Source organism: Cydia strobilella, chromosome 8 (genome assembly GCF_947568885.1).
Source record: "Cydia strobilella chromosome 8, ilCydStro3.1, whole genome shotgun sequence".
NCBI lineage: Eukaryota > Metazoa > Arthropoda > Insecta > Lepidoptera > Tortricidae > Cydia > Cydia strobilella.
The window spans coordinates 13761872-13833960 of record NC_086048.1 but is presented as its reverse complement, the minus strand read 5'-3'; the positions used below and the strand labels follow the sequence as shown (position 1 = coordinate 13833960).

Sequence of the window (72089 nt, the reverse complement as noted above, 5' to 3'; positions counted from 1 at the left end):
TTTGATTGTATGGGAGCGTCTTTTTGGCGGCAGGTTCGTGAGACTCTTAAATAATGTAACTAACAACAGACGGGATATGAAAAAGCATGTTTTTGCCACTATTCCAAGCAATAGATCGTAAACACCTCATAAAGCAAACCTTTTCGCGCATGACTGAGCAGCCAGAAAATAATCGGGCTTACCAAGATAAAAACTAGGTATTACATTTGGGAAAATATGTTTTGTTTACGGGCTGTGCGTGTAACCAAAATATTTGTCTACTATTTTTGTGTAACTATTTTTGATTACAGGCTAATCTTTTTTAATCGACAATCGACGAAAAAACGGAGGTTCTCAAGTCCACCTTAAATAGCCGAAAGGGATAGTGCTATACATTAGAAAGGGACAACATGATTCGTCCCTGAATCGCTATCAAACTTCGGTTTTGTAGGAAGTGCCATTTCTGTACGGTAGTACTAACATTGATTCTGTGTTATGGGAGATGTCATGAATCCTTCTCACCTACATTTAAAAAAATTGCCGACTTTTTCACTGACAAAGCTGACTTGTCAGAGTATATACATACTTACACAATATGTAAAACTATTCTAACATAAATAAATGCATGCTTCCATTTTTTTCTTTTCTACTAACAATAGAATATAAGTCACAAATGTAAACATTTAATTAAGTAAGAGTTGAGCGCGGCGCGCCAACAAACTGGTTACTTCGTTTGGCGCATTTATAGTATATAATATATGTAACTGTGTAATTGTTTTATATGAAAAATGAATGAATTAATAATAATAATATGTATGCATTTTATTTGTTTAAATTTCTTTATAAATACCTGAATATTATTTTACTTTACAATTCGTCGACGGCATGTATCATAGCAACATATATTATTTTGTAAAGTATGCGACATAAAGTATTATCATTTCACTAGCACCTTTGTCCAGGTAATCCCGTCAGAATGAAAAACCGGCCAAGTGCGAGTCGGACTCGCGCACGTAGGGTTCCGTACCATTACACAAAAAAAGGTAACAAAATCACGTTTGTTGTATGGGAGCCCCACTTAAATATTTATTTTATTCTGTTTTTAGTACTTGTTGTTATAGCGGCAACAGAAATACATCACCTGTGAAAATTTCAACTGTCTTAGTAATAGGGTCCCGTTTTACCCTTTGGGTACAGATCTCCTAAAAACAATAGTACAAAGGCAGCACTAAACACAACTCGTAAAACAACACTCGCCTTTAATTTACCGTGACTGAAAGTTAAAAACACTTTTATCTATGACACAAAATGCTTTTACCCACGCCCGGGCAAATTTTAAATGTTCTGGCCTTAATGTGGCCTGAAACACGATACGTCCATTACACATTTATCTGTGGCCGTTGCATGCTAGTTTACCTTATTGCGCTGTTTGAACTGCCGCGGCATTAGCAGGAAATGTATTTTTACATGTTTTTGTTTGCCTTGAAGCTTTGTGTGTCAGCAACAATTTTGTAACCAAGCCGATTTATGGTTATATAAAAGTTGGCAAAGTTTACTTACAAAAGAGGATGAAAACAAATATTGACGTTTTTTAAAGTTAAGTAGGATCCCATAAAGAAAAATAAGATTAAAATATTGAGTTCCAATCCAAACAGAAATATTGCTAACCTATAGAAGTAATAATAGAGTAGATGCAAATAACGTTAATTGTGCAAGGAAAGCTAGTCATGTCGTGTCCAATTACTGAAACAAAAACTGCGAACCTTTCTATTTTCTGGAATTTACACGTCAAGCTCGTGAGATATCCGACGCTTTTTTAGAGCCTTTTTAGAGAATTTGAACTTAACAGAAGAATGCAACCAATAGATATGTAGGTACACACTTTTTATGTAGGTACTCACTTTTCATTATTTTAATCGGGGATTAAACACACTATAGAACCAATTATTTCTGCACGATTGCGTTTCAAATAAAACAATATGAAATTAGTATCATTCCCGGAAGTGCCCCGTTTTCATGGGAAACTGGCCCATTAAACTTCCCAAGTAAGCGAACTGTTTACTTATTTGGATAACTTGTTCTCAAATTCATGAACAGCTAAATAAGCTAATCAAAAGATTTCATGTTTAAGTTTACTGTGGAAATAAACGGCCCGGATAGCCTGCATTACGCGGCTAGGAATTCAAAAATATGGAATAATTTACCACCTCCAATTAGGCTAAAAAGTTACTTGCTCACCTTTAAAAAACTTTGCAAAATAATATTTTTTAACAAACAGGCTGAAGCGGCGAACCTAAGATAAATATTAGCATAAGTATGTGATGTGATTACACTGTCCGGTTTAAGAAGTAAGGACTATCTTTTCCTCTTTTTCGTTTATTTATTATAAGTTAATGGTGAAACGCGGTGTACATATTTAATTAATTGTGGAGGTGCGTAGGGAATCTGGTTCTGGCTGAAAAACAGCGCTGAAGTGTCACCTATATGGGCGGGCATTTTCAGCATCATGCTGACGCCAAAACCGTTTGCCACATTATTTAGAAAAATATATATATATTAAAAAATGTTAAGGTATATTTAATATTATTAGAATAAGAGTTTTGAATGATTCACGGTTAGTTTCACTAGAATTATTAGAATAGTTTATTTAAATTAGGTTAGTATATATTCTGTACCTACTTTTTTGTGGCAATAAAGCATTTTTCATTTCATTTCATTTTCATTTCTAGATTTTTCATATAATTCTGTAGGTATCTCTGTCTCAATCTTATTCACATGTGTAAATTAAGGGCGTAATAAAAACACCAAGTAGAGTAGAGGGATCTACTATAAAGAAGGATTATAAATATGAATAATAAAAAAAGAATGTCTAATTGCAAAAACTATGTACGTCATATTGCGTTCTAAACTTAAGTAGATATTATTATAAAATAAATGAAAAATTATTTAAAACCTCAATGTACCATTACGTCCTACGTAAGTACTTCTCTGCAGTGTCAGACGTATATCTGTTATCTTGAGATATAGGCCAGTTAAATTAGATTTTTTCCAGGAATTAATTCCCAGCAAGCTGGAAATCGTCTTAATACCTTTATTTGATTCTAAATTAGTGTAATCCGAGTTTGCTCCATTCCAGGAGTTGTGGAAAAATTTGCTCTTTTTCAGTTTTTTTGCTTGCAGTTCAAAAACGGTACGTCCGACGGAAAATTTGCTCTAATCATAAAAAAAAATTACATCTAAGGATCCGAAAGGTACCTTAATGTGAATTCAAAGTCAAAGTTTGTAAAAAATGGCCACCACTTTGAATTCCTTTTTTTGGTATAACCGTGTCAAAATCCGAAAAGCTTAACATAATACTTGAACAAAATTTCAAAAAATGCCTAGTTACTGAGATATTCCATGTTCTAAGATAAACGTTTACGATTTTTTTGAGATTGAGTTATGCGTAGGTATGTCTTTCAACTCAAGATAATTATGCGTAACTCCTCGCAGTTGTTTTACCGTGTCCGGATATCTATTATCTCAAGTTATCATAGTTTCGCGTAACCATACCCAGGCATTAAGCTAGTAAGGCGATAGGCCCAACTTACGGCGAGGCGCGCCGAACGGTCGTTTAATAGCAATAAAATTAAAAGTTAACGAAATCTTAATTCAACCATTACAGTCGACGAGTAGAAAAACTATGTTCATGCGTTTATTTCTAAAACTATGTACTTTTACAAAAAAAGGAACGAAATATTATTCCTCGCGTATATTGAAATATTAAACACCTATTATAGTAGGGCAGTTTCAGGTGATAATGTGGACACGCTGGACAAAAGCACAATTTTTTTTTCAGGTAGGTACTTGGTAGGTACTTTAAGTTTTTGATAGGAACCAACTCCTCTGTCGGCCATCTTTAATTTTATGGCGGCTATTTTAAATTATACGTATATCATTAATATTTCGAGTTCTAAATAACGTAATATCACAAACTTAGTGTCTAAATATACATATTTGGGGTCAAGGAATTCAACTAGATATTTTTTAGAGTCGAGTTCCGAAAGGATATCTAACAGAACCCTGTTCCTTAATTTCCGCTGTCCATCCGGCTGTCTGCGTATCAGCAATAGCTAGACTATTTAAATTTTCACAGAAGTTTTTTTTTCTATTGCGGCTTTAACATACATTCATAAAAATAAAAATAAATTAAAAATTAAACAGTGCTCTAATACATGAAACATAATTTTATGGCGTTTTTTGCCCGCCCATAACAATCAGTATATCTCTAGAACCGTAATATGTAGACACTTGAAATTTCCGCAGATTATGTATTACTATAGCCTCTATAATAACAAGTAATAAAAATATAATAACGTTAATAATTGGTTTTTTAACATAACTTAAACCAAATATATAAATAAACACCAATTTCGTATTTTCAAGTAATGTAGTAACTGAGATATCGAATAAAATACTTATCTAGTTGAATTCTCTGACCCCAAATATAATTTAAAATGGCCGCCATAAAATTAAAGATGGCCGACAGAGGAGTTGGTTGCTATCAAAAACTTAAAACTATGGACCTACTCGTAACAAGTGCCTGATAAAAGTTGGTGCTTTTGTCCAGCGTGTCCACACAACAATTTGGTCGAGCACTATATTTCATAAATAAGGGAAGTAAATTTGGTATATTTTCGTTATTAAAGTACACGAATTACAAAAACGATAGCCACAGGCGTCACAGCCAAAATAGGCAGGATTTTGTAGTCATTAGAAGATCAATTCATAGAATTCAAGTCATAAATGAATAACCGAAAATAACCGTAACCGGTTATTCGAGTTTCCAATATTATAATTTGTGTTTTTTTTTACAAGTAGGTAGTCACATGTTTATTTCCTTTAATATGTATTCGCGCCTTTTTACAGACAACTTTTCCTGGCATAGTCCATAAATAACAGTTAGCAACAGTGCTTAGCCAGATATTCATAAATTCCTTTTGTATCGTGCAAATTACTCGCGATTTTTCGGATTTATTCGCAAACTACGGCATTAAGCTCGTATTTAGCGCTGCTCATTGCATGTCCTGCTCCTATTTCACGCCTCGGCAAAACACTTTTAACGCTAATCCTGCCCCACCATAGAAATGAGTAAATTAGGTACTAAAATGATATAGTTGTTGCGATAATTACCCTTTGGTGCACTCCATGCACTGAAGGTAAAGCAAACCATTGAAATGTAATGATTGTCATATTATCATTAGTAATAATTCTGAAACCGTTAAGTTTTCAGGATTTTCCTCAAGGATAGGTTAGGTTAGGTTTGTTTTATTTATTTTTTGTCTCGGAGGTCTGCAAAGTTGTTCCCGTAACCCCGCCCAAAAGCGAGCGTCGGAACACCCCAGGGGTTTTAGTGTGTGTGAGTCGGACATACTCACTCGGCTTCTTCCGGGCCTGGTGGGACCCTAACGGATTTCCCCTGGGTAAAAAAAAAGAACAGGTTTGTTTTATTTTCCAACGAAAAAAAATAGTTATTTACGATACAAGTGCGGAAAAGAGGAAATTCGAAACGAGTGGCGATAAAATAAAACACGACCGCAGGGAGTGATTTAAATCGGCACGAGTTGCGAATTACCTTTTCGCACGTGTATCGTACAACATTTTACAGTACATATGGCCCTTTAAACTTTCGACATATGCACGAAAAGTGCTCTTTTACGCACTAGTGCGAGAAAGTAGCACCATATGTACTGTAATAGTTATTTGCGATTCAAGTGCGGAAAAGAGGAAATTCGAAACGAGTGGCGATAAATTAAAACACGACCGCAGGGAGTGTTTTAAATCGACACGAGTTGCGAATTACTTATTCGCACGCGTATCGTACAACGTTTAACAGTACATATGGCCCTTTAAACTTTCGACATATGCACGAAAAGTGCTATTTGACGCACTAGTGCGAGAAAGTAGCACCATATGTACTGTAAAGTTTGTTTTATGGCAATCCTGAAAAGTTACGACGAGAATAGAGACCCCATTGAAAAATGTAGGCTGACTACCGGTAATTTACTCCCGTTCTCAACTTACCGTTTTTTGTTATGATAAGCAATTTTGATTATTACTCGTATAATATGTACAGTCGACTGCAGAGATCTGATGGTTGACCCCCTGCAAACAACTTCTATGCGGGGGATAAAGCCTTGAGTATTTGCGTATAGGTCTCTTTCCTGTTTTTTTACGAACTCTCATTGAAGATGTACTCACTACTTCATGTGGAAAGGCAATAATCAATTAAGCATACGTTATCAATACAGTAATTAATGTTTTCCATTTTCATATTAAGCTGTTTCAAAAGCATGTTTAAAATCGAAGAGACAATATGATCCTTGCATGATGTTTATACTTTGACGTTATTATTTTTTACAAAATAACATATTTTTCTCTTCGCCCAGATTATCTTGTATACCATAATAAATGAAAAAAACCTTTTTTTACGTCAACATTATATCAACCTTATGAACAAAATAGCTTTGTGACCTCCAAATAATTAAATCAAAAATCATTCCAACGAAATAAAGAACAAAACAAAACAATAAAACTAGAATTGTCCCAGTTCAGTTCATAAATAAATCTTAATTCCTTTCGTTATTATACAGGATGGAACATTTCTCGAGACTGAACTGAAAGGATAGTGTTATCTAAGTCATCTACAATCGAGTTATTATATTCGTATAGCTGGATTAAAAAGTAAAACAAAATCATTAAAAAGAAATATTTTTATATCAGTGACAACCCTACGAAGTTATTTACATTTGAAATTAACTCGTCATATCATACATCAGATCTACTTGCTAGGGTTGAAACACACATTTTTGCACTAATGTTTAACAAACTGTCAACCAATCTATATCAACCAACGGTCAAAAATATTAACGTGATTAACTAATAAGTGAAAAATAAAGTACGTAGCCTTAACAATTCCCAGTTTGCATAAAAGTCCCTCATTCTGCTCCACCCGATATAACGAATTTATATCCAACTGAAGAACAAGACAACAAGAAACTGACAACTTTTGAAGTATTTCTTTCTTTTGGAAAGCTGCCGAGAAATTAAGGAAAATAATAAGTAGATAAGTAAGTAAAATTGAAAGCGGTTTTAACCTTTTCGACGCCGTGTCAAACACAAAAGCTGTCATCCATACGCCACGTCACCGAAGTGTCAAAACTGAAATTGAACTTTATGCATATGCATGTAGGTCTAAGTGGCTCTGTGGTCTATGACTGATTAATCGGTCTTTGGCGTTGAACCTACGGTGCGTATATAACGGTCATTGGCGTCCAAAAGGTTAAGCAAAAGAAACCGATCAAGTAGTCCTGAGGTCCCAACAGACTCGCACTAAGGGTTAAGGGTTTTATATATTATTTTCTTTTGTAGGTAAGTACATGTATAGAGTGCACGCCCTAAAAATATTTGTATTTTATTTTAACCTCTAAATAAGTAGTGGCTCACAAAATACACCTATGTACCTAATTTTATTCAATTATTTCTTAGTTTTTGAGAAAAATGGCTGTAGTTAGCATTACCAGAACCCTTAAAATGTCATATGATGCTATCACAAATACATCATCTAGATCCTAATGTGTTTATAATCCAAATATAAAACAAACAAATGACTGAAACACAAAGTAGAACATTCGAACGTAGGATTTAAAATTCCATTGACGTTTGTTCGGATACTTCGGATTAGACTTAAATCTTTGAAAAGCATCACGTGCCAGGATAGCGCTATTTTAACCAGTCAGTCTCGTCGCGATGGTTTTAGCTACTATACATATAACGCGATATTACTGTTACGAATACCTACAATCGCAATTTGTAGAAGTGATGCTAATTCGATATTATGCGATTGTATATCTATTGAATGTCATTTGTCACGTGTTTTCCAGGCGGTGCACCATCGTAAACTTTTTTGGAGTGCATAAAGATTTAAATAATACATACCTAGTAACCGTGTGCGTCTGTGGATTTCTTTTGCGGTCAAAGAGTTTAGCTATACTCTTCAAGTTATACTCGAATGTAAAACATGATTGACGTCTAAAAATATATTAAAAGTGCAGTCTCATGGGCGTTTTCCATTTAAGCACTGATATTATTTAAATTTATGTATAAAAAGAACTCGGAACTCGTTAGGTTTGGTTAGACACGTCTTTTGGCAACCTACCAGTAGACGTAGTAGCACTACCAAATAAAATCTAGAATCTCAGCATAATTCTCTAAAACACTTTCTAATCCCGTGTCTCTAAGTAATTTCCGTAATGAAACGATTAAGAGTATCTTTAAATATTTCAAGCAGAGTACATAGTCTATAAATTGAAGCCGTTGGAATAAATTACTCGGATCACACTAAACTCAAGTGTAACTAATTAAGTAGAGTGCTAATTCCCAGATATACAGCGGGATGCTTTTACAGTATTAATTTTGCGAGGTGTCAGTGCACGCTACACTTGATAACCTGCTATTATGCTTTTAAGTTCAATTATACTAAAACCGTGTTTTGTGACTTGGAGCCACGACGCCATTTTCGAGTTATGGGGCATTCGGAGAAAATTGTTTGCGAGGGTTGTCGAGAGGTTGGCGTAACAAAAACAGACATCCTATTTCTTGGACATAAACAAAAGCATTTATTTATAGTTTATTTTTGAGTTTAGTTTTTAATTTTAGTTTGTAGTTTTTATTTTAAGGCCCTTTATTGTTATACTACTTGTTTTTAGTTATAAAAGAATTCATTCGGTTTTATATTAAATTGAATAACTAAAGCATTTGTATCATATCATATATCGAACACATTTTCAACATAATATTGTCTTCGATTACCGCGATAGTTACTCATGAAATAAAACTGAAAACGGATTATATCGCGTATATTGAATTTATAATACATCCCGACGTTTCGAATCCTTTATAGGTACAGCAAGCAGCAGCAGCAGTTCGTGAAAGTGCAAAAGTACCCACATACATAGCTTTATCGCGTAAATAATATCTTTACTTGAAAATAATATTGTATAACTAGCCTTATGCACCGATTTTGCATGTACAACCAGCCTTAAGGTTTATAGTTTATGATGGTTCATTATTTATGTATGTGGGTATTTTTGCACTTTGTAGTTTTTCCTCAGTCACCCGTTGAGGCCGTTGACCACAAACGCTGTAAAGGGTTCGAAACGTCGGGATGTATTATAAATTCAATATACGCGATATAATCCGTTTTCAGTTTTATTTCATATTTTCTACAGTTAAAAAAGCTTAAAGCTTTGTAAAAGCTAACCTTGGTACTTACTTTAGTGTTGGAGTAAGTATTTTAACTACCTTACGGATATATTGTCTAATTGGATGTTGACCTATAAGTATTATTTAATATTATTTTGATAGGGTTTTCATTTCGGAGAATGATTAAATATTACATTATTTCTTCTTATTTCATTTTATTTTTTTAGTGGCACTTATTTTAAAGAAACCAATTTTATTGCCTTCTGACCTTCTAAACTAATTGGACGGGCTTCGCGTGGGTTTTATTCAGATCATTCAAGTTTAATAACCATGATTTTATTCCCTTCTTGTAAATATTGAAATGATATTTATAACATAAGTTTCGAGGAACTTATTATTTCTAAAACCTTACACTCGTTTCCGAAGTTTATTTATGGTTGAATGTTAGGTATATAACTAGTAAATACGTTGTAGCTTGTAGGTAATGCGGATTGGCTAACATTGATCCAAGCCTGGGAGACAGACTCCCACGTCTCTGATCTAGCTAATAAACGAAGTTAAATAGCAAACGTCTTGCATTAGTTAATAACGTTATGCAGCGTTATGGTAGCTTTGTTACAGCGTAATCAATTTCTCGTGCTACTGCGTGCGTGCGTGTGTCGTAAATGCGACTTTGTTGACAACTTTATTTCATGTGTAACTTCTGTTTTTGATAAAAACCATTTCTTTACATAATTGATATGTACAGTGGTACTACTAAACTAAATTAATAACTAGCTTAAATCGAAAATAGGCCCTAGAGGCATTGTACCAAGGATGCTGGCGGCATTTCCTCGTTGTATCGCAATGCTGATAGGAAGCCGCCACAGCTCTTCGATCACCAGTTACGTGTTTCATCAAAGACGTAACTGAGTTTACGCTTATTCATCAATAAGAGTAAACTTTTTAAGACGTGTCAGATTAAGTAATTTCTTTACTTGTGAAATCAGATATGTGGAAATAAAGAAATTGGAAGAATACCAATCCAATTACTTCTGGTCGAATGTTGTAAAATAAAACTTTTAAAATACAAAATAACAAAATACAAATAAGCCTCAGTTATACTGTCACAGCAAATCCTTTAAATTTCAGTAGGTATAATAAACTGGACTTAAGTTTATTAGGATCATAAAACTAAAATAGTATTTTTCCAGTTCACCAGTTCAAACTATAACCGTGCAATATCAACAAATTATTGTTTCATAATTCGGAAAACGGAATTAGGAAACGGCTATTACTTATATTTACCCTTATCTACGAAGATCTACGAGTATGAATTTTCTTCAACAAAATGTGTTCGAACACCATCGTTAACTACAGAAGCCTAAAAACATGAGAAAGTTAACAAGTATCGAATGACTTTATCGTGCTTTAGCTAGTAGCAGGTGCAGGGAGGACGCAGGGAACGGCGAACAGGCCAGCGCTATGATGAAACAGTTAGCGACTATTGTCCGGCCCATCTACTAAATTGAACAGTCCCTACAGTTGGATTGCCATTACTGTCGATGCGTTTGCACTATAATTAAATTTTGTTGTTTAATAATCAGATTTGGGGTAGAATGCGTCCAAGTCGTACCGCCATCTCCTTTTCGGTCTGCCTGAACCCCGGCCTGCACCGTCTATGGTGTTCCGTGGGTCCCACTCAGTAACCATTTTGGCCCATCTTTCCGGGTGCATGCGACAGACATGTCCAGCCCAGTCCCACTTAAGCGGTGGAAAGGTGCCGATGACAGGGTCGAGTGGAAAAAACGAGGGGAGGCCTTTTGCCAGCAGTGTGCGGTGGGACACCAAAGTAGGCTAATAAAAAATTAAATAAATAAGAAATAAGCGGTTTTGACTTATTTACAATATTAGTGGTGGTAATTGCTATAACTGTTTAAAATTTTAGGTATCTATGTCAAACGGTCTCTGAGAAAAACGCATTTAACTGATTTGCAAGACCGAAGTGATCCCATAAGTGTTCCGTTTGTCAAAACAAATTTTGCACGGAACACTAAAAACAGATTATTTAGAACCCTCTACGTCATTTTTCAAATATAACACATAACTCTCGTTTTACATATATAAATAATGTCATTAACGTTCTAACGCGATTAAATTTCATTATTTTACCTTTTTACTGACGTTTCAGCCAGGTTGCAGGTTTTCAAATGTCAGCAGTATGCACAATCTGCCAAGTACTGCAGGGAAGCTGAATCCACATGTACTTAATAGTCACTGCGGATTATCGGGACACACAACTCTGAACCTCCGAAATGCGGTCAGTGTCTGCGTTTCAAAAAATCATCCGACCAAAAAATGAGATTGGACTCTGGAGATGAGCAGTGACTCAATAAATGTTGTTTTTGCTCAATAAATACCTAACTTACCACACTATATTGTTACTGACTTCGTTTTTTTTTAACAATTTTAGTTAGAACGAAGCTACAATAGGGGGTTTTACTGCAATGTTCTGCCACCAGAGTGCAGCATTAGCCTCTTTAGTAAACCATAGATAGAGTGCTGAGTGTGAGTACTGTGCCTTTAACAGTTTTTGACAAGTTTTCAGAGATAATAAAATATGACATTGATTACTACCTACATGCTGCTCACTTATTAAAACCACGCTTTTTCTCTAGAAAACAAACTGTTTTCATGTCCCTGTGTGCTTCCATTGTGTATGTGATTTGTAACAACTACATTACTTACGGGCTAAACCTAAAACCTATAATATCTGATCAAGTTTAGAATCTGTCTGCCGCAACCAGTAGAGGTCGGGCCTAACGGCAATCACCGGACAAGGCAGGTTACAGCGCGTTACAGCGATACCCACAGATGCGCTCTACTAACATAGTAAACCAACTTGCCTTGTGTTCCCATTGCATACTAAAATCGGCGAGTCTAACGCTCAGCTTTTTTATACAACAGCAGTAGCAAACAAGCAATCACTCATCTTATGCAGACAAGGCTTTTAACAAGGTTATTAATTAGAAAGATAGACAATCGGCTCTTAAAAGTCACATACCTTTTATCATACGTGACCCTGGAGTTTTCTTCGATTCTCTGTGATAATATGAAGATTATAGTTCTGTATGAATAAATGAAGATTCTTTGTTGACAGCTTATAGGACAAATGCAGGTCTCTCGGCATCCATCCACACTACATTGTGATAGGAGTATAGTATAAAAGATTAGGGCCCGAGCCCGAAAAAATCATCTGAGAAAATTCATACTATAGTATGAACGAGTAAAAGCAGCGCGCAGCGTCATTACGGTAGGTCTCTTGTAAGGTGCGAGATGAGTTTGGTTGTGCTCTACTTCTCCCCATATTGCGCGTAATCGAGAATAGTACCTAGGTAAGTACTTATTTATATTGACCCCGACTAAATTACGCTCTAAGCGACTCAATAGCGATCACAATAACTCGCCTTACATGATTCGTTTCGCATACCTACACTTATTTAATTGGTCCAGTCATCTTAAGCCTAAAAAGGGAGTCAACCTCGGAATGTATTATGAATTATGAAAGATAATAAGCTGGAAACTCGTATACACCTTCGTTATGATGTATTAAAGGTTATCTTAAAAGTTGACGCATATATATTATAGTGTGCGCGTCAGAAGTTATTCAAGGTCAAGGGTCATACAAATCGATTTTTCGCGGATATCAAATTTTTTATAGCTCCCATGTTATTTACATGTAGGTAAGAGTTATAGAGCATAAAATTTACGACAAGTTAGGTATCAAACATTTTTTCATGAGACGAGTAGTTTTCAAGATAAAGAGCACAGAAAGCGTAGTGGTCAGACATATACGTACTTTGAGTCTTGTCTGCTGACTTGCATGGTGTTAAAAACTGACGCTTATTCTATCACATGTTAAATGCCATTCATCATACACCTTTTCATTTAAGTTTAATTATATGACACCGTGAAGACAGGTGTCATCCCATGTTCAGAAGTAAATAAGTTTTTGGCAAAAATTTCATTTTTGGTACAAGCTTTTATCGCAGACTGTACTTTTTTTCCACAGGCAACTAATACTCATCGCGACAATTCTAAAAACCCCAAACACAATTAGGTTGTGTTGTTTTATCACAGAGTTCCTATATGACCACCTCCTGTCTTCATCATCAGATCAGCTCGATGTTACCATAATATTGCATTGTCACCCGACTTACATGCGTATGCAAATTTTCAGCTTCATCGGAAACCGGAAAGATGGTTAAATTAGTTACCTTACATTCCATTACATAGTTGCATACAGGTCGACCTAATAAAAGCGTGTTAAAAAAAAACATTACAAGTAGGTAAATTATAACGAACAATGCTACGGTTGTCCTCAGATGGTTTGGTGCAACCGGTCCCATAATCCTTTTTATCCGGGGTCTCGCGAAACAAACTTCTACCAGCCTTACGAAAAACGTCACTAAGCTAAGAGAAAAATACGAGGTCGCAAATGAATTAACAAAATATAGAAAGCGCAAAAAAGTTTGCAGTAGGTATGTCTGCAGTTTGAATTTAATATATTTAAAAAAAAGGAAGCGTTTGTATACATAAATACACGATACGCTGTATGTGTAGGTATTGTCATAAATATGGTTTGACCACTTACTAACGTGGTAAAACACACTTTGATAAAACATACTACCAACGTAGTAACTATTTATTAATCTGTGCTACCAACTTTAAGATAAAAAGTGGTGTCGGTCTCTTTTGACATTATGAATCGACATGTACTTATTTCTGCATTAAAATTTTTCCTCCACTGGCTTCTCTTTCCACCTAGGTAGGTATATCCCTATTCATAAATATGTCATATCATAATTTTATTCATTTTCTATAATTTGAAAAACTCGTAAATACATATTCTACTTTGCATTATAGAGGATTCCGTGACAGCTGTCACCCCGGTAGGTACAACGTTTTTGCTGTCATACATTTTTACTGTGATGTCAAGCAGTTACATAGCCCTTAAAATTTAGGTAATTATACATTTTTATGGGTTGTATTGTTTTGTAAAAACTAACTATGGTGAACAGAGTGAAAATTTTATTACGTTTTACCAACTTTTCCTTTTACTAAAGTGGATAATATATTTAATTTTTAATTAAACCAGCGTTAACACTAATGTTAAAATAACATTTCTAGTGTATCGGGCTACTAACACAGTAACTAGTTTTGGAAAATTCAAAGTTTAAATTGTAATCGTATTCGCCAACACTGAAATGCTTGTATGCATAAAGAAAATTTATGTTAAGAGTAATTAGTCTTTATTGTTTAGCACTACCGCCTGATTGTAGTGCACATAAATTATATTTAATATATTTATTTAACAGACATATAATCTACGTACACCACGCCAACGCATCTTTAAGAATATGCCCAATAGGTGAGTAAATGATGATAAAAAGGTCACCATCAAATTTAACTTGTGCGTGAGTGTTTTCCCGATTGGGTGAGTGTTGCAAAATTATATTTTAAGATATTTTAAGATATATTACCCAGGTAGCAAAATGACGTCAAATGACGTCAGCGACGTCATAATGACGTAATAATGCCGTCATTGTGACGTCGCTGACGTCATTTTACGTCATTTTGCTACCTGGGTTATAACAGCCTAACTGTTACATTGTTGCCGCCACATACAGTACAACGCGCCATTGTTACCACGTACAGTAGAGACTAATGGCTACAAAACTAAATCTAAATGATTTTTGTTTGTTTTTAGGGTTCCGTACCTCAAAAGGAAAAAATGGAACCCTTATAGGATCACTCGTGCGTCTGTCTGTCTGTCTGTCCATCTGTCACAACCTATTTTCTCCGAAACTACTGGACCAATTAAGTTGATATTTGGTATACATATGTAAGTTTGTGACCCAAAGACGGACATGTAACGTAAACAAATTAATTTAAAACACGGGGGCCCCTTTTGGGGGGGCAAATGACAAAATTAAAAAATAAAGTTTTTCAAACTATATCGTATTACATAACAAATGAAAGATCTCATTGTGGGAATCTTAAATATTTTTTTTTTATAATTTTACGATAAACAGTTTAGAAGTTATTCAAGAAAATATTCAAAAAATGACCGTTCCCCCCCTTTATCTCCGAAACTACTGGGTCCAAAATTTTGAAAAAAATACACAAAATAGATCTTTTCCTATAGATCACAGGAAAACCTATTAGAAATGTGCAGTCAAGCGTGAGTCGGACTTAATTACTTAGTGTTTAATCCGACCCCTACGGGTTTTTAAAGGCATTTCACTCACGTTTCACATAAAAAATACATTGTTTAAATTGTGTATAGTACGGAACCCTTGGAACGCGTGTCCGACTCACACTTGGCCGGTTTTTTTTCATATCTGATTTAATTTAGCACTGGTGGCCTAGCGGTAAGAGCGTGCGACTTGCACTCTGGGTCGCGGGTTCAAATGAGTTTTTCGGAACTTATGTGCGAAATATCATTTGATATTTACCAGTCGCTTTTCGGTGAAGGAAAACATCGTGAGGAAACCGGACTAATCCCTATAAGGCCTAGTTTACCCTCTGGGTTGGAAGGTCAGATGGCAGTCGCTTTCGTAAAAACTAGTGCCTACGCCAATTCTTGGGATTAGTTGGCAAGCGGACCCCAGGCTCCCATGAGCCTTGGCAAAATGCCAGGATAACGCGAGGAAGATGATGATCTTGTTTAAATTAGATATAGCTCAAATTATAGCTGCAATCATAATTTAAATTAAATCTTTTCGAAAATATGTTTCGCAGAATGAAAATACATTAACTTGGTCATGTGATGCTGATTATAGGTAATTGAAATGATAGACTTTATTTAAGATAAGTATGCTTTAAGATAAATATGTATGTATGCCGAAAATGGAAGGGACTTTACTGGAATTTAAAGTGCACTTAAAGAATGGTACTAAATTATTTGAGCAGTTTGCCCTAGTCCGAGAGCTGCCAAGTTTTAAAGCGCAATGGTACTAACTACTAAATGACCGGCTATCATTCATTATTCTTAGAACTAGGTAGATAACATGCTTTATACCTACTAGCCTACTAACCTAGTAATATGAAGTGTTATTGATGGGGTTATATGTTATGCGTTTAAATACGTTCTTTATGATACTAATGCCTGCGGTTCGAGTATGAATTTATATTTATGAACTCCCATCAAATGCACTCCTATTTTTTCTCGGACCTTATTTTGTATTGCATTGCATCTAAAAATGCGTGTTGGGCCATGCTCAGTGTAGGGTTCCGTAGTTACCCGTCCGTCACAATAGGCTGCCATGAACGGGGGCTCTTAGTGGGTATAATATAGGGTGGGCCAATGATAAATGCATTTTAACGAAAGATGTCAATACGAAAAGAGAATTTATCACTGGCCCACCCTATATAACATACATTATACAACACGCAAAAGGGAGTACCTTCGAAAAACGTGTACGTTATATAAGTGAAAAATTGAAACATTTATGCGAAAATTCAAAGACGGCTTAACCGATCACGTTCGCTACAACTTTCGTAGAACTTATTTAAATACTATGCTTTATTTTTATTATTTTTTAATCCATGATTCAAAAGTTAGAGAGGGGGGGGGGGTGGCACATTTTTTTTCCTTTCGGGGCGATTATTTCCGAAAATATTTACTTGATCAAAAAATTGTTTATGGAGATTTCGTCGTTTTGAAAGACTTACCAACGACATCTTACACCATGGTGTAGGCGAGGTACCTACCCTATTTTTTCTAGTTTTTATAAAAATAAAGTAAATACTTATAAAAGTTTATTCAAATTGCTCTTTCTATACTAAAACACCGCTAAACTGCGTGCCTAAGCGAATTTGATGCCTGATCGTAACAAGAATCCAGTAAATATTCGGCTAAACATAAACCCCTGTTTCAGCGGCGGTTATCACCAGGCAATAATTTTACGGGACACTTTATCGCCGCTGCAACGAGTCACTTTTTACACCGCTTGACCTGGCAATGTTTTCACATTTTAGGTGCATGCTTGGTAATTCGAGTACTTGGAAAATCCATACTAATATTATAAATGCGAAAGTGTGTCTGTCTGTCTGTTATCCTCTTTGCGCTTAAACTTCAGAACCGATTTACTTAGTTAAAATTTCGTATAGAGATAGTTTGAGTCCCGGGGAAGGACATAGGGTAGTTTTTTATCCCAGAAGTCATCCTTTAAGGGGGTGAAAGGGACGGGGGGGGGGGGTGGATGTTTGTATGGGGAATCGATAGAAAGCAGATTGGATAAAAAATAAGCTACCCAAATTACCAGACGAAGTCGAGGGCAAAAGCTAGTGTAATATAATCTCTAATAATACTGTGAAGCGAATATGGAGTAAATGGTTTGCGTGGCTTGAAATTGTTCATAAGAGGTAGAAGAGTTAGGTATATCGTCGTATGCATGATAATGATCAATAATTTATATCAGATTTTAAGCTCTCTGTCTTACTAAAGACGATAGAAGAGAAGACGTACTTTGAGCCAGGATCCTTAGCAATACGGACTTAAAAAGGAATGATCATGATTTGTGAAGGTTGAAAGGGAGCATTCGATTATTGCGTTTTGGAGCGCAATTCGTTATTATTTTCGGTAGCTGACATTCCCAAATTTGTGTCATGGGTCTGCCCTAATCTCTTTATCAAATTTAGAAATTATTTTTGAATTCTTACTCGTAGTGCAGTTCAAATAACAAAATTAGACAGCTCGCTGATAACATCGCCATTTGTAAGACATGCTTATATGGTGATTGGATGTATCACAAAATACTATTAAAGCTATTCGAATTGAGCCCCTGTTATACCTCTCACGTGACGTTAATAGCAGCATAAAGTCAGGTGTCAATTGGGAGTGCGTTTTATGCCTGAAGGTTTCCCCTTATACCGTCGATCTCTATCAAAGGGATTAGGAAAATGAACGTAAAAATTGCTGCGAGCTTCGAGTCGTATTTGCAATAGGTAAGTACTGGAAGCTTATACGAATTTCAAAATAAAATAAAGAACTCAACTTGATAATGCTTTGACATTTGCTTTATTTTGTCGAATGTCATTTATATTTAGTGATTTTTATAGTACAAATTGACTCTCAGAACCCCTAGTGTAAATTTAATTAGATAGCGTGACGAGCGTTCGCGTTTGCGTTATATCTATTTGTGTATGGGATTTAGAACAGCGCGCCAAGCGGAACGTTTTGGCAACTCAAAATCATATACAAAATGTCACAAACGCAAACGCGTACTTCACGTCACGCTATCGAATGAAATTTACACAAGGGGTACGTAACAGTTCCACGAGATCTATACCGTTTCTGTCGACAAGGGACCAGTAAAATGGTATCTACATTGTGTTAGCATTTACGATTATTTTTAGCAAATATAGATATAACTCCGTAATAAATGGATACAGTCTAAGGAAAAAACGTGCCTCGAAAATCACGAAAATTTGATTCTCGATCAGATGGCGCCACTAGCTTTGGTCTACTCTCGTACAGAGGGCGTTGACGGTTTCGTTTGTTATTTATAATTTTGACACATACCAGTGAAAGAACATGGGTCAAAATCATATAAAAATAATTAATCCAAATAAATAAAATCATTTATCCATATTTAAATACATTTTAACGTATTTTTATAAATCTTAATTTTTAGTTTTAAAGCATGTCGATAGATGGCAGTGAATTTACAGTGGTTACAAAATTTACTATGACAGCACCTTCTTTTTTCTGTGCCTCTTTCCATTATTTGGGGTCGGCCCTTCTCGTTCTTAAGCGCCAGGTCGGTCGATCCTGGGTTGTCTCTTTGTTCAACTGGCTCTGTTCCAAATCCATTGATATGGTGGACCACCACGTAGCAGGCGGGCGGCCTCTGACTCTCTTATTATCTGGTAGTGCAAGGGCTTTCCTCACGACATGGACGTCGCGTCTCATGATATGACCGTACGGTCGGTATGGTACCATCTCAATCGGGATTCTTGAATTTTGTCGGTGATGGGAGCGACCTTGTGGCTTCCTCTGATGTACTCGTTACGTACTTTATCGAGTCTCGTCACACCGGCCGCCCACCTCAACATCTTCATCTCATTGACATGGAGTTTTTGTTTATGCGCTTGTTTGATCGTCCAGCATTCTGCGCCATACGCCATAGCAGGTCTCACAGCTGTTGTGTAGACCTTGCCTTTGGTCTTTATCGGCACACGGCGGTCACAGAGCACCCCCGAGAGCGCCCTCCACCTCATCCAAGCTACATTTACCCTATGTGACACGTCCATGTCCACATTTGCGTCCGCGGACAATACCGAGCCTAGGTATTTGAACTGGCTTACTATCGGTACCGCGGGTATCCATCAATGGTGATTTTAGATGCTGTCTGCTCTGTACGGCTATATTTGCATGGCAGGTACTCTGTTTTGCTTCTGCTAATCCTTAAACCATTAGATTCCAGGGCATGCCTCCACATCTCCATGGTCCGTTGCAGCTGTTCCGCGCATTTATCAATAAGTACAACATCGTCTGCGTACAGTAGGCACCATGGTAGGGGGGACTGGATGTCTTTGGTGAGGTAGTCCATAACAATGTTGAACAATTGCGGGCTAAGAGCAGACCCTTGGTGTACCCCAACTTTGACCTCGAAGGGGGTTGCTTGTACCAGCTAGGCTTCTTACTTGTGTGCTTACATTGTCATACGTATCCTGTGCCAGTGATATGTAGCACTCAGGTATTCTTTGTAATCTCAGAGCTTGCCATACTAGTTTACGCGGAACCCGGTCGAATGCTTTCTCTAGATCTATGAAGACTAGATGTAGATCTTCATGGTTGCTACGGCCTTTTTCCATGAGTATTCGCACTGTTTGTATTGCATCCGTTGTTGATCTTGAGGCAGTAAATCCATACTGGTTCTCTGATATGGTCACATGTTTAAGAAAGCGGTTGTGAAGAATTCTTTCCCAGATTTTGAAGGTATGCAATGTGAGTTTGATGCCCCTATAGTTACCGCAGTCGCTGACGTCTCCCTTCTTTTTGTAGAAGGGGAGGAGATAACTGTGGCGCCAAGCTTCGGGGATTTTGTTGCTACTAAGGATAGTGTTAAAAAGTATTGTTAGCCACTCTGCTCCTACGGATCCTAGTCTTTTCCATAGGTCAGCGGGTATACCATCGGGGCCTGTAGCTTTATGGTTCTTCATTTTGTTTACTGCGCGCTCAACTTCGCTCACTTTGATGCGTTCCGCTGGCCCTTGAACTGGTGTGATGGGTGGTAAAGGTTGGCTAGGGAATTCCTCGTTTAACAGTTCCTGGTAATATTGGCACCATCTTGCGTTGATCTTAGCATTCTCTGTTAGGAGTTTTCTATCTTTATCCGGTATATATTTTTCACCTTTATATCTAGTATGGACTGGTGGCGCTGTTTAGCAATTTTAAAGATTTCGCTATCTGTTTGTGCTTGTTTGCTCTTGGTTATTTTCTTTACACATTTGTATTCAGTACGATCTTCTTCGAGCTGAGTTTTCTGCCATAGTTTGAATAGGTCTCTCTTCTCCTTCACAAGTAGTTTTACTTTATCCGTCCACCATGTGGGGTCTTTATTGTTGCTAAGCCCACCCTTTGACATTCCTAGGATGTTTGCTGCTTCCTCAGTGAACTTTTTCTCGAAGTTGGACCACATTTTATTTGCATCGCTTTTATATTCCTTGGTCATATCTCGACCCAGGTATGACTTTATGTGGCTCACAAGTGCTTCGCCGTTTTCACTGTATAATTGGCGCCATTTAATTCTTGGGGTCCTGTCTACTACTGTTTTTATGGGTTTGGGTAGCTTAAAGATTGAGATTCGATGTTGTGCTGTTAGCGCCTCACCTGGGATGACTTTGCAGTCCTTGCAGTGTTTTAGTAGTCTTCTATCTGTAAGTATGTAGTCTATTTTGGTACTTTTCCCACCGCTTTTATAAGTTATCAGGTGCTCTGGCTTCTTCTGGAAATATGTGTTCACTATCGCTAAGTTATGGCGTGTACCGATCTCCAGGATTTCCTCACCCGGTTTATTTAGCGTGCCATAGCCATATCCTCCATGGGTGTTTTGGTAGGGCAAGTTTGTAACGCCGACATGTCCGTTGAGATCACCGCCCGTTTCTTCGGGGGGGGGGGGGGGGGGGTGTTATCATATTTATTAGGTCATCGAAATCTTCCCAGAATCTTGATTTTTCAGATTCATGGCATCCGATTTGTGGTGCGTAAGCCGTGATAATATTAAGGGGCTTTTGCTGATCCATGGCCAGTTTGCCGGCGATAAGTCGGTCGCTTTAACGTTCTATGTTTATTATTCGCTGCTCGTAATGATGATCAAGTGCTATAGCTACTCCATTCTTCCCGTTATTAGTGCCATGGTATATAAGCTGATAGCCTTGCCCTATTTCTTTGGATTTGTAACCCTTCCACTTCGTCTCTTGCAGGCAGCATGCATTTATATTTCTATTCTGCAGTACTTTGGATAGTTCCTGGGTCCTGCCGGTGAGGGTACCGAGGTTCCAAGTTGCAAGTCTTATGTTTTTGCATGTCAGCGAATATGTTTTGCTCTTGTCAATGGATTCGTCGCTTCTGGGGGACGCCCTAGCATTATCTTCATTTGTATTCGCATTCATCGCATTGGGTAGGTTCGCGTCACTTCGGGGTACGTAGGGTACGTTCGTCGGGGTACGCCCTAGCAGTTGAACTTATTTTCTTTTTGGTTGTGCTTTTCATTGTAACGAGGAGGATGTGATTTGACTTTAAGTTTTACGGCCGGTTGCCACCTGACGCCAAGACTACGAGGCGTGAGCGCCGCCGTTGGCCCCAAGGGGCTCTTCCGCCGCAATCTCCTCTGCATACTCCAGCCCAAGTACGCAGCACTGCGCTAGACCTCGCCCCAGAATATGTCCAGGAAGCTCTGCGCAGGGGTTTTATATCGGAGTATCCGACTCCGGCCTGTTGGTCCGCGGGAGGTATTTTATTTCCCTCCAGCCCTTCCGACGCCCTATTGGGCATCGGACGAGCACCCCCTATCCGCCACCTGGGGACGCGTTCCCTAGGGGTGAAACTCCCCCGAGAAATTGTTGTATCCTTGACTATAACAGTACCGCTCTATCTTATTATATCCTTTGTTTTAGTAATAATTTACTTATAGTCTGTTCGGAAAGAGAAAAGTCGTGCAATGTATTGGGCCCCATACATTTCAAGACTTAACTTTCCGCACAGACTCTATTAATGTTTAAAATTAATTATTTAAATTACAACACGGTCTGATATGACTAAAAATGCATTTCCGTTGGCTTTAACGCATTTACTGCCAGGGGGCGTGGCCTAGGAACAAACTTGTATGACGGTGAACGCACATGTGCGTTGGGGGCAGTGAATGTGTTAAGTTAAATGGTTCGAAACCGATTTTTGTACGCTTGTCATTAGTCATTGCTCGAGTGACGTTTCAATGATCGATTTCTATTAGTTCATGGATCTAGTGGCGCCATTTTGCATTGCAGTTGTTTTTTAGTTTTCTTTCGTTCGGATTCATTCCATTCCAGCACTCGAGCTGTAAACACCTTTAAATAAATTGTATTGATGGAGGTTGATGGTTATTGTGGAAATTGGAACTAAAAGCAGAGTGTATGATTGGTTTTCCCTGATCCCAGAAGGTTATAAGAAGGATTCAACAATTGTTTGCACCAGAAAATGTATTCGACTAAGCTATGTAGAACCTCATACTAGGTACTACTTGATGAGAATTTGTTAATTTATTTAAAAAACCGGCCAAGTGCGAGTCGGACTCGCGTTCCAAAGTTTCCGTATATTACACAATTTAAACAATGTATTTTTTATGTGAAACGTCTTTAAAAAACCTGTAGGGGGTGTCGGATCAAAAACTAAGGAATTAAGTCCGACTCACGCTTGACTGCAATTTCTAATAGGTTTTCCTGTAATCTATAGGTAAAGGTCTATTTTGTTTATTTTTTTCAAAATTTTAGACCCAGTAGTTTCGGAGATAAAGGGGGGGAATGGTCATTTTTTGCCTATTTTCTTGAATAACTTCAAAATTGTTTATCCTAAAATTATAAAAAAATACATTTGAGATTCTCACAATAAGCTCTTTCATTTGATATATAACACGATATAGTTTGAAAAACTTTATTTTTTGATTTTCTCATTTACCCCCAAACGTGGCCCTCATGTTTAAAATTCATTGGTTTTTGTTAAATGTCCGTCTTTGGGTCACAAACTTACATATGTATAACAAATTTCAACTTAATTGGTCCAGTAATTTCGGAGAAAATAGGCTGTGACAGACGGACAGATAGACAGACATACAGACGAACGAGTGATCCTATAAGGGTTCCGTTTTTTCCTTTTGAGGTACGGAACCCTAAAAATACAAAGTTTAATACCTATTACGAAGAATATAATCATATTTAAAAAAGTAAGTAGTTAGAGGTACTAACTCACTTTCAGATTTTAAATTTATCTAATGAAAACAAATAAAAATATAATAAATCCCTAAACTAAAATTTAGATTCCGATCAAAACTTTCTTGTTTTCACAATGTAACGACAACTTTTCAATACTAATCATCGTTTACATATTTATATTGGACTTAAAAAATGCAAATGTTCTTTTTACAATTTTCTTTCTCCAGCTTCTTCTGGCGAGAGCATTATTCGCTCATTTGCAAAACAAGTCTTGATGACTTCCGGGAAATATGAATTTATTACCATAAACCATAATTTTCTTTTACATCTTTCTTCATTGTTTAAAAGCTACCCTGACTTAAATTTTATAAATCTACGTTGAAAAAGAATAAAATCAAATTCAAATTAATCGATATGAGCTGTCTTTTACATTTTTTTTTTGAAATTGTATCGTACAATAAAATGAGTCATGAATCAACTTTTCGTTAAATCTTTACCGACTAATAACCCTTCACTTGCAACAAACTGGAAATAGTGCAAGCACCGAGTGTGGATTTAATGTGATAAACAGAAATCGTAAAGAAGGGTTTACTGTTAATAAGCAGTTGGCAAGATCCAACGGCCGCAGCCGGTTGGGTGCCGTTGCCAAACCTTTCAAATTAACTCTAGGAAGCCGTTAAGTTCTGTTGTTGAATGCTATAGAGAACTCACAATCGGGAAATAATGCGCTGAACTAATTGTTTGTTGGTAATGGATTGGCCTTTCTAGTTCACTTCTTATGAACCTAAGTAACTAGTCCCTAAACAATGTACTAACAGAGATGTGACTTATCTAAGATAAAAGTATCTAAAATACAGATACAAGATACAAAATACGTATCTTGTATCTGTATCTTAGATACTTTTAACAAATTTATCTTGTATCTAGATACTTTCCGTTGGTATCTTAGTATTTTGTAAATACTTTTTTTACCAAGATACTTTTTATAATTAAGTTCGCAGTTTTATTTTCAAAACGCACGTAGCGTGTTGTAACTGAACGCAGCTTTACTTTTCTTCTTATCAACTTTGAATATTGTAACCGTCTTTTAAGACGGTTACAATTTTCGCGGTTCATCGCGAAAAAAGTCTCAAGTTCGTATGTGCCCGACTCGCTCAACTAAATGTAATTTAACCGTAGAGCGAAAGAGACCGCACGTCACAGTGATATGACTAGGACTAGGGAGAGATTTAGTATTTGCCAGAGTATCGGTTTTTTAAAAATCGATTCGGAATTCGTATGATTTGAACGATCTACCTATTAAAAAAGTCGAAGTCTAAATGCCAAAAATACTGGGGCTGCCTCAACAGGATCCGCACAGGTCATGGCAGGTGCGACACAAATGGGGATGGAAAGAGAGCCCGTTGTGTGACTGCGGCCTTGAAGACCAAACTACCCAGCACATTGTTGAACGATGCCAAAATAGACGTTTCCAAGGCAGCCCGGAGGACCTCTATAATACCTACCAATCTGACACCTGACCAAAGAATATAATACTGGGAGAAGAACTCCATTAACTCCACTCATAAACTCCATTCAAAAAAATGTTCCTTTCAAAAGTTATTTTATATGACTAGCGCTCTGGTTGTATAGCATTAACTAAAATTGACGACCGGTTTAGCCTAGCGGGTATTGGCAGTAATCCAGTTTAGGAAGCTAATGGTCCTGGGTTCGAATCCCAGCGAGGGAATTTCTTTTTGTATTTTTTTTTTGTTTTTGTTAGGTGATGTTTCTAAATTAGCATTTTCTAAATAAATCTATTACATATTATAATAAAGCGGAAGAGGGTCGAAAGTCTGTAAGTACATGGAAGATATTCGAAAAAGAGTGGCTCGGGATACTTTAGAATCGATAACAGAACACGTTCCAACAGTCGTTAGAATTTTTGTTTGTTTGTCTGTTATTTGACCGCGCATCACGTGAAAACGGCTGAACGGCTTTTGATGCAAGCTTTACTAATCTGTTGAGAAAATCTCCGGCCAGGTTATATGCTATAATAATTCAACCCATAACAGGGGGGGTAGTCACTACACTCGATTTAGTCGAAGGTGCAGGTCCTAAAATACGGTGTTGCGTGAACAAAAGATTTCCTTTGGCAGGATTGGTCCTTAGGACCCAAGGATGGATTTAAGAAGTGGAGCCACCAAGATGTGTAATGTACCTATAAATATGTAGAGGGGGAGGGGGGGGGGCAACTTTATCTTCATATCTATATCAATTAAGCTACTAGGCCAAGTTTGGTATCGTTTTCGTAGAAATCAGGGATGCCGAATTCATTTATGATATCAAAATGATACAATTCCGAAGTAAAAACCCAAAAATATGCAAAAAATACTTTTTTAAATTCTTCTTCACGCTTAAACCCCTAAACCAATTTAATTTTGAATAAGGGCGAAAAAGCTGTTGATTTTGGAGTGTAGTTTTATTAAGCGGTACCTAATTGTAAAATATTTTATCTGGACTACAGTCCTCTAGCCGCTCTAGCGTATCCATCTGTCAACTTTACTTCAAGTTCCGCCTCCAGGGGAGAGGGAGAGAATTTAGGGGTGAATTAACCGCTTACTGACACAGACCGAATTCCACGCGGGCGGAGCCGCGGGCACAGCTTGTATGACATATGAGCAGTATCCTTCGAACAGATTGCTTGTACTGCATAATATGTAGTTTTTGTTCCTTAACTTCAATTAGCCTAGAAACGAGTTCGTTAGTGTGTTTGCACATCTTTGTGCAAAATAGTGTTCTCGGGAACTTTTCCTTTGTGCCGCCGAAGAAAGGCATTTCCATCGGCCTTGTTTTACGGTACAAATGCTAATGACTCTTCTGGCGAAGTTGGAGTTCTAGTCAGAACTCATCTTAAGAGATTTAGATTTTTCGAAATACGTCTTATTAGTTTTCTGAGTTTGATACGTTTTATTTAAATTAAGGCATTCGTTACAACTTTATGATTGCCATTTTGAACCAAAAGGGTACTTATTGTCGGTTGTCAATAAGGCACTATTTTCCATTTAACTTCAATTTGAAATCAACCTTATCGACAACCGACAATGTGGCACCTTTTGGTTGAAAACGTCACATATTGACTTCGTTTACCGCGATAGTTACTATATAAACGGATTATATAGCGTATGAATTGAATTTATGATACATCCCGTATATCGTTGTCTGAGACGTTTCAGTATAGTCTTTAGTTTTCAAGTTGGCCCTCTGCTCTCTCATTGTCTATTGTAAGTAACACGGCGAGTCGAACGCTACAGAACCAGTCTAAAATGTGTCATCGAGATGCGTGACAAAGGCGCGTTATTGGAGAGCGCACTTACACTAGTTTTTTGAGCGTTGGACTAGCACTCGCTGAGGTGCCAATTAGAATAAATTAGCACGTGCGGTTTTACTCAACAATAGACAAAGGATTAGCCGTTCGGGGCCAGCTACAAAACGAGCGACTATATCCACAACACAAGCCTTCTTGAGCTTACTGTGGGGCTCAGTCAATTTGTGTAAGAATATCCAATATTGTTTTATTTTAGTATTTTATCTAAATCTAAAAATATGAAATAAAACTGGTTATTACTGAGATTAATTTTGAATAATTAGAGAAAACTAGTTTTCACCAAGGCACTGCAAAAACTAGTTTTAACCAGTGAAAACGCGTTCTCACTAAGGCGATACATAAAACTAGATTTAACTAGGAAAAACGCGTTTTCTCTTAAAACGGGTTTAGTAATATTTAGTAGCTCCTACAACTGAAATTGTTATCGAAATAAAATAATATAATAATAAGTAAGTATGTTTAGTCTAATGTGTTCTAAATCTAATTGTGAGTTAGTTGAAACTAGATAGCCTTAAAGTTTGTTCTTTGAACCATTTTTCTATTTCTAATAACTAAATACAATATTTTATTACCTAACTGTAAGAAAATATTCACAAGCGAGCAACTGTTGATGTTTGACCTCTAGACAACTAGACAAGCTGCTGTTGTTGTTCATTTTTAGGGTTTCGTACCCAAAGGGTAAAAACGGGACCCTATTACGAAAACTCCGCTGTCCGTCTGTCTGTCTGTCACCAGGCTGTATCTCATGAACCGTGATAGCTAGACAGTTGAAATTTTCGCAGATGTATTTCTGTTGCCGCTATAACAACAAATACTAAAAAGTACGGAACTCTCGGTGCGCGAGTCCGACTCGCACTTGGCCGGTTTTTAAATACCGATTTTGCAAGTTTGGAATAATAAAGTCCGTTCAAAACCCACCGACCTTTATTTATGTCTGCCAATCTCAATTTGTAGGGCTTGATATAAAGTTTTCTCGGAACTTACATAAAACATTCTCTGACAAAAAATGGCTTTGTAACTAACCGTCGAATGAGAAAAAGGGAGAGAGCTGTTTCTATTCAAACACTGATATTTAAAACCTATTTATGAACAGAAACGTGTCTACGTTTAAATACATCGTCAAAGGTTAGGTAAGTTATCACTTGAGTGCCTTTTCTCATATTAAATAGGTAATAATTTCACATTTCACGGAAGTGCAAGGAAGTGAAGGTGTGGCATTATGTCGCAGTATCGACCAACTTCAAAGGCATATTTAGTTGATATTAAAGTGCGCGACAAAGTACTTTAATCTCAAGAATCCGACGATGTGGATATTATTAAAAACGTTCGCACTTCAATAAATTGAATTGACGAGTTGATCTTTTTAGAAAACGCACCTATGCAACTACCTAAATTATGTTATGTTATAAAAGAAATTTTCTATGAAGTCTACTTAATTTGAAATATATATTAAAATTTTACAATTAATTTTAGTTTTTAAACATTCCTATAACAGAAAGTGACCAAATTGTACATTTGTACAACTGTCTCATAATTACTAGAGGAAATGATTTTCCGCGCAATTTACGAAAGCAGAAATAATTACTCCATTAAAATGGGACAAATAGCTATCTCGTACCTTTTCGACGGCGACCATTAAGTTGCTGGTCGTTATTGAGGTACGCTATCAATGTGTAGCTATAAAAGTGCTAATAACAATAAGAGATAGCAAAAATATCGCCAATTTCTTGGCAGGCTTCCAAATTGTGGAATAGGGTCCTAGCCTCCTAGCCCAATGATATCGAATAGAACAGTTTTGTTTCGTCTATTGTTATAGAATTGTGTCTGTGTAATACATAGTTATTATTATTTCGAGCCCACTGTGTCCCACTGCTGGGCAAAGGCCTCCCGCTCTCTTTTTCCACTCGTCTCTACTTAGTGCTATATCTGGCCAGCCGCAGCCTCTCAAAAAGGAGTCCAAGTTATCCCGCCATCGCCGACGAGGTCTGCCGGACGGATCCCCGGTTAGACTCGTGGGGCTCGCACTCCGTGGTTAACTTTGCCCACAAGTCGTCCGGCATTCGGTAGACATGACCAGCTCAGTCCCATTTCAACTTAGCCGATTTCCGAGCTACGTTTTTTATTTGAGTCTTAGAGCGCAGCGTGGTATTCTATATGCTGCGCTCCATATCTCTCTGGCAAACCCCGAGTGGATTTCTGAGCCTCCGTTAAAGACCCGGTCTGAGCACCGTAGGTGAGAACTGGTATTACGCACATGTCCATGAGCCTACATAATACATAGTAACGACAATAATTTTAACACGGACTACACTCTACCAGCATGAAGACATTATTATTAAAACCCATTTATTGAATTAATAAATTCTTAAAAACGACACTAAACGCTTACACAAAAACAAATTAACTTACACTTTATCCAGGCGCTAAACCTTTCCTCGAGGCGCTAAACTTGGGTTTGGATTACACCAGATAAACAAAATTCTCAGGATATTATTAACAAAACCGTTTTGTTACATAAAAAATAATTTATAGTGAATACATTTTTCACCTTACGCCCATGTGACGGTAGCGAAACGGCCAAGCCACATAATTTGACTAAGGTGTAGAGTTTGTGAAGTTAGGGCCTGTGGAGTTTGGAGTTATTAGGAGCTTGGCTCTACAAAAGATCTGATAACTTTTTTTAACAGTGCGAGCCTTATGGATTCGTCTTGGCAACATTTTACATGAAATGTTTTGGTGGGATATATATATTTGTGTCTAGTTTGCCTAAGCACTATGCAAACTCAACAAGCAAATACAATTAATGTAATACTCGCTCGAATCACACACGCCGGCGATCCTGCATAAACACCGAGATTGAGTAATACACGGCAAGTGGATTATTCCGCAGCGGCTGCTTCATTCAACTGCCAAATATGAAATTAATTAACAAGGAGTACTTCAGGTGTATACAGAATAAGGGAGAATGAGCGAGTATTTAATGAGGTAATGATGTGAGGTTCTCTTTTATAGTATCTTGTGCAACAGGTACATAATAAGGTTTCTTAAAATTCAAGTACCGAAGTAAGAAAACGAAAAGAAGTTGAGTGTTGTAAAGTCAGGCCCGAGAATTTTAAGACCTAATTAATATGTACCGTTTCACACAATATTTTTTCTAAGACAGCGGCAAACACCTAAAATTAGAAATAAAATCAAAGTAAATATTGGTTTGTATTTGTAGATCTTTACCTAGAAGTCAGAATAAAAAAAATTGCATTAATATTGTATGAATATTCCTAAGAACACTGCTGTTTGGATCCTTCTCACTGCGCCGGCGCCCGCCGCGCCGCGCTTCTTATTTCGATCTCACTGGCAGCCATTATATAGATATAATAAGTGCTGGAGTAGAAAAATAATTTAAGATGCTTATTATTTTTATGGTGCAACATAAGCATTCTCCTAATGTTGCACCTGTAACAGTGAATATATTTTTAACTGATATTACTTAATGTTCATATTTACCAATATATAGGTACTCATGGCTCTGCCGATTTGTTTTTAAATACTTATATTTTATATCATAAAAATTAAAAACCTAAGACATTTCTGTCTTATACTAGTTTTAAATGCTAGAATTTGCAATACTAGGAAACTAGAGCGAGGAAAAGTTTTCGGTACATACAAAACTTCTACTCGCACTATTTTCTTTGTGTAACAATATTAAGCAACAAAAACTAATACCGGATATAGATACATTTGAAGGATGTTTGTTTCAAATGTCGTGTTATTTCAGAACGTTGTTTTGAATCAGAGCGTACCAAAATTTGATTATATATGGCTTATACGGGGTAAATAGGTTCGTTTGACTTTTAATGTTAAATGATTCCAAATAAACAATTCGTACCTAAGGTAAGTTTATATCCACTCAATGAATTGATTCCCATGTTTTAAATTGTTAAATCTCGTCAGTATTTTTTTTATTTTTTTTTTCTTAATCCATTATTGCAGTTACAATCCAGATAGCCTTTTCCGTTTTAAATCCGGTGCAGCGAGAACAACTCCCCTCGTTGTTTATTGTTGACATTACGTTCAGTTACTGACTTCACTTGGAGCTGTTTTTATTAGGTATCTTTTCTACCAAGCTGTAATAGCACGGACTGTCGTGCTTTTTATATATACATCTTTTATTTTGTTTCTAGTCGTTTTTGTAATTTGCTGACTTATATTTCGTTGGGAGGATTTAAATAAATAGGTAATTTCAGACATTTTCTTAACTGATAAATTAAAACAGCATTTTATAATCAAAGCAGCATTCTCTTCCCTGGATTTATTCATTAAACGGATAAAATTATCTGAATACATTGACCGTTATTAATTACTCGTATTAAATATACAAATTAGGGTAGCAAATGCTTAATATTTTACAAAAATAAAATACGTATAGCCAAAAAAACAAGCTCGAAAAGCATTGAATATTTATTGCAGTGAAATAATATTTACATATATATATATATATCAAACTACTTCCTGCTGAAACTTTTATTACATTATCAAGTTAGTATTTCTTCTTATTCTATACAGACTAAAATGTCGTGGTTAATTGATAAAATAGATACACATAAATAGTCTGTAACAAAAATAGGGTAATGTTTGCTTAATTTTTGTTAAATCAGAAATACCCATACTTATTGTACTGCATTATATGTATATAGGGTGTAAAATTAAAAATATTTTGAGTGACCTAACATGATTACACACTTAACGTAAAATACATTTAAGGGAGACAGGTAAATAATACGTCGTTCTGTAGTGATAAGCAGTAAAACTAATGAAATCATATACATGATCGTTGCGCTCGAATTATCTGTGCATACTCAAACGCTTGGTTAATAGAGCAAAGTTCAGATATTCATGGACTCTATGTTCACTCCAAAACGAGTATACATATATCGAGTACGCGGCGGCCGCAGAAAAAAATAACCCTTTTCAGCAAACTGTAAAACGATAAGGGTACCGCAGTGGTAGAACAAGTACGAAGTTTACCCAACTTAATTTCCCTTTGGCTAACTTCAGGGAATCTCGTCGATAAATCTCATCAATTTGTTCGGCATGGCATCGTGGGTTATCGGCCCCGCTGGGGCCCGGTTTCTTATTGAATTACGAACCCAAAACCCTTCGGGTTTTTTCGGCGCGTGACGTTTTCGCGTAGATAATGTATTTATTGCGTGTTTAAACTCTGATAATGTCAAACTGGAAATGGGTCGGGTCTTCTGCCATATTGCTAGTGGATGTGACATACCTAAATTTTAAATGGAAATAGCAGGTACAAGTGCGTTGTGCAGAATATTATCTTTCGGAAAATGATAAATTGAATAAGTAGCTGAAGTTCAGAATTTAGGTAACCATGAGATGTGATGAAATAGCGGAGTTTGACTGCAGTTAATGACACAGATGTCAAGTTCGTCATTAGGTAAATAAAGAACAAAAGTCATATATTATGTACATGCTTAGAAAACTACTCCCCTAGCGTTGTGAATAATATACTCAGTATATGTCACGGTATGTTTTTAAAAGTTATTAAATGGAACCAAACAGTGACGCCAGCCAGACACGATGTTGTCTTTCAAGTTGTAAACGAAAATAAACTTCGGATACAAAACCAAACTTAAATCAAATTTTAAAACTTGTCATGTTCCATTAAGGAGATAAAAGAAATCTATAAATTTAGAAGAAAAATGAGCAAGCATGGCAAGTAAGTTGATAACTCAATTTGTCCCCGCGCCGGGGGCGGTAAACTTCAGTGGATTTATCTCGAGTCCACAAGTTTAGACTAAGACAGTTCCCAGGTGCAATCTCTGTAACTATTGTAAGGTACAGAAATTTATAGTCCGTTTCTTGTAACATGCGCCGCGCGTCACACCGACTCGAATAGGTGGAGACTATTGGTATACGAACGGATTTTGTAATCATAATCATAATCTTTATTGTCTATTGTGTATTGTTTGTAACGTTAAAGCTATGTAGACGTAAATAAATTCAACAAAATATAATATATGTTCTCGTTTCGTTGCATAAATAACTGATTTGGGATTTACTTTCAAGCCATCGCAACTAAAATAAATACAACGTAATGTAACGTATTTAGGCTGCTGGCCCTATTAAATGAATATACAGTACCTATATGAACATATACATGAACATATTACTAAATTACACAAGGAAAACGTGATGTTGAATTTTTACAGACCACGGTTGGTATTTTGTAGAAACCAGGTAAATAATAGGTTAATAATATTGGTAATATTAGGATTAATATTTAATATTAATCCGTTTACCATTTAAAGTCGGCAGCAGTCTCAAAACTAACCGCAGGTTAACGATATTAATTTTAAGGCCATGTAGGTAACTAATTTGTATTCAGTTCCTTCCCGCAACTCCCTGCTATCTCAAGAAGAAGAATTCACATTACAACACCTTGAAACAGACGCCCCGAAAGTCCGAAGCACGTCAATTGCAGAATTTGGAATGCAAATTCGAGACTTGACGTCTGGACCGTCTCGCTGTAGTGAACTTATTTGCGCTGCAAATCGATCTTGTTACTGTCTCGGTACAAATACCTTCAAGTTTGGCTTTAAAGCTATTTGGTACGAGAATTGTGGACTTTAGGTACTACACTTTAAAATTTATATATCTAGTTATGGTAGATGATAATGAATATGTCTTAGGGGGAAGTCCCCGAGTCGCGGACACCTAAGCCTTTATGAAGACAATAAAAAAAAGTATTTAAATAAATAAATCTTTATTTATGAATTACTTTAGTCAACAAACTATAGTTTGTTTTATTATTAAAATAAAAATAAAATAATACAAATGCAACTACTACATAACCTAAGTCAAAAACGAAAAGTAAATTTTAGTGAAAAAAAAAACTCATTCTTTGCAGCTTTACCGGACGGACTACATTTCGAAACCATAGCACCGGACGGTTTAAAAACATTTGACATCGATCACAAGTATAATCTTCTGAACATTCTGAAATGTCAAGCATAGACTTCCTGCGCCCACCCATGGTCTTCGTCATGGTATAAATATACTACGCACTGCATCAACCAATGGCTGCTGATTTTCGTCCATTTTTAACTTCGTTCTCTACTTTTTTTTCTTCGTTTCCCCTTAGCTTCACCTTTTTGGTTACTTTTTAAATTGTTAGCTTGCCTTCCTTTATGTATATCAAAGTTTCACTTCTTTCACACATTCTTTCCCGAACATTTTTTTTTTCTTCTCTTCCATTTTCCTTGCCCGTTCTTCTATCTGAAACATCGTAGGTACAAAATACAACCGAAAAAAAAAACATATTCACTGTCCGGCATTACGGGACTACTACTTTATCCGGTACTGAGGGATCGAAAATCATTTCATTCATCACCATCAATCATATTATTGTGTACCTCAACTATTTCAATTATGTAAAAAGACTACGAAATTTAAAGTGATTAGTGAGTTTTTTAAAAATAAACCCATACAGCTGGATACTAAAAATAGGCCGAAAAACTCACCCGAAACTTATGCGACCGGCCATTAAAAAACCGGCCAAGTGCAAGTCGGACTCGCGCACCGAGGGTTCCGTACTTTTTAGTATTTGTTGTTATAGCGGCAACAGAAATACATCATCTGTGAAAATTTCAACTGTTTAGCTATCACGGTTCGTGAGATACAGCCTGGTGACAGACAGACAAACGGACAGACGGACAGACGGTCAGCGGAGTCTTAGTTATAGGGTCCCGTTTTTACCCTTTGGGTACGGAACCCTAAAACCGCTCCCACAGTCGTTGCGCGCATCACAAGCTATGCGCGTCCCGTGCACGTTTATAGTATAACCCCCCGCGCCACTTTTACTTATCCTTGAATTAACTGGAGAAAAAGGATGAGCATCTTGAAAGAAGTAGGAGTAGACTATAGAGACAGAAGGATAATCTACCAACTTTACAAGGAGCAGGAGGCATTGATGGAAGTGGGAGAGGAAATTGGGAATGCAAGGATTAGACAAGGAGTACGACAGGGGGTGTCCACTTTCACCTTTAATATTTAATATATATATAGAATACGCTATACGAAATATTGTTGAAACAGACAAGGGAGGGGTAAAATTCAATGGGGAGAAAATACATTTTATACGATTTGCAGACGACATCGTGGCGTTTGCAGAAACTTCAGCTTAACTAGAACATCTAATGTTAACAATGGACACATTATTTAACGAATTAGGCTTAAAGATAAACATAAAGAAAACTAAGACCTTTACAACTTCAAAACGCAAAACTAATCATCCTCCAATAGTTCTCAACAACATCCCAATACAGTGGGTTGAAAGTTTTAAATATTTAGGTAGCTTAAGTAATTACCAGGGACTCCAGGTGCACACCAGATATCGTTGCAAGGATTGCTAAGGCAAAAAAGCTTTAAACCAGAAGAAACAATTATTGAAATCCCGTTTATCATTTAGAAGCAAGAAGCTACTGATTAAGGTGTACATCTGGAGTATAGCCCTTTATGGAAGTGAAACGTGGACAATGACCCTAAGAGATAGAAAAAGAATGGAAGCATTTGAAATGTAGTGCTGGAGGCGAATGGAAGGCAAAAAAAGCTTTCAACCAGAAGAAGCAATTATTGAAATCCCGTTTATCATTTAGAAGCAAGAAGCTACTGATTAAGGTGTACATCTGGTGTATAGCCCTTTATGAAAGTGAAACGTGGACAATGACCCTAAGAGATATAAAGAGAATGGAAGCATTTGAAATGTAGTGCTGAAGGCAAATGGAAGGCATGTTCGAGAGACAGGATAACGAATGAGGAGGTGCTAAGAAGAGAGTGAAAGAAGAGCTATTCTGAACACTATTGCAAATAGACGCGGGAAAATGATTGGACACTTAATACGACACGACTACTTCTTTAAAATTATCCTGGAGGGGCGGATAGGAAGGAAGCGGGGTAGAGGAAAACCCAGACGCAGCTTGCAGTGTAACGAGAAGATGTGAAAGTACCAAATATAAAATCCAGAGGAGCGTTAAAATACAGAAACAAGACGGTGACACAATTTTTATTTCAAAGCTGTGTAGTGTAAGTATAAACTGACATTTATCTTATAAAGTCGAGAAATAAAAACAAGATGGAAGCTTGATTACTTCGAAACAACCCAGCTTTTCTACTATGAATTTTTAGATGTCTGTCGTTCGAGAGAGATGGGAGTATTTGTTTAAGTATAACATATTTCGCTCACTAATTATTTTCTAGCTTCTATCCTGTGTTTAATATTTGTGTTATAAAGCAATACTCAAGTCATTACTTACCTGATTTAAGAGCGGTGTCAATACTTGAGAGCAATTTATTAAAATTATACATATAGATGAGAATTTGTAACTTTAGAAGATATGTAATAACATTGACTCTCTCATAATAGTAAGTCGATGATTTAAAACTCAAATTTAAGATTGTTTGAATTAAGGTATAGACACTTAAAGGTTAAGTTTACCAGTTTAGTATTTTTAGAACAGTGCTTAAAACGTCGAATAGGTACATATTATAATATAATTAAAGTACTTAAAAATTTATATCTAATCTCTTGAAAATGGTCACAGTTATATGTCTTCAAATACTGCCGTAATATTACGGCGAGTTATCCCTCACAAGTTTTTATTTTTGACATTTCACCCACGTTTAAATAATCTCCCTGAACGATGCAGTTTTATAAACGGACAACATTACAGGAGACTTACGCCCCCAGATGTAGTCGAAATTCATTGTCAGCATTATCGACGGCACGGACGGAGATATCTCATTTATTTTGCTTATCACTCGCCCGGAATGAATATCAACATGACGTTCATTTATCTCCGCCCGCTTGACTTGAAAGCGTAACAGGATAGCTAAGCTGATTTGGTACTAAGAACTGAGTATCTTACCCGCTATCTAGCAGCTTAAGCGGCTATTTAAGGTCTTCAGTTTGATCTTAGGCATAATCAAAAATGGCTGTACCTGTTGGTTATTAATGTATACAGGTAACCAATGATTGTCATCTTGTAACAAAATAAAATTATCTGTTGAAAATAATGATTTGAGCTTACCGCTACCACAGCTTTGGAACAGAACCTCCTCCATCCTCCGTTTTAAGCTCAATTTGGCATAGTAATAAAAATACGTAAAAAAATGCAGTTATTCAAATACGAAACAACATTGTAAATCATTGCAGAATTTTATTGTAATCTGTTACTAACTAAACAATCTATTGATCAATCAGCGATAGTCGATTACAAGTGTTTGCCAAATTTTGTATGCAGTCAACCGTAGTGCAGGTTTTTTGCTTATTGAAAAACAATAAAACATAATTATGATTTTACTCATTTTACACACTGTCATAATATTTTTAAAGCTATATTAGGTATCTACTTAGTGGCTGTGTACAGATACTTTTGCACGTAATAAATAACGATCAAACTAACTTAAAAATATATCGCCTATTCCAGACAGTTATTTTATGGGAACATATTTCATATATTGCCATCTGATGAAATAAATAAATTGTATTCGGTCTCGCTATCCTGTTGTAATACGAGACGAAAATGCAATGAAATTATGAGATTGTTACAATGAATAAGCGTCGTCATGCCAGCGATGTCAATTGCTTGTTTTTTCTCTGAATAAGCCGAGATTGTGACTGTTTCGTTTCGTTAAAAATATACTATGTTTTTTTAACTAAGTAGGTACCAATTTGGAAGTTAAGAGAGCGCAATTTAGAAAACCTAAAGTAAAATACCTACAATTTTTTCCCTCTTGGTATTAACTTTTTTTTATTCGATAATATTATATAATACTGATTTAAACTTTCACAATTTTTACTCATTATTATTCACAACGACGGGACACCACGGGGACAACGCCGTCCTCGAAACGTTGGAGGTAAATTTAAAACTTATTTTACGCGATTAAGTCCCGTCGTTGTGAATAATAATATTATATTATATTCGATTTTTCAGAATTATTCATAAGTAAACAGAACCTGATTAAAACTTTCCTATTGATTCCATCAAAAATTCACACTATTCTACCAAGGTACCTAAAAATCAATTGAGATAGAATTTTACTGACTTCGCTGACAAAAACATATTTCGAAATCTTTTGTCCCATGATTTCCTTGTTGATAGTGATCGAAAAATGTAAAATTCGGTGCTGAAATGTTTCTGGATGAAAATCGCTTGCTTAACTTGCAGAACTGAAACCTTGGAATCACGCCCAAAACTGCGCCGCTAACTGAAGATTAAAAATTAAAGTCTCGACCCGGTGCAACCTCCGCTGAATAATGCTTTCGTAGGTATTCCGGCGAATCTTATCTACAGTAATTTAGGAGTTCAGACTGAACTTCAGAGCATTTCTTTGTGTACGTTCTATCGTGTGCTGTTTTATTTTAATATTGATGTGGCATAAAGATTCGTGCGCAGACTTTTTAAAAGAATCATACATAATGTTATGCAAATATTATATGAAATTAATACCTATGATTGAAAATAAAGATTTGGCATACATATTAAATATATTAATATATTAATATATGTCTCACGGAAGTTTTGTTATTAAAATTTGGCATACAGTTTCGTGCGAACTGCTTTTTTAAAAGGACTACAGTATACATATAATATTTTCTTTGAAAATAAAGATTTGAGCTTACCGTTACCACAGCTCTGTGTTAACCTCCGAGTTTTTACACCTATTTAATAAATGTTGCGTTGTTATTATTTAATCTCTTTAATTTTATAGACATATTTTACTTTGTCGATGTGACAAAGTGACACTGGTATAATTATCAGTTTAATTTGTAATTTTTATGCTAGCGGCCAGTGTTTATACCCAACCATTTAGAATTACTTACTGTTTATAGTTTCTGTGGAAAGAGAACATTAATATTTAGAATATAATTATTGGTTCCCTTATATTCCTCGACTCTTCTCTTTCCACACAGACTCTATCTAGTTTTAATACTAAATAAACCTTCGAATTTAAAATTTAATTTAATGACTTCATTATAGTCTGTTTTTTATTCCGTAGACTAAAATGACGTTTCATGTGTAAGACATGACATTTCTTAGTAAGTACCACATGAAATGTTATTTTAGTCTACGGAATAAAAAAACAGAATATAGGTGATATATAGGTATCCTAGATTACTTTTTTCAATTTACGTTAAAGTCTAGACATGCCGCACTGTGTGAGCGGAAATTTGCCGTGATTCGAATTTCCTAGTTGTAAAACAAAGGCAATCCACGATCCGCGGCTCTGTGCTGCAGTGGCTTTGAGAACAGTAAGTAGATGCAGACTGTAAAAATAGAAATACTTACGTAATTTTTAGGTGACATAGCATATTATAGTGTAAGTGATTTTTTTTAAATGTATGGTAACTGTGCACAGCATGCAGATGTAGGCATAGTCCATTAATGACAAAAATTTTACGCCTTAGGTACGGTACGACATGGTGATACATAACATAACACAATATTACTAATTATAAGACCTGTAATTATGTAGTACCGAAAAGACAGAAAGTACAGAAAAGGTACCCCACGTCCATACCAATTTATAGAACTTTGTTTGCAGGGGGGGTGCCTTTTCTCTGCAGCTGACTGTACTGTACTATTTTATACCTGTCTTGAACAAATAAAAGATTTAGATTTTGACGTATTTAGTACAATATGCACTTAGGGGTGCAATACGTACTACGTACGTGTATTACATATTTCAATATTAAATAAACAGTAAAAAGTGAATACTGGAAAAAATGCAAGGAACATTATTTATTACACAAAAAATTTATCCATTTTATTTGTCTATAGGTACTGGTCTTTATCGTATGATAAAAAGGGTAGGCATAGGTACGGTAATAATTTAAAAATAATAATAATAATAATTTCAATAATCTTGACGTGTCTTTTATTGAAAAACACTTTTGATAAATAAATCATAGCAAATATGTAACATTTATATAGCATTTAACATTATTTAGCTTTCATAAATAATAGTAACTAGTTTTTAAAGTGTTTTTCAACAAAACATCCGTCAAGATTTTTTTACCCTTTTTCTAATGTTAAAAAAACGAGATATATTATAGTATATAGTAGTAGCTCTTATTTAATAATAGTTTTAAGATAATTTATGCAGATGTGGAAAAATTTACACCTCCGGCAGGACTCGAAACAACGACCATTGGAGCACCGGTCCAATCGCTTCTGCCAACTGAGCCACGGACGCCTACCAGATGTATGCGAATTTTTCCATCCGTTCCCTAAACGTCTTAAGGGTGGCGTATAGCAACATATATCTGTGAATCTTAACAGGCACAGGAGTCTCAATAATATTGATTTCATAATATTAATGAGTGAAAAATTAAACAATAAATTCATTACTTTGGCAGTGACATGATGCCATTGACATGACCTGTGTCTATCGCTGTAATCCGAACACGACCTTAAGGCTTCTGGCGCCCGTAACGAAGCTTTACAAACTTTTAATCCTGTTTCACTGTTGCACAGTTCACTGTTCACACGGAGTTCATCGTGGGACAGTCACGTGCGTCGCTTCCGATGACAATTGGCGCCATCGGACTCACCTAATCTCGAGTGAGAAGTGTGAGCCGTGCGTGAAATGAAATCCCGGACGTTCGTGTACAAGTCTAGGAACTGTTTTGTTTTTTTCGATAAAATATCGTTTGTGTAGCAGTTTATATATTTTCGTTTATGAACTCATTATACCTACGTATTCGTATAAATATCGATGCAATGAAAATAAATGTAGGTAGTTGTATATGATAACTTACTTACTATTTCCGATACATAATAAATTAAACTAAAATTTATTAAAAAATAATTGCTGACGTTGACGAGAAGATTTCTATAGGTTCAAATGGGACATTGTTGGTCATATCTGCCGCATGCATTCAGATAGGTGGGCTAGTGTAACTATACCAAGTGGCCATGAGGAGATGACGACACGACTTAGGCGCCTTTCTTATTTACTGGCCGAAAGAAGCAAATCAGGTGTGGTGAAGATCAAGGGGAGAGGCCTTTTCTCAGCAGTGGGACACCTGAATAAGCGTGAAAATAAAGTTGTCGTACATTTAATTGTTATTTACTTCAAATTATGATTAAATTTGGAATTTATATCCACGTTTTACTAGTAACTAACTACTGAGTAAACTTTCTCACTTAAGTTTTGTTCATATACAAAAGGAAAGGTTACAAGTAGGTATGTGAAAAATGGGTGTCAAAAGAAGTCTTTAACTGAGGGCAAAGTTATCCATGCCGGCACGCAGTGCAAAAAGTTTTTTCGTTCACTGTATGAAAAGTTCGTAACGTTAACAAGGCCACATAATTATGACATTGTTGGCTTGTGTATACTTCGACAGAGAAATGTAGATAATCTGTCCCAGATGTTGATCTGATACATTTTATCATGTAGGCTATTGTTATTTATGAAACCACCGCATCCATTTCGTACTGATTTATATGTGTTATCTATTGAGCTAAAAATAAGTCGACCGAAGGCGGACGTTATACTTTTACAATTACTGTTTTTATCTGTTTCTGTTTTTTAAACAGCATTTGCGGTTTTTAGTGCGTAGGGGCAGAATGTATTTAGATAGGTACTTTTTTATGCATTAGATACTATTTTATATACATTTCATGTGACAGCATAGCTTTTTAGCTCTAATCATATGAGAAATGAATAATCGGCTTTTAGTATAGTAAATTCTATTACTATATAATATTTAATTACTTTATATATAACTAAACCCAGGAGAATAAATTTAAAATATTAAGAAATAATACAACATTTTATTTAACGTAATTAACTTAATGTATTTATACACAAAGGCGTTTTAATACATTTATACCTAAGCAATTAAATGGTAATAAATTAACAAACGTCCTGTCCAATTTGGACAAACCACATATAAATTATATGCATATCGACCAATTGAATAGCTTGTCAGATCTTTAACTTTGTTTATTGGCAACATTTACAGTTATACACGTGAAATACAAGCTGAGTACGTTGATATCATTACATAAACTAGTATTATGTCAAATCCAGATGCCTAGGTACTGAAGGCTGCATTGTCAGCGCCATTCTCGTCGACGGTGTCCGTCGAGTCTGAGGCGGGGGCTTCGGTTTTGACAGCTGGCTTCCAAGTAGGGGTGGGAGTGAATAGCTCCATTCCACGCTGTAAAACGAAAGGCATTTCTATTATTTCCATAAAGGTTACTGCATTTGGCTTGTGAATTTAGACAAAACTAACGAAATTGACTACTTAGCTAACTGACTCAAGTTAGGATAGGTTACTTCTTTTAAATGATAATTGACATTGAAAATAATGTTGCTTGCCATGACATAGAATAAATAGTTTGATCGACTTACATAGCCTTTATAGAGAGCCCAGCCTACTCCAACTGGGAAGAACATAAGCGTGGATAAACCCACTACCCAGCCGAGGAAGTCAGCGAAATACGGGAACTCGTAGTCCCCATATGCAGGTGGGGTCCAATCCGTTAGGATGAATACTAAAATGGCCTGTAAAAAATATATTGTTACATACACAACTTATTCATCACATCAAAGATACGTAAGATATATTCTAACAAAGTAATAGCAATGATATATTTTAAGACATCTAACAAACTAATAGTACAGGGGCCCTATTCGAGATGCACAACTGTCAGTTTCGGCTTCAACATCAGTTCAACAGTGGAATGAATCATTTGTTCATCAACTGTGGAAAGTATCATTTGGTACAACCAAAACTCATTCATTGAAAAAATTATGCAACAAAAATCAACTTTGTTTTCTTACTACTATACGGTTTAAAATGGCTCTGAACTCGGCGTGGTTCGGTTTGGTTTCGTTGTCACCTAACTGTGTATTGCTAATGTCAAATTTACCTATTCGACAACACACGATTTCTTCCATTCAACTGAAGTTCAACACGAAACGTCACTTAACGCATGTCAAATACCGCTCCAGATTATGGCAACGATATATTTTAAGACATCTTAAAAACTAAAAGTACAGATTGTGGCAACGATTGCTTCTACGTTTTAGTTTTTGAAGATACATATTCGAATTGCGGCTCACTGCTATAAGTGTATAATCTTCAAATAGTTCTACAACTGCTGCCAGACGACGCTTAAAACGTAGAAGCAATCGTTGCCACAATCTGTACTATTAGTTTGCCAGATGTCTTATTTAAAATATCTTAGCATAATTTTTAAGTATTAGTTGTATGCGTTGTAGGTGTTTGTATTAGTTTGAGGTTTTTGAATAGTTATTATTTGGAGGGTATTAATTATTAATTTCTGAAAATCGCAAAATAAAGGATGACTCACGTTAGACCGGGCCGTGACCGGGCTGGAGCTTCCGGCGCTTCGTATTCTATGGAACGCATCACGTGATCACCTGTCATGTCATAGAAAAGTAAGCGCCGGAAGCTCCGGCCCGGTCACGGCCCGGTCTAACGTGAGTCATCCTTAAGGGACACACAATACAATACAATATTTATTTTGGCACGAGTTGTTGCTGGAAATATTTTTATAACTCGAAAATAATTTTAGAACATTATTTAACGGTAAATTGTTTAAATACAGAAATCAAAATAGTTATTTTGCTGCCCCCTTATCTACAATACCTAACTACCATGCAATCGCACACCAAGACCGATAAATATTTTTATGAACTATTGTTTCCCGTTACGTTTATATATTTCATGTTGGTTCATTATCATTTATATAATTCCTGTACTTACAAAGCTGCCGACTGGACAAATGACAGTCCAGACTGCTTTCCAGAAGAACCGCAGTATTTTGTTCATCTTCATATTCATCGTCGCCAGATTGTCCATCGCTCGGTTGATGCCATAACTCCACGCCACAGACATACACTAAACATTGCGAAACATTAAAAAGTTACGAATACATTGTTTTTACGTTCCAATAAACTCAAATCAATGTAGCCAATAGTCAATGTTTTTATTGCATTGTTTTCTAATAATTATAACTATGTAGTTTATATTAATATAAACAATTTTGCAGCAGGTTCTATCTGAAAATATCCGTAAACCTGGTAACAGAATTATTGCCAACTTTTTAATAAAAATAAATAAAACGAGTTTGTAAAGTTATTTACATAGATTATGAATACCGTTACAGAGAAATATTTAAAAAATTCATGCATACATTAGGGTAAATCCACACCGAAAACGAAATAAATTATCGATTTGATGTAAGAATTCAAAATATCTGTTTATGATCAAATATACTTTGGCTGTAGCTGCAGGCGTTACCTGTTCCGATGTTTTTTTTAATAAATAAGTACACTACATTATAGCATAGTATGAGCAAGATTTTTGGGATTTTACCTCTGCCATTCCTATAAGTAAGATGGCCCAAGACGCTGTGTTCCAATCAAGCAGAGTTAGCAGGTATACTCCTCCGCTGAAGCACATGGGTATCCCCATGATGAAGCATGAGAAACAAGTAAATGCGGTGACCTGAAAGAATTATAAAGAACGTGATGACAAATGATTTCGATTATTAACTTGTATCCCAGGGTTAAGGATTTAGGATGTTTTCTTCTTTTATAAGATTAGGTAAACAAAAAAAAAACAATATAAGTTGTAAAATAAAGGTTAACTTAGAGTGCCGCCGCCGGCAACAAGGCGACCGGCAGGATTTTACCCACTGAAGGTTAGGGATCGCCTGACTTATGAGATTGCTCGGCGAAATTGTGATTATTACTATAACTTGTTTTACAGTACATATGGTGCTACTTTACCGCACTAGTGCGATAATTAGCACATTACGCAACTATGTTAAAAAAATTAAGGGCATAATTATGTACTATAAAACGTTGCATGATACAAGTGCGAATAGGTAATTCGCAACTCGTGTCGATTTAAAGCACTCCCTTCGATCGTGCCACTCGTTTCGAGTTTCCTATTTTTCGCATTTGTATCGTAATGTACTATAAAACATATAAGCTGTTTATACCATCCAGTAATTCTTTCTCAAAGACGGCCATTTATCAACGATAGCAGTGTTAATGGCCTCAATGCCGGCGAACTGACTTCCGAGGCCCAGGATAAACAGCATCAGGAAAAACAGGATGGACCAGAGCTGGGCCACTGGCATCTGAAGCAAGGCTTCTGGGTAAGCAATGAAGGCCAGACCAGGGCCATCTGATGCAACGTCTGAAAATAAATGTTCTGGATTGAAAAATCTTAAAATAAGTATTTTTTTTTTAAGCTAAATATTGCAAAGATTGCAGGTAAACGTCGTAAACCACTTTAGAAGGAATGAATTATAGCTAAATCACAATTTTAAGATTTGCAAAATTTTTGATGTTACAACCGTTTCTATACGTCATAATACAAATTGATATGTAATTTTAAAATAAACATTGGAAAGATAGCAATGACGACGGCCGCAAACGGGCTGTTAATTTATTAAGCGCCACTTGCACCATCCCACTAACCCGGGGTTAACCGGTTAAACCTGGAGTGACCATGGTTACCAGTACAATTTGACACTGGGTTAACGGTTTACCCGCTTAACCCCGGGTTAGTGGGATGGTGCAAGTGTCGCTAGTATTAAATAAATGCCAGATTAAAAATAAAATACCTACAAATAATTCCCAAATTAGTGCTCAAGACGCGAGTGAGCGCTGTCACTTATTCAGAAAATTAACAGTAGGTATTAATTTAACGTAATTTTTTTTATATTCACATTTAGTTGCTTTAATGAACATATTATAGACCCTTGTATATGACCCTTTTCAGCTATTCAAAGTTGCGTTAGAATTAGAAAACCTAGTGGCGTAGTGTCTCTAAAACTCGGTTTGATACCGGATTGCTTAAAAATAATTGTTAGCTGCGTCGCCACCGGAAAACACATGTTATAATGATCTCTCGACCGATATGAAGTGTTAATAACAATCGAGAGCGATGTCAATATAATGCGTTATTGGGTGATAACTCGTGATGGCATTTATTTTGTTAACGTGAAAATGTAATAACACACCTTATCGCGCCTAGGGAGAAACAATGTGTCATAAATAGGATATCATATTAGATAGTTTGTTATATTTGTCGGATATGGGATATAGGTACTAATCTGTTTTTAAATTTATTATAACTGCGCACATTCCTATGCAGGCTGCTAATAATTGTTATGTACTTATGTTTAAAATAATAAAATTTAATCAAATGTTTAACTCCATTGTTTATATTCAGTTTCATAAAATAAGCAAAAGTCTGTCTGTCCGTCTGCCTGTATGTCTGTCAACAGGCTGTATCTTATGAACCGTGATAGCTAGACAGTAGAAATTTTCACAGAATGTATTTCTGTTGCCGTTATAACAACAAATACTAAAAAGTACGGGACCCTAGGTGGGCGAGTTCGACTCGCACTTGTCCGGTTTTAAAGTTTGGTGCTGTACTTACCATCTACGGTAACCCCCATGAGCTGCGCTTGGAAGCCGAGGACAGAGAAAACAGCGAAACTAGCGTAAATCGACGTAAGGAAATTGGCCATGCTGACGAACACGGCGTCAAAGTGGCAGTTGTTGTGAAAGTGGTTATAAGAAGCCAGCGTAACTAGAGAGCCGCAGCCGACGCCAAACGAGTAGAAGATCTGCGATGTAAAATCAGTCACGAATAAAAAAAATGATCTGGATTTGAACACAAATAAGTCCTACTCGAAATTTAGATGTCCAATACGTAATTCAAAATTTGTAAAGGCGTTTAGTCTGCAGATTAGTGACAAATACGAATAATTAATTATTTCTTATCTACTGATCATTGATCAACATATAATTATAGACAGTGGAATAACAAATAATAACTTTCCTCTACGGCGATTGCATAAAAACTACACGTATTCTTACTCGAGAATGAAATTATTGTACAAAAATCCCATCTAAAATTTAATTTTACTGTTTTATAGCCAATCGTCGTCTCGGGATTTCCTAAATTATTACATTAATTTTCGAAATTAAACTATCGTGAGACACATTTCACATAATAGTGAGTAAATACTTTAATTTTCTTAAACTTTCTTTTTCTGTTAACTCATTAGACCCCATGGGTAATGTGATATTTAAGTATGGTTGGAAAACCATTTTTATTACCTAATTATAAAACTCCCGTTGCATAACTTAAATGTGCACGTATACAGAAAATTACTTTTGTATAAGCAACTTAGGTACCTACCTGTGAAGCAGCATCTCCCCAAACTCTGGCGTCCAGAAGTGTTTCCCATGTCGGCGTTATGAAAAACAACATGCCATCTACTGCCCCTTCTAAGGTGACACCCCTGACTAGAAGTGCTGTTAACATCACATACGGGAACAGAGCTGTGAAATACACGACTTTTCCTGCTGATTGTACGCCCTGCAAAAATTTTATCTGTTTAAAATTCATGGTTTTGGTTTTACCCAAATATAAATAATATTACATAAACCATGAATACAGGGTGTTTGGTTGCTAGGTGTAGTTTTGAGGATCAATCTTAAAGTTCTGCACCTACCTACAAAATAGCCTGTATGTTTAAAGCAACAAGAATTCTGGTCTTTGTTTTTAGCCATTGTTAAGATTTCGAAGGAGTAGGGTCTCTTTTGTTTTCTTTTATGTAGTTTTTCTCCGATTTCTTGAATATTTACCTATTACGGCTTGGCCGATTTGAAAAATGTTTGTTTTTTGTCTGAAAGTGTACTTTAACAGAGGGGTAGGTACCCCAAAAATTTATTGAAAAAGTGTTTTTTTTAAACCACCTTCCTTGGTTCCTTGTCCCTGTATTGCAGATGCAGATTCGGATTCAGATGGCACCTGTCTTACTGCTGCTGCGTTTCTGTGCCGTCTGAATCCAACTAATTTCAGATGCACTTACTTTGATGACGGCAAGGAAGGCCACAAACCAGGACAACGCGAGACAGCCAACGAGATGCCATTGTATCGTGCCCCAATTTTCCCACGTCGCGTCACCAATGCCTAGTACGCGTTCGCTATCAACCACAAGAATCAAATGATCAATTTTATTAATTATATACAAGGTGGCTAAAAAATAAGTGCATTCCCGTTGCCAGAGAGGTTTTGGGATTATACTGATGAGCAACCTTTACTATGGGACCAACCACGAAATCGGGAAGAAATCTTACCCTCCCATAGAAAATGAACCAGCCAAACTGTATGAAACAGCCAAAATTTTTTTCGCGATTTCGGGGTTGGTCCCATAGTAAAAGTTGCTCAGTATAATCCCAAACCTCCCTGGCAACGGAAACGCACTTATTTTTTAGCCACCGTGTATATACTCATGTGAATAAGTTGTCGCTTTCAGTATTGATCAATTTCTATTATATTCTTTAATCTTAGCTACCGATTGGACATTGGACCCACATTTATGTTCAGCGAAAATTAGTAGTTTCGAAGTAATCATTGCTTTTGTGTTCTAGTTCTAAGTGAACATTTCTAAGCTAATTTTTTAACTTGATTATTTCATGTAAATATTATAATAGTCAGAAGACCAGACTCTATTTAATAAAAATATGTAAGGAGACAAACTTGAATGGCAGGCTGACGGTATCCTTCTGATAGCGATCCCAATGTGCTAAGAGAAGCAAGCCATTGCTCTGCTCAATCGTAACATCAAAGCACTTTGCAAGAATTGCTAGCTGACATTTTTTAATCTTATTTAAATAATATTGTCTTCGGTTACCGCGATAGTTACTCATGAAATAAAACTATGAAAACGGATTATATCGCGTATATTGAATTTATAATACATCCCGACGTTTCGAACTCTTTACAGCGTTCGTGGTCAACGGGTGCGTGGGCTTATTTAAATATATAATTAATCATCAAAGTCATACATTCTTCAAGCATCTTATGTAAGTTTCTATAGATAATTGCAATCTTATAATTAAGGAATGTGGGCATTGGCATTAAATAATACTAACTCTTAGATTCAGTTATTGTATGACCTAACCCTATGGACGTCAAGTTCGAAATAAAGAATTTCAATTTCAATTTCAATTAAAATAAAACAGCAAACGACATGCATGTTGGTGTATGTAATTATGAATCACTCAACCTTTTAAGTGATTGGCATGAGATAATAAATCGATTTAGATTAAAATGACCCCACTGGCTGCTAATGTTTTACTTTTAAAAGCTACCGTACATATTATACAATCGATTTTAAGTGTACTTAATTAAAATCCAATTTTTTAAATTAAACGCTAAAATAAATATAATGAAACTCATTTTATTTTGTGAAGTCGAAAGATATCCTTAAGGCCTCGTAGGTTCGTGCTTTCTCTCACTTTGCGCGTAAGCGATATGGATGTGCATGCTTGGGATATCATGTTTTTTAAATTTTAATTTGTTGTAAGTTAACTAAAAAAAGTAATCGGTGACATCCCTTAAAAATGTATATATTTTTAGCTTTTGTGCATATATTCTTACACATCTTTTAAGTTTTAGACCTATGTTCTAATTTTTTTTTTATCGAGCGATTGTCAAAAAATCAGTATTCGAATTGATGAAGTTCTCAAGATTGCTAATTCATGGCAACCTTGAGGTGCCGTAGGTTCAGAGAACACATCACAATACGATCGCCAAAAATGAATGTTCAAAACTCACTTGTAATACTCCTCCGAAGCCAAAACCCTTGTGACATTCGAGTACCAAGGAATAGTCTCTGTTCCGTTTAGGCACGAGAAACCATCATAGGGCTGGTATCCGGTTCGCTCGCATATGTCACCAATGGAAATACAATCACGTTCAAAGTAAGTCAGATCTTTCGCTAGCCCCGAATTATTTCCTCGAATTTTGCACTCCGTATCGTATGCTCCACTGTAGCAGGCTAAAATGAAGTATTTGTGAGTATACAAGTTTCATATGGACTCGGTGTAAATAATAAGTAAATATATGTTTAGTAAAAACTCACCTAAGGAATTGTATTCATTTTCGCACGATCCCCAATCCAATTTTCCAGCGAAAGACACAACGGTATAAAACAAAGTCCATGCCACGATGATCATATAATAGATTGATATAATAGTAATGACTACTAAAGTGCAGTAGCCCAGGCCACTAAAAAAGGGTGAAATAGCAGTGAATGCTTGAAGTGGTCCGATGCCTGAGTACTGTCCAATGTAAAGCTCCAAAAAGAAGATTGGAAGACCAATGAAGATGAGCATAAGGAAGAAAGGAATGAGGAAGGCACCTGGAAGAAAGTAATTTAATTAAAATAATGTTGATTTTTTTAAATAAAAATAAATTTAAATATATGTACAAGAAACTCACCTCCTCCATTTCTATAGCACAGATAAGGGAATCTCCAGACGTTTCCGAGCCCGACAGCGTAGCCGAGGCACGCCAGTATGAACTCTAGCGGGCTGCCCCATGACGCGCGCGCCTCCGTCGACGAATCAGAACAACTGTCACTTGGTAATGGCTTGCCATTTGCCACATTTGGCTGTGAATTAAAAAAAAACCCTTACATTATACGCGCCACAGTATACTTCAAATATATATTCCGGGTGTGGCATGCAACACGAGCAAATAATTAAAACATAGATTGTACTCCTCAATCGGTGACACTAGTTCAATAACTTTAAAAAACCGGCCAAGTGCGAGTTGGACTCACGCACCGAGGGTTCCGTACTTTGTAGTATTTGTTGTTATAGCGGCAACAGAAGTACATCATCTGTGAAAATTTCAAATGTCTAGCTATCACGGTTCATGAGATACAGCATGGTGACAGAGAGACAGACGGACAGACGGACAGCGCAGTCTTAGTAATAGGGTCCCGTTTTTACCCTTTGGATACGGAACCCTAAAAATTATGAAGTCTTTAGACTTCCCATTTTTTATACAAAATTAAATATTATCTTCAAATGTACGCCATTATCATTGTGATTGACGTTGCTTGTCATGCCTTAAACGTAACAAAATTCGCAATACATTGGGATAGGTTACTGTGGAATGTGGACATGCAAATAAACGAACTTTAACTATCTTTAAAGTATACATTTCTATAGAAATATATGCTTAGGTATAAATCTCGCGTCAGTATCTATGAGTTAACGAAAGTCGATATAATAATTTTCATGATTAGCATAGACGATGCACATCTGAGACGCTTAGAATGATTGTTTTGTTCACAAAGAAAGCATAATTTCGGCTTTTGCGGCTTATCATTTTACGGCTTAAGAGTTTTGATTACATTACTTCAACGTCAATCCCTTGATAAATACAATTAAAAAACTGATCTTCCGTCACTGCGATAGTTGTATTTTTCATTATTTTTACATACATAACGATACATTTTATAGGTATGAGAAATTTCATTGTCTATATTAAGGTTATATTATATTACATTATTGAAGATCGAATTAATGAATCTCAAAAACATTTGAATATTACGCAGGTAATATATATAATAAGAAATAACGTTTTTACCCACAAAATGATTTCTACTAATAGCATCCTAAGATAAAAACATGGAAGATATAATTGTCTTAGGATATAGAAGAATATATATGAGGGCGTAGTAATAATAGAATCACCGCACCCAACCTTCGCTGCAAGTTCGGCAGTCTAAAAATATTGCAGCCAAAGTTATCGTAAGTATATCCAAAAAAATATAATGCAAGATACAAGATAAGAGATCGTGGCTTCGAGGCATATCCGAATGCCAAGATTATTAATCATACTTTGCATTGGACTATTATTCCATCATGCAAGGACCTGAAAGTACTCTTTGAAGTGGATGGTTTCAGACAAGGGTTTAATCGTTCTCATTTAAATGTAAATTCGGAGTTAAACCAGAGTTGGATGGAGTAGGTAAGTTTTCGTTCGATTCGCATTCTCGCTATTCAAATAATATTATGCACAAGTTGGTCTGCTGAGTAAGAAGGAACTATAGGAGCCAGCTACCACATACTTTATGTTTATTATTCAAGATCAAGAGAGTCGTGGAGGCGGTACTGTGTTAAATATTTTACTGGATATTATAGTTCGGTGTAGCGTTCGTTATTAGTCTATAGTAATTAACCCATTGACAGATACAAAAGGCCTGTCTCGTAAAGTTTTTTTACATGAACACATTAAAAGGTGCCGGGGACCCTTAATATAAAAATCTTTCTGATGAACTAAAATATTTTATCTGTAACTGTTCTATCTTATTTATATAGAGCTTGGCTAGTGATTAATGTCTTAAAAGTTTTAAAAATTACCTACATAAACAGTTTTGAATGATTTACGGATAGTTTCACTAGACTTATATTGACCGGAATATGAACCGTTATTACCTTTCGTATTCCTGTTTTAAAGGTAATCAGTAATCACGGTCCATATTCCGGTCAATAAATATAAGTCTACCTACATAAAGTCATGCACTTTTATTGTCAGCAAAGATAGATATAACTCCGTAATAGATAGATACAGTCTAAGGAAAAAACGTGCCACGAAAATCAAGAAAATTTGATTCTCGTTCAGAGGGCGCTACTAGTTTTGGCCTACAGTCGAATAGATGGCGTTGACGGTTTCGTTTGTTATTTAACAATTTTAACGCATATCAGTAAAAGAACATGGGTCAAAATCATAAAAATAATTAATGCAAATAAAAAAAATCATTTATCTATATTTAAATACATTCTATCGTATTTTTATAAATCTTCATTTTTAGTTTTAAAGTGTGTCGACAGATGGCAGTGAATTTACTGGGGTTACAAAATTTACTATGACAGTACCGCTCTAGTATAAGTTACTCTATGTTGTCAGTAATGTTCTCCGCGCGGGACCTGCTCTTGTACTTGGAATCTTCTTACGCGGTGGCGCCGGAGTTCTGTTGAATAAAACTTTGCCTGATTTCTGTGAACGTGTGCATCGTGCACCTGTGCCCGACTCCCAACTCCAGACCTTTGACTCCAAATTTCTGAACATAACTTACGGCACAGCTTAGGTATTATGGTACCATTTTGTTCGGATAATTAATTAAGCTGGTGCTAATTGAATTAGGAGCTTGGATTTAAACGAAATTCGGAATCTTGATGAATTTAGACATAATGACATTTACAATTCAAAGCATGAGATAATACCGGCGTATAAACGTTTGAATTTATCAAGATAAATTATAAATGCTTTGAAATAAATTTTAATATAAATAAATTAATAATTAATCATATTCCACAACACAGCGTAGGCTTCGTCCTTCTTTAATTACAAATTAATTTACTAATATAATTATTTGTAAGCATCTCCATTTTGGATTTCGCGGGGCTATAAATTTAATATAATATAATTATCTTTATTTCTCTTGCTTCTTAAGTTAATATAATTGATTATTATGAATGAAGAATCTTTATTAGGTAAATCATCAACATAAAAAACATTTATTTGTTTTACAAGGGGGAAAGTTGTTGCTTAACCCGAGCAAGCAAAAGATTCCAAAATTGAAAACTGTTTCGAAAAATGGAATCTTGAGCGTGGCGAGGTTCAAGGCACGTGCGTGTAACAAATTTTGCCACCGAGCGAAACACAAAATTGTTCACCACACCAACACAAAGAAAATACTAACTGCAAAATATCAAACACAATCAAAGCAATTCTATCAAAATAAATATTTATCATTCAAAATCATCATTTAAAAGTCAATACTACCAGTATAAGAAAATAACTAAACATTTTCATTTGATTACTTTGCCTCACATGTGAATAAAATGCAACTTTCTTGCATTTTATTCCCATGGTTGGTTTTTGAATAATCAAGAGAGCCTTTTACCAATTGATGTGGCGAAAATAAATTTAACATGCCTGGACATGAATGGACTGGACATGTCTGGACCAGAAACGTCACTGTTGACGGCTGACAGATCAGATCCAAAACAGTTACCGTTACAGTTATATTGTTTCTTTCAGCGTTGATTCAGGTTTCTAAATAGTGTTAATAGTGTTGGATAAGTATTTTTTGATAGTTTTTAATTATTTAACCGTTAAGATAGCGAGCTAATTAGTTTTCAGAAAACAGAATCTGAGATAATTTTTAAGTAGGTAAGCGTCGATTTGGGCGAAGAGGCAGATTACGATAAGAAATAAATTTCTTTTGTTCGTTTATTGAAAAATCCATTTCAATAAAAATTACTGTAAAATGGATCCTGAAATATAAAAATATATTCGCATAATATAACAATAAAACTAACATAAACAGAATCTTGCCCATTCTTAACTCATAAAACAAGTGTGAAATTTTAACATACAGATCATATTACAAAACGAAGGTCATTTAGAATTAATATATTTTAACTGAACTATACTTTACGTTCCTTCAAAAACCTACAAATTTAATATTTTGTGGCTGAAAAATATCGATTTGTAAGTAAGAAATGTATTTTTTTTTTATTTTAGTTTTTATTATTTCAGTTTTAGCAGAACACGGTGCCACTGATATCTAATGACCTATATAAATTAATAAGGGCGTTTAAAAATACCTACGATTAAGAAATTATCAGAAATTTGGAATTTAATTTCTCCGTGAATTAAAAAAATTAAATTCTTACTGGCACATTTAAGATATTTTTATCCAGAAACCTGTTTTTGAAAACAAACGGATAGAATACAGATCAAACAGAAAAACGATTTTTTATATACCTACCTACGACTAGTAACAATACGGTACATTAGTGCTGGAAATGACCGATTTAGGTATTAAATTTTAATCATTACTGATAACGAGACCGGAAAGTGATTTTTTTATTGCGCTTTTAGTACAAATGCCACTCATAATGTAAGTGCGTGTCAGCGAGATTGGCTATAGATATTCCTTATATGAATATCGGTATCGGACGATTGTCAATAATTGATAAAATATATACCGAAATATAATATTTTCATAGAAAGTAATTTAATTTGTTACTGATATGATGTTAAACTGATAAAGTAATCAACATTCTTTAATAACTATCATTAATAAAATAAAAAAATCAGCTTCAACACACACTGTTAACAACTAACAAGTGTACATTCAAATGTGATGTCACAGTTGAACAAAAATAATACATAAATAAGGATTACTTAGGATAAAACACACTCAATATTTCAATAAAATATATTTACCTGAAAAATCAATAAATTTAAAATACAAATATATTTAAATAAATATAATACTTAAAAATACATATAATTTGCACAGTTTTCTCCAACAACTAAACTTCTATAATTGATAGAATTTGCACAAATTACCTACATTCTGTCACCTGATAAACGTAAATACTCATAGTATGTATGTTATTAAATAGATGTATACTAAAACAAGACAAATCAAACGAACACACCTAAAACAGATTAAGTTCACAGTATTATCTGTCTATCTTTGTATATCTAATGTAATAATAAATAATAAGTACTCCTTGATGTCCTCCTCCTCCTTATGTAAAAGACTATATATACTTAGGCAAACCTAATATCTCCACACAAACAACAAACACAAGAAATCCAAAGAAGAATTACAAACAGCTGGGCTAGATACTGGTCTCTAAAAGAAATTATGAAGTCAAATTCAATGCCAATCTCTGGAAAAAAAAAAATTACAACTCATGTATACTCCCAGTACTAACATATGGTTGTGAAACCTGGGCCTTAACCAAAAAAAATTAGCACAAAGTCAAAGTCACTCAACAAAGTATGGAGAGGAGTATGTTGGGAATAAAACTAAGAGACCGATACAGACTCACAGATATTAGTAAAACAACCAAAATAGAAGATGTTTCCCAGAGAATCCGAACGCTCAAATGGAAATGGACAGGGCACATGATGCGCTCACAAAAAGACAAATGGACAAAAGATGTCACGGAATGGTACCCAAGAGGAAAGAAAAGACCCCAATGTAAACCATACAAAAGATGGGAAGATGACTTTCCTGAAGACTGGAGAAGACTCTCAAAAAACCGCGATGTGTGGCGCCGCCTGGAGAAGGCTTATGTCAAAGACAGCCTGACAAAGAAGCAGAAAAAAAAGAGCATAAATAAATAAAATATAAATACATACTAATATAATTGTAATGTAAAAACTGAGTCAGTAGTCAGGAATAAAGGCTATTTCAATTCAATTCAATTCAATTCAAGTACTCCTTGGATTTCACGGGCCTATAAATCCCGGTCTTTTGATAGGATTGCGTCGGGATATATATCCAACACGTAGAGGCTCCTTGGAGAGCTTTAATGTCATGTAGAACGATAAGTACTGAGTATTATTAAAAAAATCATTACATTTATCACTATCATTTTATCATTATTATTTTCTTCTTTGATCTGCATAAAAATATCTTATTATCTTTTGATCGTGCAATTGTGCTGAAAAACAGATTTTTGCCTTTTTAGGATATTATAAAGTATTACGAGGGGCGATCCTAAAGTAATGATAACTGTTATGTAAAACAACTCAAGTGGCCAAAAACTAAATTTGTTTCTCAACATAATCTCCGAGCAAGCCTACACACTTATTCCATCTTTTCTCCAGACCGCGAATTCCATTAAAAATAAAAAATTTCTCGACTCTCCAAATATGCCTCCACAGCAGCCATGACCGTACTGTTGTCCGAAATTTTTTTCTTCTGAGGTGTTCCTTTAGCCGTGGAAACAGATAAAAGTCGCTGGGGGCAAGGTCTGGCGAATAGGGGGGATGTTCCAGCAATTCAAAGCCCGCATCCTGTTCAGTAACATTGTAATGTTAGTTAACATTCTGGGCACCCAACGAGCGGATACTTTGTTCATGTGCAATTCCTCGGTTAAGATTCGTTGAATGCTGCCATACGAGATCCCTGTGACGTCATTTAAATATCTGATCGTCACTCTTCTATCAGTTATAACTAAATCTTAAATTTTTTTGACGTTGTCCTCAGTACGGACGATGGACGGCCGGCCCTCGCGGTGTTCGTCTTCAGTTGATGTCCTACCCAAATTAAACTCCTTGCACTAACGTACAACTGTAGAATACGGAGGCGCAGAGTCCCTCAATGTTCCCGACAATTCAATATGTATATATTTAGTACACATTTTCTTCAAGCAGAAGTAGGTAGGTACATACTTAATAACGGCTCTCACTTCAGTTTTGTCCATTTTCGCGTATTTATTCCGACAAGTCACTGACATACCGATGGAAAAAACTCACTGACATATATTTTTTTATATTTTTTTTAATTTACTGGCCAGTAACCGCTTTAAAAAATAAAACCTCTTTTTACCTTATTCCGCCATTAAAATTATTCAATTATCATTACTTTTTGATCGCCCCTCGTACATACATTTTTGCGTAAATAAAAAAGTTATCAAAACGTCGGAGGTAAATTTTAAAACTTAATTGTACGCGATTAGCTAAGTCCCGTGTTATAATAGTTAATAATGTGTAAAAATCATAAAAGTTTAAATCAGTGTTTTATAAATAACAATGTATACAATTTTGTTATTCGCAGAGAAGAAATAAGTAAAACAATTTTTAGCGAATTGCCCGTTATTATTTTCTTCTTTGATCTCCATAAAAATATCTTATGAATCAAACAAATATCGAAACGTTAAAAATTCATCGTTCACGTTACCTATATTATGTTTATATTCAAATATGAAAGAAAAATATAAAAAAATACTAAAAAACTTGCCTCGTTCAAAGTGTAATTTCTACCAGCCATTGCAAGAAACCGACCTCAGAATCGTCGAAAGCAATGCACTTTAGGGAACACATAAGAACTGTTATCACGCCAAAACCTATGCATATGCATATGCATTCATACAAGCACAACACTGCGATACTTATTACCGACTAAGGTAACCGATTACAGTATTCCTAAAACCTTATCGCGCGAATTTGATAGGAGATGATAAATATCAATCGTTTGTTGGGTAATTTTCACTCCATATCTGACAAGCTTGGTGACTCAATGATACTGATTGTAATTAATTTTGAAAGATAATACGGTATTACGGATTTTTAGAATCTATATCTATATATAGGTAAGTATGCATATCGTCGCCTAGCGGCCATAGTACAAGCTCTGCTTAGTTTGGTGCTAGGTTGATCTGTGTAAGATGTCCCCTAATATTTATTTATTTATTTAAACTTTAGTGAAATATACGTATCTTCATTTTCAAACAAACATAGAAATATAAAAACAGAAATAATACTAAATTAAATTAACTAAAAAAGCGACCTATATACACATATTTACAAGTAAAAAATGGGCCCTAGCTCGGCGCCGGATGGCCTAGCCTTTATTGAAACTAAAATAGAAGTCATGTATTAAAGAAAAAGTGACGAAGCCCTCCAATGATGAAGGCCGGATTCGAACCGGCATCTTTAGCTAACCGAGCTAACGCCATGAGCCTCTAGGCCATCTCGCCACGGCGCAGCGGAACCGGTCCCAATTTCTCGACTATATATTATGCCACCTTAGTCTAGGCGTCTTTGACTAACTCTAAGGGCCAGCAGTATGTCCTTGCAACTTCTACGGCTTGCAATTCATCACAATACCTGCACATAAGCGCAAAATTTCAGCACTCAATTTTAAGCACACACAAGAGTAATATACTCCCACACATTCGTGCCAAGTGTCTCACATTAAAACATTTTAATTAAAGGGCAAAGTATTGAATTAATTATTGTTGTTGCGAGGGGCTACCGGAAGGTAGAGAGCAGCTGCGGCTAAGATTTATAACTTGTGCCCGACGTGGGAACGGTGTGGCGTGTCTAAACTGTGAGAGCGTAGCGGTTTATATATTTAACAAATACAGCCTCCTAGTTTTTTAGGAGGCTTTATATATGTGCAAGTTGCGGAAAATTTCCTAAAAGTTGTCAGGAACGTTCTTAGGAATTTCGGTAAAATTTTATAGACATTTCTGTTCTGAATAAGGAAAGTTTCAATCTCCATACAGAAATATGAGAAGTATCCGAAAAAATCCCCTCCGGCCGTTTTGGCAAACAAGTTTCGCAACCAGTTGATGGAAAAGAAGTAATAATCCTGTTACGCAACTAGTTGCCCAAAAGGAAAATCTATTCCTGAAATTCTATTCTTTACTAGCGTAGATGACAGTGGTTTCGCAATCAGTACTGTTTCTTAAAAAAAAAAAACATTTCCTTCGCAACTTAATTAGACGAAGCTCCGCTTCGCGGGACTCCTTTTTCTGGGCGATTTGCTCTTCGGGCATCTGAAGCTACCTAACGAACCTAACCTACCTACCTATTGATTTAGTGTGACATCTATGAGAACATTACACTTAGGTAGGTTAGGTTCGTTAGGTAGCTTCAGATGCCCGAAGGCCAAACCGCCCAGAAACAGGAGCCCCGCGAAGCGGGGCTCCGTCTAGTTAAGTTGCAGAATAGAGGCGGACTAACAATATATATTTTATATAATATATATACTAAGTAACTAGTCACATTACGGTCTAAGCGTTACATCTTTTTTAACAACTGGTTGCGAAACTTGGTTGCCAAAACGGCCGGAGGGGGATCTTGTACAAATTTCACTATTCTGGAAACTTTCAAGCGACACAACAGTAAAGGCCCCTAGCACCATCTCTCTTACCCCGGGTTAAGCGGTTAAACCCGGGTTAATGGGATGGTGCAAGTGGCGCTAAGTGAGCTTGACTGTAAAGCCTCTGGTTCAATTAAAAGCATTTTACAGACTCAATAACTAGCGTATTCGATTGAACTATCTGAGACCTTTCAAGAAAATTAATAGTAAGATAAGTAATAGACGCTATTACATAATATATATGACTAAAATGCTTTTATCTGTAGGTAACCTAATGTTATGTTTCGAAGTTATGAATAGCATAAATTGATGTGTTGCTCCCTACAAGAATGATGAGGAACTCCGTGTTGTACAAATAAGTTACATCATTATGTGTGTTCTCTAAATTTTAGTTACCTATATCCACCAACCCTTAAAATGTTTGTAGGTAATCTTACAAGAAATACATTTTTTATTATTATTGCGTACTTCTTATATATGCTTTTAACTAATATTCCTACTATACTAGTGCTGTTATGTCTCTGTTAATTACAATACTTGGCAGGTAAGCTCTTTTACCCTTTGAATTTGATTGCGAAAATGAGAGCAAGGTTTCATTAATTTATTTATTAATTAACCCGCTTTATATTAATGAAGTGTTTCCGTGTATTAGCAAAAATATGGAGATTCGATTAACAACACTTTCTTTAGTATGTTATACCTTTGAACAAGCAATTTTTATACATATATATATATATATATATATATATATATATATATATATATTTTTTTTTTTTTGGGATCTCGGAAATGGCTCTAACGATTTCGATGAAATATGCTATATGGGGGTTTTCGGGGGCGAAAAATAGATCTAGGTCTTATCTCTGGGAAAACGGGGTTTTTTGAGTTTTTAAGAATAAGAATAAGAATAAGAATAAGAATTGTTTATTGCCACATTATCAAGTACAAAAGAAAATGAAATAAAAGTACAAAAGAAAAATAAAATAAAATTACATAAAACAAGAATAAGAAAAACAATTATTGATGTTTTCCGAGCAAAGCTCGGTCTCCCAGATATTTCTTGTTTAAAACGTTTCCTGTAGCAATGTTGTCAGTATTTTGTTGATAGTTGGTCACTAGACTTATCAAAATTCTAGTTACTGGTTCTCGTACAATATGTGAATTAAAAAAAACTTTATTTTGTTGGTAACTAGTGGCCTATAGGTATACTTGCCTTAAAAGTTATCATATATCATATATATTAACAATATATGATTTAAAACCTGACCTGGTTTTGACGACCGGTCCTTATCCCGGTCAATATAAGTCTAGTGAAACGAACCTTGATCATTCAAAACTAAGTATAAATAGTTATTTATTTTGTTTTACAAGGGGGCAAAGTTGTTGTTTAACCGCTCGTGCTAATATTGATCCCATCAAAAGCATTACATGTAAAAAGATACAAGTCTCGCAACGCAATTCTTCTACTACAAAAAAGGTTCGAGATGTACCTACCTAATTTGAAACAAAGACGGTTATTTTACTCAGTGGCAGGGGGTGTTAAAAACGCATCAATATAAGATCTTTAATTTTTAATACGTATCACCAGTTTAGATTCTTTTTACACGACTGCCCAAAAAAGGAGTGTATTGTTTTCAGCGTTCATGTTTGTATGTATGTGAGTTTCTTTATTCCACCATAACTTCTGAATGCCTTAACCGATTTAGATGTATGATATATCATTGGAATCCTTACGTCATCCCGGGTGACATAGGCTATGTGACGTCATTATATAAACAACATGGCGGACATAATACCTTGAAAACCTATCGAGTGGGATATCAAAATGAAGAGCTTTGAAAGACGATTAATAATATATATGCAACATATGGGTTTAAGTCTAATTTTGAGAAAGTAAGAATTTACAAAATATTTTTTAGGTTTTCAGTTCGCTTTTAAACTGCAGTCGTGTTTTTTTAATTTTTAATTAATTTATTTTATTCAAGTTACATTAATAATTTAAAAAAAATATTTTAAGTGAAATCGATACAGGAGCAGACACCTATATTGTAATGTTTTTATTTAATTTTAGATTCCATGTTCGGGAACACATAAATACACACATAAATACATATTAATTTTAAAATTGATCAAAGTAAGTATTTCACGTAAATATTTATCATTCAAAATCATTATTTAAAAGTCAATTCTACCAGCAATCATAAGAAATCAACTCAAAATTTGTATTTGATTACTTTGCCTCACATGTGAATAAAATGCAACTTTCTTATCAGTTTTTGAACAATCAAGAGATTCAACAGCCTTTACCAGCTGGTGGTGAAAAATATATACGCACATATTTTTTTATAATTCAAGGTTAGCATCCAACCATTGTACCTACAAAAACCTATGTTTTCACGTGATGCTCTGCCAACAAAATATACAAACATACAATGATTTTAAGTACCATCCAAACGTTTACTTTTATCATTGATAGTAGAATATGAAATTATTTAAAATAATTAAGAATGCCTTCATTTTTAGTGTTCCGTGCAAAACTTTGTTTTGACAAACGGAACACTTATGGGATCACTTCGGTCTTTCAAATCAGTTAAATGCGTTTTTCTCAGAGACCATTTGACGTAGATACCTAAAATTTGAAACAGTTATAGCAATTACCACCACTAATATTGTAAATAAGTCAAACTCGCTTATTTATTATTTTAGGGGGAAGTTTAGGGAGTTGAGAGGGGTAATCAGATTTTTTAATTCATTTGTAAGAATTGTGTGGGGTACCATTAGAAAGCTTGCAAAAAATTGAGTCGATGGACTGATTTTGACTTCATTTTAGACTGCAGTAGTTTTAGAATAGAATAGAATAGAATACAATAGAATAGAAATCATTTATTCAGACAACACATCAATACAACACATATATAGCAAATACAAGACAAAGATAAACGAAACAGTAGAAATAGAGATGTGAAGCCGAAATGGTCTCCACTCAGCAATGCAGCTGGCACGACTAGCGTGGTCAACGGCGCTGGTTTTCTGTGGAGCCAGTTCGGGACGGGACACGTTGTGAACGACGTGACATAATAATATAAAAAATGCATTTAAAGTTGCAAGTTTTCATACAAAAATATTCGCCTCTGTCCTGGGGATTTTCGCAAAAACTATAGCGAACAGGTAGCTAACCAGATAATAACCAACTAAAACGAGCATGAAGACTTTTTTAACTGCAGCCTGATCTTAAGTTACTTAGGGAATCAGTACTTGGTAATTCTGTACTTTACAATGGTTGCCCTATACCTTAGAAAAACAACCTTATTAGAATAGAAATAAGTTTAAATTTGGAACGGGATTTTACACATACTTAAGTCATTTAGTTAAATTGTTTGTGGAAATTATATGTGCATAGAGTTACTAAATCGTAGATAGCTAGATTTATTTATTTAATAGTGTTGATGATTTCTAATTTTGACTACGACTGACAGTTCAGTATCTGATTAGTCAAATTACTGTCGAGTTAAGTAAACCTGAATAAGGGTTGTATGATGAACAGATAGGAACCCAATACGTGCCAATACATATTACAAATTAATGGTCATTTATACAATATGGTACAACACAGTTTCATGGCAATAATGTACGTGCTACAAAAAAAAGGCGTTTTCCCTAGTTCAACTAATTTTATTTAAGCCCATTTTCACGAGTAAAACTAGTTTTCCAAAACGCATTTTCACTAGTTGTAACTCGGATTTTTCAAAACTAGTTGTCGCAAAAGTACATTGGTACAAGATAGATTTCACTAATTATTTCAAATTGATTGCAGTTAAAACTAGTTTTGACTTTTCGGTAAAACGCATTTTCACTAGGTGAAACTAGTTGTCACTGTAGGTATTCTGCCAGAGTTAAAGGATAGGTGCGACGATGAGCAAAGCGAGATCCTTCTATGTATGTTAGGCTAACCGTGACCAAACAGCGCGAATACGAGAGAATGGCGAGAAATTAAATGTCCCAAAATTTATTAGGTACTGAAATAGGATTTAATAGAATGCACTTACTTTTATCATTTTGGCCTGACGTTTTGAACATCACATTACGTTCGCGGCTACAGGCAAACTCAAATCAATATACCTTACCTACCTAAATGTCTCATTTTCCATTTTGAGTCGCGTCCAGTCTATAAGTTTCAAATACCTACAACAATTGCGACTATGTAAATAATTGTCATAGGTTATCATAACTTGAGGTTTTAAACCTACTTACTGTTTTTGACGTATTTAGTTTCTTACGTACGAAGTTGTCATGCTTATTGTCAAATTTGACGTACAAGTATATTACATTGTAATTTAAGGTATAATTTAAGGTTATAAGTGTTATAACAGTGCCAAAGATTGTAATGCAGAGAGGGAGGGAGCATGAGGTGGACTCCGTGGTGGCTCCGTCGCTGCGGGAAGCGCAGCGCCGCCGCCCTGGCCTTCGGCGACCAGCCTCAGCCGCATCGGCTCACTCGGTGCCTGCACTTTCTTACGGCGGGCGGAGGCTGCCCTCCCTCCGCGCCTCCGGGTTTTTATATACACTCTAGGGGTAGGGACCACAAAGACCACGTGGGGTCGGGGTTGACAAATTCGGTTCCATGACAAATTTGGACTTTAAAACTCCTCTTGCGTCTGTTTGTAAGCACTTAAGCAGTCAAATTTAGATGTTCTGATAAAATCGACCTGTCTTAGCTGTTATTTTAGTTTAGTTTGCGTATCTGCCGCATGGCGCTAGTTATAATCTTAGGCATAATGTACGGCCAAGCTGAGTTCGGCCCATAGAGTAACTTATACTAGAGCGGTACTGTCATAGTAAATTTTGTAACCCCAGTAAATTCACTGCCATCTGTCGACACACTTTAAAACTAAAAATGAAGATTTATAAAAATACGATAGAATGTATTTAAATATAGATAAATGATTTTTTTTATTTGCATTAATTATTTTTATGATTTTGACCCATGTTCTTTCACTGCTATGCGTTAAAATTGTTAAATAAGAAACGAAACCGTCAACGCCATCTATACGACTGTAGGCCAAAACTAGTAGCGCCCTCTGAACGAGAATCAAATTTTCTTGATTTTCGAGGCACGTTTTTTCCTTAGACTGTATCCATCTATTACGGAGTTATATCTATCTTTGGTTCGGCCGGATATAACAGCTGTACGTAATAATAGTGTCTATTGTAATAAGTATTTTTAACTTGTCTCTGTCTTTTGTATGTTATATTATATATTAATTTTGTTGTTTTTCTTGTTACCTGTCGTGATTGTTTCACCGGATGGTCTCACCGGAAGATCAGCGCTGGAAGTCGCCAGCAACATGCTGAGGTGAGACCATTTCGTGGCACTTTTTCTTTTATTTATGTTTCTCTGTTCTGTATAACTTTCTATTTGTGTGTGCTAACGAATAAATTATTTCTATTCTATTCTATTCTATTCTAAAACAGAAAATATGCTCGGCTCAGGATAGTTTAGTGCTCTGATTCGATTTTTGGTATGTATGGTGTACAAAAGTAGCCACAAAATATTCAATGAAATCAAAAAATAGTGATATATAACTGCGGGCTTAGCCATTTTTTTGTAGAATATGTTTGACGACCGGTTTGGCCTAGTGGGTAGTGACCCTTCCTGGGAAGTCGATGGTCCTGGGTTCGAATTCCGCTAAGGGAATTTATTTGTGTGATGAGCACAGATATTTGTTCCTGAGTCATGAGTATTTTCTATGTATTTAAGTATTTATATATTATATATATCGTTGTCTCAGTACCCATAACACAAGCCTCCTTGGGCTTACCGTGGGACTTAGTCAATAACCTGTGTAAGAATGTCCTATAATATTTATTTATTTATATGTTTTACTGTGATTACGACAATACCAACACAGTAACTGATTCCAAATGTTTATTATGTTGATACTTTTCTGGTTTTATTGTTTAACAATAGAATACGGCTTTAGGTATCTCTCGATTCGAGGAAAGTGGATAAAACTGAGTAGCTTAATCATTCGATACTGAATTCCTGCGATTCTGTTCACCGAGCTCTACTCGCCAATCAAAAACTACACAGAACAAAACCAATGACACGTTTTTGAAGTCATAGTGAATGGTATACCTTTACTTTGACATTCTCGTGATCGAAAATTCTCTTTTATTTTTCCATCCCGCCCGGTAACTAACTCAATTTGAAAAGGATTTTATGACAAAAAATCAGCTGTAACCATGCTGTAACGGATTGATGACTGTCAGTGCGGTGGCCACTTTCGAATTTCGATACCGTTGACTATTCGATAATTGGCATTTATAGAATAGAATCACAATTCGCTATTCATATTAAGTAAGTATTGTGTAGTTTTCATTTGTTTTACTGGATGAATTCAAAATCTGTGTCCCTCACACATGCGCCTGCGGCAAAAACATCGATCAACTGGGCCGACATGGCCTTTCATGCCCCAAAAGCACCGGCCGCCTATTTCGCCACGGTACCATTAATGATTTGGTCCATCGCTCGCTTGCTACCGCCTCTGAGTCTGCAATTCTCGAACCCGCGGGCATAGCGAGAGACGATGGCAAGCGTCTCGACGGGGCCACACTGGTGCCGTGGAAACTAGGTAGAACTAGTAGGCCCTGGTGTGGGACGCAACGTGCGTAGATACCTTCGCACAGTCCCATATCCAGGCGCCCCGCACCCAGGCCGCCGGTGCGGCTGACCAGGCCAGGTTCTCAAGCGCCGCAAATACTCGTCCTTACGAGTTTGAGGCGCTCGCAGTAGAGACACTGGTCCCTTGGTCAGCCGACATGGAGGCTTTTGTGAGGGCTCTGTCGGCACGGCTGAGTGACACCACAAGAGACGCCAGGGCTGGCGGGTACTTCTCGCAACGTATCGCCCTGGCGGTTCAGCGAGGAAACGCCGGCAGCGTAATGGGCACCATGCCGCAGGCGGACCTGCAGGATGGGGTGTTCTTTTTACAATTAGGTCTTTTTTAGGGTTCCGTACCCAAAGGGTAAAAACGGGACCCTATTACTAAGACTCCGTTGTCCGTCTGTCACCAAGCTGTATCTCATGAACCGTGATAGCTAGACATTTGAAATTTTCACAGATGATGTATTTCTGATGCCGCTATAACAACAAATACTAAAAAGTACGGAACCCTCGGTGCGCGAGTCCAACTCGCACTTGGCCGGTTTTTATAGGTAAGTTTACGTTTTTTTTTTATACTACGTACGCATACGGCCCGCCTGATGTTAAGCAGTCTCCGTAGCCTATGTACGCCTGCAACTCCAGAGGAGTCATTGTTACGTGTTGATGCCAGGGAATTATATCTAATGAAACGTCGGTAAACAATTTAAGATTATATTCTAAACACACACGAGGGTACTAAATGCTTATAATCCTATGACTAAATTAAAACTATATGTTGGACGCCAAGAGGAGTTTAAACCGCTAAGGTCTGGGAATCCTGCTATTCCAAAGATACGCCGGCTAGCGTGACAACTGTGCTTTATTGAGCTAGTGGTTGTATTTTCGACCGAACCTTGAAGGGCATGTCCACAGGCCCTTCGCCGTAATATCACTCACAAAACAAAACAATAATAATGTCCGTAATAATTATCAAACTTAGTTAATAAACGGTGATTGCATTTTGCAATCTAATTTTACATTTGCAATTTCGCTGTCTATGGCAGGTACATAGTTTACACACCAACTGTGTTAATCTTTCAAAGACATGAGCTGGAATCCGTTGCCGACCCTAACACTCCTCTCCCTCGTTGAGCTCTGGCAACCTTACTCATCGGCAGGAACACAACACTATGAGTAGGGTTTAGTGTTATTTGGCTGCGGTTTTCTGTAAGGTGGAGGTACTTCCCCAGTTTGGCTCTGCTCTAGATCTGGAATGACATTTACTGTCCTGTGCCCTACCACACAAAGCGAGAGGTCATTCACAGTGCCCATGCCTCTCTTTTGGACGTAGTTTAAGGACATACATATAAAAAGGCAGTCGTTCAGATCCAGCTAATTACCGTCCAATCTCAGTCACTTCCATACTCTGCAAGATTATGGAGCGTGTACTGAACAAGCGGCTCCTATCATACCTAGAGGATAACGATTTACTCAGCGACTCTCAGTATGGCTTCCGTGGGGGTCGTTCGACTGGAGATCTTCTGGTGCATGCTACTCATCTTTGGAGCGAGGCAATTGAGAGGCACGGTGAAGCCCTTGCGGTATCTCTCGATGTCTCTAAAGCATTCGACCGGGTCTGGCACGTAAGTTTGGTGAGCAAGCTTCCAGCATATGGGATACCAGTTGGCCTGTGCAACTGAATTGAGAATTTCCTGAGCGAACGTTCCATTCGGGTGGTGTTAGATGGCTACACATCTGACCAATGGACTATTAACGCCGACGTTCCTCAGGGCTCTGTTCTGTCCGCGACCTTATTTCTGCTACATATCAACGACATGTTAGTCCCAGATACTTTTGGATATACCGATGATAGCACTGTCGTGGACAAATACCTCTCCAATGCTCGGGCCAAAAAAGATGAGGTCCAATCTTGTCGACAAGCTATGGTGGACCGTCTGAATTTGACACTTAAGACAGTGTCCGATTGAGGCGACGCTAATCTGGTCAAATTCAACGCAACCAAAACGCAGGCGTGTCTGTTCTCTGCGAAACGGAGTCCTTTTGGCCTGACTCCTACTTTCCGGGATGTATCCGTACCGATATCCAACCATCTTCAGCTACTTGGCACGAGTATCTCGTCTAACCTGAGCTTTGGGGCGTAAATTGAATCTCTGGCCAAATCTGCAGCTAGACGATTGGGCGTCCTCTCTAAGATCAAGCGGTACTTCACACCGGGGCAGCTTCTTCAGCTTTACGTAGCTCAAGTCCGGTCGTGTATGGAGTACTGCAGCCACCTTTGGGATGGGTCCGCCAAATATCAGTTAGCCGCCTTAGATTCCATAGACAAACGCGCTAGGAAGCTTATTGGAGATGCGGGATTAGTAGAGGCTAGACTGCAGAGCCTTGAACACCGTAGAAAGGTAGCTTGTTTATCGGTGTTCTACAGGATACATTTCGGGGAGTGTGCGATGGGATTACATAATTTAATCCTCCCATCTCCATTCTGCCACCGTGGGACTAGACGCGGACTTGCGTTTCACCCTTACGTCGTTACTCTGCCACTGATTCGTACTAAGCGCTATGCATCCAGCTTTATCATGCGAACGGCTAAAGAGTGGAATTCACTTCCTGCAAATATATTCCCAGTCCACTATAACTTGGATCTTTTTAAATCAAGAGTGAATAGACATCTTTTAGGTGGGCATGATCCATCCTAGACTGCATCGGCACTTACCATCAGGTGAGATTGCGGTCAAATGCTTGACTTTAGTAATAAAAAAAAAAATACCCGGGTCCAAGTCGAGTCCATAACGTGAAGTTTAATTTTGTTTGTAGTTTTAAATTATTAAAAAAAAGTATGCTTTCTTTAAGCTAATTTTGCGGTTTCACTCACGTATTTTTAGTCACTCGGGCGACATGTTTCGGAGAGCCTAGGTCGCCATTTTCAAGCACTAACAGATTAATCTATGCTTTATTGTAAAACGGATCTATGATTATTAACGATTGATATGTAGTTGATATAGAAAATAAAACAGGTAGAAACTTTAGTCAGAATCACTAGCATGCATTGAGTGATAAGATAACCTAAACGTTATTTAAAAAAACATAGAAATAATTATCTGCTAATGTTTCAAATAGTTAGAATTAATTCCTATGCTGGATTAATCTGAAACACTCAAGTACTTTCGAAATGTACGCTCTGTTGCTAGATGGAAGTGGAAGGCAAACTGTCGTTTATTTTTCTTATCATTGTCTGGAATGCTTCATGTCGAGTATCGACGGGTCGCAGCTCTTCAATGATCGTACTAGTGATGTTATCAATAAGTCAACAAATATCGAAATTTACAGTAATGACAACAACTGATTTACATTATCGACGTTACCTAGACGTGTTCTAATAGCTACGGGAGACTTACACACTATCTGCACTAGATCTTGATTTTTTACTTTTAGCTAGCTGTGTCTCTTTTCTCGACAAGTCAATGTTTTTTTATGAAAACACCCTGAAGCAATTGTTTTTTTTTTTTAATTTTGAATTCTTTCTTTACTCTATAAAAGTTCGGAATAGTAGATTGTGTCACAAGGGAGCAAAATGACATATTTACGGCGAGGGCGTACAATTGAATCCTAAACGAAGCGAAGGATTCTATAATAGAATCCTGAGCGTAGCGAGGGATTCTAACATAGAATCCTGAGCGGAGTGAGGGATTCAAGTGTTAACGCCCAAGGTGAAAATAATTTTGCTACCATGTGACACATACTGCTTTTCACATCACCTATGAGGAAATTACATACTAACATATATTAGGTTTCAAAACATTATTATTTTAAGCAAAGATCGATACGGACAGTGCCAAAAATATGTGTACACGACCTTAGTATAGGTACATACTTCTGGCACTTTGTCCGTATCGATATTTTCAGACGTGACTGTAGTGACAAATTAAAAGTACCTACAGCTCATAATTATGTACCTAATATCTTTTCAAAAACAGCAGCAAACAACTAAAATGATACAATGAAAATCAAGTACATTATTTTTGAGGATTTTTCTGATAACAAATTAGCTCTTACCCCTTTGAACCAAATCTTCGGAAGAACACTATGAAGACTGATATCACTTATATTTATTATTATTAGTGTCATTACCGGGATGCTGCTTAAAACATCTGACACAGATGAAAAGGCCTATTATTATTGATTTAAACTAAGTATTTACAAATTTATACAGAATACAGAACAGCATAATGCTTTGTGAAATATTTGTACATTTTTTTTTAATATAAACTTTTTAAATTGCATAGACAAGTATGGCTGCGTTTAAGGAGACCTAAAATGTCAAAATAAAAATTAAATTATTAAACAAGTTTTTTTACGTTTCTTTGTAAATATTACGCTAATTAATTAATTTACTTAATTTAAATATGATATTAATTAATTTAAAATACGTTAATTACATTTATTGTTTACACTTACAACAAAATATTATTTAAGTTAGAAAAATTGTATGCACGTAATCGATTATAAAGAAATTGTAATCGATTATCTGCATACTAATTTCATATGTCTTTGTGTCAATATTTCATACTGGCAACAAAATGTCCTTGAACAGAAAAGTGCCACTTTGATCCCTCCTAGCAGGGAAGAAAAGTTCCCTTTTCGAATAGGTGATGTGAAATAGATTTTTTCTACTCGTCGACTATAATATTGTGTATTACAACTTCATATGCAACAACAACCTTACTCTTTTCAACGTTGGATAGTCTATGACACTTCCGACTTAAGCAAAAGAATTTTATCGATACGGTTTAGTCAAATATAAAAATTTTAAAAATAGAAGTTCATACATTTCGACAAAATATTTGCAAATTAGCTTACTTAAACACGATGCTGCGTCGCATGTGACACCCTTCATATAGCAACATCCATACCCTACGAAAACAGCTTAGCGTTGCTTATTAGTCTCTATAGGCTACGCACGGTGGCCAAAATCGAGAAAAACTGTCTTAAAATTGAATTTAGCAAGGAGCAGGTACCAGGGCCTTATGAGTTACGAGGAGGTGTCGTTGACCAACCCGCCGGGGGCGCCGGGCCCGGCGGCCGGGGCGCGTACGAGTATGAAGGTATCGCGGGCTGCGGCAGCTCGCGTATCTTAGCTGTATACTTTTGGTTTGTTTACCTATATGATTCTACTAGTTGAAAGTATTATTTTTTTGTTTCGTAGAAAAGGTATTGTATACAATAGTGATATAATCAAGCTTTTCAATCTCGTACCTTTTCAAACACGGTACTCGACTGAAAAGCTCTCCATTATGTCACGATTGTATAAAATACTAGTGGAATATGTGCAAAAATTTGTACCCTTACAGGGTCTTAGGTTACATTGGCGGAATATTTAATTTTCAGAAGAGTAATCGTCAATCCCTTAATATCGATACTTCCACTCAGTCATTCATTATTTTAAAATTATGGCTTCAGTCCAGTGAGACCATTTTGCCAGTATGAAGGTGCAGGTGCTTTAAACAGTGTGCAGTGATTTTATTAGCTCTTGTATTAAGGCGATAGCTAGACTTTACAAGGTTCACGTCCTGTCGTTGAAGCCAGATCGGTGGTTAAACTCGTATCTAGATTAATTCTTCATTATCCGCACACTTCCACATTAGTTTACTGCATAATAATCTATGAGTATTTTGCAGTAAACACTTTAATCAACATTAATGAGCAAAAAAAAGTAATTAATCACGACCCGATGTCACCAAGATGGCGGTCGAAAAAAGCCCCCTGAAAATGCCAATTCTCGCAAAATTGT

The 72089-nt window shown here is 36.2% G+C and overlaps 1 protein-coding gene across 1 annotated transcript; it reads right to left on the bottom strand.

Annotated features, from left to right (window-relative positions):
• Nucleotides 1–42103: 42103 nt before the first annotated feature.
• On the bottom strand, nt 42104–50538 carry LOC134743741 (sodium- and chloride-dependent glycine transporter 2-like). The gene is made up of 11 exons (XM_063677376.1): nt 50421–50538; nt 50062–50340; nt 49755–49977; nt 48004–48118; nt 47328–47507; nt 46560–46749; nt 45109–45308; nt 44478–44609; nt 43866–44000; nt 42485–42637; nt 42104–42290 (listed from the first exon to the last, which is right to left on the bottom strand). Exons 2-11 carry the CDS (start codon nt 50312–50314, stop codon nt 42165–42167), a joined length of 1707 nt encoding a protein of 568 aa, XP_063533446.1. The 5' UTR covers nt 50315–50340; nt 50421–50538; the 3' UTR covers nt 42104–42164.
• Between the last annotated feature and the right edge of the window lie 21551 nt (nt 50539–72089).

Excerpts from the sequence above, each read along its gene's own strand:
- LOC134743741 (XM_063677376.1), bottom strand. The coding sequence starts at position 50,314 with ATGCTCATCTTCATTGGTCTTCCAATCTTCTTTTTGGAGCTTTACATT. Across the intron at positions 48,119-49,754 it reads GCTTCGGAGGAGTATTACAA|CGAACGCGTACTAGGCATTG; the intron begins GTGAGTTTTGAA and ends TGTGGTTGATAG. Across the intron at positions 44,610-45,108 it reads TGAGAAAGAATTACTGGATG|GTCACCGCATTTACTTGTTT; the intron begins GTATAAACAGCT and ends TAATTCTTTCAG.